Source organism: Narcine bancroftii, unplaced genomic scaffold (genome assembly GCF_036971445.1).
Source record: "Narcine bancroftii isolate sNarBan1 unplaced genomic scaffold, sNarBan1.hap1 Scaffold_105, whole genome shotgun sequence".
In the NCBI taxonomy this organism is placed as follows: Eukaryota; Metazoa; Chordata; class Chondrichthyes; order Torpediniformes; family Narcinidae; genus Narcine; species Narcine bancroftii.
The window spans coordinates 88,238-160,326 of NW_027211821.1; the positions used below are offsets into that span (position 1 = coordinate 88,238).

Below are 72,089 nucleotides of genomic sequence, written 5' to 3' on the forward strand. Positions count from 1 at the left end.
GTTGGTTGCCTCATACAGACAAGCAGCTCCAACTGTATTTTAATAAGGTCTAATATATTCAAAACCCATGGAAATATGGTTTGTGTTTCATTTTACAATTTTTACACTAACACAAAGAAAAGTCAGATTGTTATTAATTTTATTAAATTGGTGATTGATTATATGTAAAAGCATGCCAACATCACCAACAGAAACCTGTCTGGGATGGCCCCTATTGTGTACTTTTGATTACAGACACTGCCGTGCGAACGAAAGAAAAAGGCTGGAGCCACATCCAACGAATTAAACCAGCGACTGAACCACAGAATAACAACATTGATAATCTACCCTCCACCTGGCGTGCAGTCCCTCTTCCTTCTGACCTGAAAGTTACACTACGCCGTGAAAAAGTGCCGTAATGTTGTTTTTACCATTTATTGTATTGTTTAATTGTTGCTTCTCCATTTCTGGGACATCACTTAATTACTCACAATGTATTAAGTCCTCCTGGGATAGGGGCAGCAGAGGTGACAATTATTTTCCTTTAGAATGTAGACAGAGCATAGATATAATGTATAGTCATAGTGGGATATGGGTTAACAAGTGATTCCAATACGGACCAGGGGAACTGAACAGCTTTAGTGGAGTGCATCTAATTTGTATCTTAGCCTACACAGGTATTAAAGACAGGAGTTTTAAAGCGATAGCACAAAGGACATGGTGGGACAAAGACAGACAGAATGGTAGTCAGGATTGTACATGTCACAGAGAGAGAGAGAGAGTTAATGCATATGCTAATGTACATAGACAGGCTTGCACTCACAAGTTGCAACACACAGGTTAAATGATAAGAAACAATCCTCCCCAGCTTGGTCTCTTCTCAAACATCCTTTGGGTCTCTCATACATTCAAAATGACAAACACCACCCCGTGAAGGGGAGCACCAGTTACAAACGACGTCAGCTGCTACAGTACCCTAAAGCTACTTGGCATTTCAATCGTTTAATCAGACTCCAAACAGCCTTCAACATCATCATCAAATGGAGATCGGTGGCCCTGGGGTTCGGAGCTGAAGAGGAACGGCAGATACGAGCCACAATTCAATGGAACCGCCTGACTCTCGACTACTCATTCGCTGCTGAAGGCAGCGTTTCTCAAAGACTTGTTCAGGACAATGCTTACAACAGTCAAGCGGTTAAAGATACTGCTTCAGGACTTCGACGAGAATCTGCCCATGCCCATGTTCAGACTTAGCAACCTCGGTCTGATGTGGGATGGACTAGACTCTTTACTAAAAACTGGAGCCTGATACTCACAACCTTTATAGCAGCTGGACTCGCTACTCGCAGTTTTTAATTCATCGAACCCCTCGTCAGAACACTAAACCCCAAAGAAAGTATGTTTCCCTAACTCTATCCAACGACACAGAGACTGCAATTTGGTTATTGACCAGCTGGGAAAAACAACACCTTGCACTTTACGACATCAGTAATACTGATCTAAAAGAAATGTGAGGATTGTGAGAGATGAGAAAACTGATATAAATTATGAACATGAAGGAAACTAAAATTCATACATTAATAAATGAATGTAACCAGTACAAACAGGATGAGCTTGGGAATTAGGATGCAGGAAAGCAGAGTCAGCACATTTAAGATAAGAATCTTCTAGTCTTTGTGACAAGATCAATGAGCCCACCATATGAATAAGATAAGGAAGTTGAGGTAGTCTGGATGAGATAAGGGTCTCCTAGCCCTAGACAGAAGTACCAAGTTCTACATATCAAATTAGTTAACCTTACATAGATTTACAAAGTTATACATATTAAATTAGTTAACCCTAGACAGGATTAGCGAACTCTGCATATCAAGAAACTGTGGCTCCGAGAATCAGGAAGGTGTGACTAAGGACAATAACATGAAGGGACACCAACAGGATACCCCCTGGTCCACCAAGTGCACAGAAACAGCATGTAGGCAGGATTGCCTAATGCCAACCCTCTCCAGCAGGAGGCAGAAGAATGTAAGGGGGGGGGGGGTTATTCCTATACTGAGATAAACTGTATAAAAGTTGGGTGAGCCCCAGTGTATGTGTGTATTCCCAGGGTAAGGGGAAGCACCCAAATTTGCATTGTTGTTGTAATAAATGTTCTTTGTTCTCAATTTTTGTCTCGAGCAATTTCTTTAAAGGTAATTCTGTTTCTAACATTGGCGACTGCACAGAGTCCACGGGGACCAACAACTTTTGTCCCAGGGGAAAAACTGCACAGCAGTAATCAACAAAGACGGGAATACTGACCAACTGGAAGCCGGCACGACTGTGACATCACTCCTGCGACAGCAGCGGGGAGATAATAGAAGTAGAGCTGCCAGTGTAATAAAAGATTCTTTAACTTTGATTTCTTGAGTGTATGTCCTTCTTTCCACCTATCACAGTAGCGCGCACGCTCCAATTTCACATCGAATGGTCTTGCTCATCTTATATCAGGAGTCATGTGTACAGTTTCCTGTAAAATTGTAAAATGCGTGAGAAGAGCACAAAGATTGTCAGACTTGTTTCTGGGGTGTTTTTTGCGGGTGATAAGAGGAAAGTTTGAATATGGATCTCTTGGTCGTTGGAAAAATTGGAGATGACCTTACAACATTATGAGAGGACACAGCAGCACAGATCGAGAGAGGATAATGCAAAGAAGCTGAACATCAACTGTCACAATTTCCCAATAACTGATCGGCTGCTTGAACTTTAAGAAATGTCTTCAATGAAAATGTAATATCCTTGGAATTCTCTACCCTGTTGAAGGTTCATTTGAAATTGGGATCCATGGACTTATGATGAGTTTATTGTCATAAACATTCGTAGAGGGATCATATACATTGAACTTAGATGCAGATACTTTGAAAAACGTAGCAGACATTAAATTGGATGCGGTAATAAATATGAAGGAAAGATTGAGAATAAATAGTCTCCCTTGCAGTTGGGGTACAATGTATTTCTTAAGATCAGAGGAATCCTGGAGCCAGGATAAAATGATCCTGTGTTTCCCAAGGATTTGATTGAGTTGTTGGGGTAGTATGAAATGGAAGGGCGGAAGGGTCTCCTTCTTCTTCGACTGTCTGCTTTCTGTCTTGCAATGCTGATTGGGTGCGCCTGTGTTCGATCGCTCGCTGATTGGCTGCTTCAGTTGAGCGAGCCAAACATTGATTCGGTGAGGCCGCTATTGGATTAGACGCTGGAGTCGGGTTGGATTGATGGGCGGGTTCGCGGGTTGATTGGCTCTTGCTGTGAGGAGGCGGGACGTTGGCGGCGGCGTCATCTGATCGGGGTTCGTCGTGTCGCCGCGGGCGCGAATGGGAAGAAGTTGGCAGAGGAGCCGGGACCTTCCTCAGCCGCGCCGTCCAGGGAAAACGGGCGACCCGCAGCCCGCCGGGCCCCACCCGGGAGCGGCCGGTACCGGCGGGGTGTTTGGGTGGAGCCGAGGCGTCGGTGCGAGGCCTGATGACGCCGACAGGGCGAGGCCGGGGACCGTGGGGTAACTGGCAGCGGGAAGGGGCGGGGGAGGGGCAAGAAGAAATTTTGGAAGTCTGGTTGGCGCATGCGCTGTGGATTTAGGACTTGGAGTTGGATTCGCGCATGTGCAGCTGATACGCACGTGCCGACTGACGGCCACCAAGCAAAGCCTTTGCGGAAGTGACAACAGGTCGCGCATGCGCACTGAAATTAAGATGGCTGAACCCCCCAGCCTATGGACCCTGAGAAACTGAGTCACAAAGTCAATCGGCACATTTTGGGATTTACGTGTCCTGTGTCTCTGTTCTCGTTTGTCAAATCATTTGATTTAAAAATAGGCTCTAAGACTTCAGAGCTCCTCGCACGGGGGCAAAACTCCGACTTGCGTCCATTGTGGGATGTTTCGGGTTTCATTACGGTCGCAAGTCGGGGAGGACCTGTCGGGGTCATTGGGTCGCTTAGGAAGGGATGGAAAACCATCTTGGACTATCCGAGTGTTGCAGAGATTTGACCTCTTTTTGCTCTTTTGGCGTGCTACAATCTCAGCGTTTATAAGGGGGAAATTCTTTCAAAATTTCATTCAACTTTATTACAGAATTCTTCCTAGATTATTTGTGTAACATTGAATGTTATGGGTTTTAATGAACAGGGATCATGATTTTACTCATAATTTGGTGAGCCAATGGATGGGACATTTTTGCTTATGCCCCATGGGAATCGAAATAAAAATGAAGTGACAAGATTAGGAAGGTTTGTTGACCCATCTTTTTAAGGATGATTTTCATCTTGCTTGCTGAATTAAAATGTGATTTGTCAGTTCTTAATGGCAGCTGCCATATTGGCATTGCAAGGAGAGATGGGAAATGGGTCAGGTCCATGGTGGTCCCAGTAATGCAACGTAGAAAGATGTCGCGGGGCTGAATGTGGGTTAGGGAGGGAGAGGTTATTAATTTTTGGGAAACGTATGTGGCCACTCACCTATCAATATTTTTTATCAAATAGAAACTCCTGCTGGTAGAAGCCATTTCCTATTTTGAACAGGCCCAATGTCATTATCCAAGCAGATATTGTTAAGAGCCCAAAGGATCCCAAAACTCAGCAGCAAGAGACATTCACCAAGACAAGTGGTTTTTAAAACAGAAGTTATTTTAATCAAATTTAAACATGAAAATAGAATTAAACTTTAACTTAACTCTATACTTAACTAACCCAAATGAACCCCCTTCTAATTCTAAGCACACATGTTTGTAATGTGTTTAAATTTAAGAAAAGTTCTTTGGTTCACAGTTCAATCTCACTTCTCCTTCTTCCAAGTTCTGTGGATGCAGGCAATTCTTCTGCTGTGCACAGAATTGAACATGTACAAACTTCACCAGGTTTTGGTGCTCGAAATGTAAATGTTTTCCACTCAGGAAGGATCTTGTAGGGTTTCCAGACAGTGATTTGTTGTTCCAGGATTTCCACAACTGAGGTCCCTTCATTAGTCACCTCAATGTCTAGCTGATGAAACTAGCCCCATCAGGATCTTCAAGATGGTATCTTCTTTCTGCAAGCTACCTCAGAGTTCCATTCCTCTTATTCCAAACAACAGGAGTTCTTTCTTCTGCTCAAACTGTTGTTAGATAAACAAAACCCAGGTGTGACTTTCCTCTAAGCATCCTGCAGAAAAGTACTTGTTGCCATCCTGACTCCATTTCCAAACAATGGTCATTCATTTTATGACATCAGTTCGATTAACACCTACTTGTGAATGTGCAGATCATTCTCCAGAAATCTTCAATCTTTCAAATAAGATGTTTTAAAATGTATGTGTGTGTATGTATGTAACCTACTCTAAATCTTACCAAAATCCAAAATATTACCAAATTCTCCAAATATATTTATTTATTACAATATCATGTAAGTTGCATTTAAGAGACTCTAAGACAGGCATACTTGGGTGAAAGAAAAACAGGGTTGTAGCGGATGAGCCATCACTGTCAGTTCACAGACTTACCTGACACGTCGCAGGCTAACAGTTTTGGGCACCAAAGTACAGTGAGTGGATCAGATGAAGCCCCTGACTAAAGGCACGGGGCGCTAATGCCTCGGAGCTTTAACCTGCTGGTCCTGTGGACCGGAAGGTGTTCACTAATGTTCTCATTGACAGTCAGGGAATAAAAGGTCCGTGTATGTCTTCAATGACATGAGTTGACAACCTTTGTATGTATTTGCCTTTATTAAGTAGCATCTACCGCAGTAGCTGCTACAGGGTATTTTTTTTGTTAGAAATATCAAGATCAACACAACATCGTGGGCCAAAGGCCTTGTACCGTGCTGTAATATTCTGTTATTTCTGTTATTGCTTGACTTTGAATATCTGTTGTAAGCTCTGTGAGACTTCAATAATGTAGCAAATTTGCACAGCAACATTGCAGTCAAAAGTTTGTATCTCCTGGTTGACTTGAGCTTTTCTCTTTTTTACACAATGTTTTATAGGACTGGTCAGTAAGAAAAGAAATATTGTGCATGTTGAATATGTCATTATGTCTGAAAGTAACACTGGAAAAGAGTCATTAACACCAAGGTAAATAGCACCCTGAAGTGGCTGGTGCAGTTTCGTGATGGGCAGAAGTTATCCCTCAGTGGCGACAGTGATGTGAAAATGTAGGTAAATTATTTTGTATATGATTTATACATGGAAAAATTAGCTGTTGTTTGTTCCAATTTTAGATGAGGTTGCAAAGTGGGTAAGGATAGAAAATAGTGGGGGAACAAAAACTGGGGCTTGCATTTGATGGTGTGAAAGTCAAAATGGAAACTCAGAATAAGGCTAATCTGATTAAGCAAGCCTCTGGCTCTTATACTTCCACCAGAAATGAATCTAGAATTGAATTTTGAGTCATTTACGGTGGTTAACTTCAAAGTCTGATGATTGTAAGACTAAATTAAGAGCCCTTTTGCCCCTGGCTGTGCTGAAAGATTGTTTTGTTTATTAACTAAATCTTTCTGAGAGGGAGAATAGACTGAAGCTGCTTTCCTCCTCGTTGGTGATGAATCTTGTAGTAGGATTTTTCAACTAATTACAGACTCCTAATTCCTCTCCGTCCTTGGGCATTTTCTCCTGCAATTTACATCAGTTACCACCATCCAGGGATTCTCATGCAGGGTAAAGTTTCACAATCACCTCCTCCAATCATGTCAGTGCCCTCTGTGGCAGGAATCACAATGCAGAGTAAATGACAGATTGGCTGAGCACCTCCACTTTGATCACAATGGCCATCTTGGCTCATGGTCACAAGCTGTTTTAAGTTCCATTCCATTCCCACAATGACCTTTGTCTTCTGCCTCCTCCATTGTCAGGGTGAGGTCAAATCCAGAGGAACCATCTCTTATTGCATTTGTGACTCGATAGTATGCATATGGAATTTTCCAAAATCATGTAACCTGCCCACCACCTCCCCCCTCCACAGGTTTCACTCTCTCTCCTGCTGATTCACCCAGTGCCCCTCGTATTCTCCCTTCCAAACCAGACGATTGATAAATGTGGGCAGAGAAATGGCATATGGAGTTTAATTGAGACAAGTGTCTTGCTCTTCGAGAGGACTTGTAGTAGTGTTGCAAAGAGGGATCTTGGGGAGCAATTGTGAGCTCCTTGAAAGAGGCAACATAAGTGTAGGGTGTTAAAGAAAGTATTCTTCATTGAGCAGGGCATGAAGTATAAATGTGATTAGGCCACATTTTGAGTATTTTCTGCAATTCTAGTTGCTGCATGACAAAAGGAGTTCATCAGGGGCTTGCTTGGGGAAGAGCATTGGGTCTGAGGAGAGGTTGGACAAATTTGGATAGTTTTCTCTGGAGCATTGGAGGCTGAGAGATGACCAGGTTGAAATTTATCCAATTATTCTAATCATGGAGAGAGTAGATTTCTTCCACCCCTGCCCCCGTGGGAGATGTAAAAATACTATGATACCTATATTGAACATGAGAGGGGCAAATGAGAGAAGTGAGGCAGGGTTTCGCACAGTGCGGTGGGGGTCTGGCCCACGCTGCCAGGATAGTGGTGAACTCACCACGATTTAAGAGGCATTTGGTTGGGCACATGAACAAGAGGGAATGGGTGATGTGCATGGACCATGTGCTGACACATGGGATGAATTTAAATGAACATCATGGTCACCACAGACATTGTACACCAAATGGCCTATTCCTGGGCTGCTCTGTTGGGTGACGATTCATCTCTTTTCAAGGATTGTTGCCGATGGGCAGTAAACTTTTCACAGAGGTCTATCTCCAATGAATGTATTTAGAACATTTCCATGAGTTAATTCCCTGTAGAAACAGCAGTTTATCATTCAAGCTCTGTAGCCACAGCAATAATGAAAAGTTTGAAGGCCATCATTACTGAATCCATTTTAATCAGCCTTCACCTTGAGACAACAAAATCAAAATGCAACTTTTAACATCTAGGAAAGATGGGTAATTCTTTGTACCACAGAATTATTGCTGAAAAAATATTTGGCAAATTTTGTGAATTCAGCTTCCAAAGAGTTGATGAAGAGGAACCACAACGAGATTTTAAAAAATTAAACTCAGAACATTTATTAGAAGAAGTTCATCGCAATAAACATGTTCAGGTTCAGTAATGATTGATTCTAGAATGGTATGTGGCAGTAATGAAAGGAATGCAGGATAGATATATTCCAAGAAAAATAAATTAATGATTTGGATTGTGGTTTAAATGGTTTTGTGGCCAAATTTGCGGAGGTCACCAAGATAGGGGACAGAGTAGGAAATGTAGAAACCGTAAAGTTGGAGAAGGATATAAACAGATTAGGAAACTGGGCAAAATGATGGCAGATGAGATTTAACACCGAGAAATGTACAGTTGTACATTTTGACAGTGGAAATAAACAGGAAGCATACTATTTGGATGGGAAGAAAATTCAGACCTTGGATGTGCAAAGGGACCTGGGTGTCCTTGTGCAAGGAAACCTAAAAGTTAATGACCAGGTGAAATTGGTCATGAAGAAAGCGAATGCTATGTTGGCATTCATTTCAAGAGGAATGGTGTACAAGAGTAAAGAGGTGTTGATGAGGCTCTATGGGGCACTGGTGAGACCTCATTTCGAGTACTGTGTGCAGTTTTGGGCCCCCTATCTGAGAAAGGATGTGATGTTGTTGGAGAGGGTGCAGAGGAGAATGACTAGGATGATTCCAAAAATGCAAAGGATAATGTACAAGGAGTGTTTGACAGCTCTAGGGTTGTATTCATTGGAGTACAGGAAATTAAAGAAGTAACGTCATGTAGACATTTTGTATATTGAAAGGTTTAGATAGGGTGGATGCGGGTAAGATGGTTCCCTTGGTGGGTGAATTGAGGACAAGAAAATTAGAGGTTATCCTATAAAACAGAGATTAGGAAGAACTTGTTTTGCCAGAGGATCGTGGATCTGTGGAACCGCTGCCACATACAGTAGTGGAAGCCAGATCACTGAGTATTAAATCAAGAAATAGTTTTGTGTCAGTTTACGGAGCAGATTCGATGGGCCTGGTGGCCTGGTTCTGTTCCTTTGTCTGTGATCTTGTTCTCATTTTGGAGTGATTATTGAAGTCAACTGAGAAAAATGGAACAATTCTAGACAGTTGTTAGAATAGGTATTTATTTTGGCATCTCTATGTAAAACTCCAAAACTATCTGTCACTTTGGAGCGGTGCCTGTCCCTCCAACTCCTGAGCAACGTAGATTTGCTAATATGTCATGTGTTCATTCAGCTACAAATGATTCTCTTATTCAAATATGCCCAGAGGTCACTCGCATTTCATTTCAGCTTCACATCGTTTTGGGTGGGTTTTCAGTTGTAAATGTGGCCAGTTCCACTTTGGGAGAGAATTTCTTGTCACATTTTTCAGTGATGTATTTGACAAAATGCCATTGTGTGGACTGCAGCTCTTGAATGCAAGTGAGCTACATTTATTGTCCTTCCAATGCCATCTGCTGCCTGACAAGCCTTCAACCTGGCTCCTGCCCTTTCCAAGCCTTCCTCAAGTCTTTTCTTCGCCTCGTGTCCCCATCATAATGGTGTGCAGACATGCAACAAGCCACCATATAAAGGCAGGGTCTATGAGACGCAGGCTTGTAATACCCCGGATTATCTTAAAATCTCAAAATTGGAATGGCAAGAATTGTGCCTAGCCCACAGATCTGACAGCTGCTGGGCTTCACGATTGTATGTCGTTCTGAAAAAACTAGAGATTGGCGGCCTTGCAGAGATGATCGACCCCTGACAATTCCACCATGCCTGACTGATACAATATTCCAAATTTACAAGACTTCTCAGCAAACCTCCACGACAAATCTGCATTTGCCAAAATAGATCTAGAACGTGCTTACTATTAGATTCCATTTGAGTCTTTGGATGTCACAGTGATGCTCCCGTTCGGCATGTTTGTGTTTCTGAGAAAACCATTCGGTCAATGGAATGCAGCTCAGACATTCCAGTGGTTCATGGACCACGAACTCACTGTCCTTGGGTTTGTTTGGTGCTTGTGTTGATTGAGGAGATTCTGGTTGTAAGTGTGGATGAAGCGGAGCACAAGAGCCACCTTATCTCATTGTTTCTAAGGCTTGAGGAATGTGGTACCATGATCTATCCCAGGAAAGTGTTTCTGGTGTTTCTGATCTTGTATTTTTGGGAGCTAGAGTTATGCCACATGGTATTTTGCCTGATGAATGGAAAGTGCGTGAAATTTGAGAATTTCCTCCCTCTGTTACGTTTGGCCAGTTGTGATGGTTTTGAGGTATGAGGAATTTTTATTGCTGTTTCCTGGTCAATGCCACTGCACCTCTTGCTGAACGACTCAAAGGATCTGATGTCTGCTTCAAAAAGACATTATCTTTGGGAGACCATCCTGTTTATGCTTTCCATGATGTGAACACTGTTCTGACAAATGTCACTAAGGTTGTACATCAAATGCCCAAGATCTTGCTCTCTTACCACAGATGCATCTGTCAGTGCAGTGGGAGCAGTGTTCGAACAACGAGTCTGTGGGCAATTGGAACCTCCGGTGTTTTTTTTTCAGCCAAGCGGTCACCGGCTCAGGCAAGGTATAGTACATTTGGGCAAGAAGTCTTAGCTATCTATCGCGCAGTGAAACATTTCAGTTTTTTTTTTAATTTATAGTTTTGTATACAGTACAATATAATACCAGAATCGTATCCAAATGATACATTGATCAAAATAGAATAACAAATAAATGGTTGTACTATCCATAAAAGTGAGAAGAGAAGAAAAGTATAATGAAAAAAAAAACAGATCTAGGTTCAAAGCTCCTGTGATAACTATTCCCTCCCAAAAGGAAAGGCAGGACATTAAAAAAATATTAAAATTAAACCAACATGTTCAACCATTAAGATTAATGAAAAGTGGTGGTGGGTTGGAGAAGTGAATACATTAGATATCCAAACCCATATCTAAATATGGTTTCCATATTTTGAATAATTTATCATACCCAGTTAATATTATACGTCACCTTTGCTAAGGGAATACAATTTTGCATTTCCCCACAATCAATTTTAAGATGGGATTCAGATTTCCATGGAATTGCTATACATCACCTGGCCACTGTCAATGCAACTTATAAAAATAATTAATTGTTCTTTGAGAAATTGAATTAGGCTTCCTAATCATATACATTTCCCAAAAGTAAATGCTCAGGTGTGGATGGTAAACGTTATTATAATTTGTTCCAAAAACTTGCCCACATCTTTCCAAAATGATGTCACCTTGAGACATGACCAGAGAGAATGTATAAACGTACCAATTTCTGTGCCACATCTAAGACATAAATTTGAAATAATTGCAATAAATTAATTGATATAGCATTAAATATAATTGATGAATAAATTTGTAATTAACTAATCTATCAAAAACATTAATTACTGTCTCAACAAATGTCAGACAAGCAAAAAGGGTCAATTTCAGTTCCCAAATGCAATTCCCATCTTTCTTTTGATTTATTCAAGTCTGGGTTTGGAGATTCCTCTTGAAATAGTAGATACAATTTTGAAACAAATTTATTTGTAATTCTCTCGTGAATCCAAATTTCGAATTCAATATTTCAGCTTTTTATTGGAAGGTCATTCTTACACAATTTGTACAGACCACCAGCCTCTTCTGCATTCTGAAAGTAGAAGCACGCATCTCTATTTGTGCAGAGAGATTTGGCACTTGGAGTTCATCCTACAATTTTCATCGGACACACAGCATATCTGAGGAAAAGCGAATGCTGTGGCTGGTGCCCTATCCAGGCGCGACATTACATCCAACAATTGCCATCGATTTCACTGCCGTGGCTCATGCACGGCACACTGATGCCGATTTCATCAGGTGAAACCAGATCAACTCTGGTCTCCATCTTCAAGATGTGACCCTGGATGAATCGAGTGAAAAGTTGGCCTGTGATTTTTTTCCCCCAACAGGAAGGACTCTGCCGTTTGTGTGGCAGCTATGTGGCAGGAGATTTTCTCTTCACAATCTATCTCTTCCTGGTAGAAGAGCATCAATCAAACTGGTTAAGGAAAATTTTATCTGGTTTCATGTTAAACAGAATGTTGGATTATGGGCAAGGACTCACTTGCTGGTTCAACGCCCTAAAGTCTCCAGGCACATGAAATTCAAGCTGGGGGATTTTGTTGTTTTGGATTCCCATTTCCAGCACGTGCACCTTGTGGCTTGGAAGGTCCACTTCCGCCATCTCAGCAATGTACTTATCTGCTCACGGGTGAGGATAGGACTACCAGGTGGCAGGATGTAATTCCTATCATCGGCATCTCTGCAGAGACAATTGCTTGGACTTTTGTGGATCATTGGATTCCATCTTTTGATGTTCTGGACAAACTATTACAACAGATCAAGAGTCTCAGTTCGAGTCAGCATTGGTCCGAGCTCTCACTGATCCTCTGGGCACTACCTGAATTATCGCTAAGCATTTCAGGGACAACAGCTTCTCTGAGCATTGTCATTGACAATCGAAAGCAGGTGGTGATGCATCTACATGGAGCGAATGTTTGCCCATGGTTCTCCTTTGCGTGCCTACTGCTGTTAGGGCAGATCATGGATGTTTAGTGGTAGAGCTTGTCTATGGCTGTATGCTGACCTTGCCAGGTGAGTTTGTGAATCTGAGTCCAGACACAGTGCTCCATGAACAGGTCAGTTATCTTGATTGTCTTCAAGAAAATGATTTGGCAGAGAATGATTCCAACTGAAACGGTATCTTCTTATGAACCAAAGTAGCAACACCTCGAGCTTTCGAATTAAGTGGAGATGAAAATCATGTCCGACCCAATCTCTTTTCAATTTCATATGTTCTTTCTCAGACAAATGAGTTTCTTGCAAAAAAGCAAGATCAACCGTCATTTTCTTTATAAATGCCAATATTCACTTTCTTTCAATCGGATTATTGTCCTTTAACATTAAAGTTCACAAAATTGAAATGAGCCAAAACTTAATTTCCTCCTGAGATTGACACTTAACACAGCAATTACAATTATATATCTATAAAAAAACCCAAACCCCTCTTTTCAAAGAAGAAAATCCTGTAAAAAAACCTACGAGTATAAGAGTCGGATCCCCCTCTGTGGACCAGGTGCAGCTAATACCACAAGTGGCAGATGACTTTAGAAGTAGTCGAGTCAACCACCACCCCCCAACCGAACATTAAAACCCATCAGTCATCCCAGTGATAACACCCACATTGAGCTTGAGCTTCATCTTCAACATCACTCACCAATTCTGATTCCAACTTCTTTTCCCCATACCCATCCCAATCTTATCCTCGGACATTTTCCCCATTGATTCCTTCAAATCTGGGAAGGAATTCACAAAAGTTAATGCACCATAAGGACTCTCAAAACATTGAGACTGATCTGGCCCATAAAGTAAAGTAAACTTATACCCTTTCTTCCACAGAACTGCTTTGGCCAGATTAATCTCTTTCCGTCACTTAATAATCTCCTGACTTAAATCAGCATAAAATAAAACCATATTGCCTTGAACCATCATAGGGCTTTGATCAAGGCGAGCTTTCTGAACCGCAAGCCGCAAAATCATTTCTCTATCCTGATATCGCAAACATCTTAAAAGAACCGCTCTTGGCATTTGACCCGGAAAAGATTTTCTCCTTAACGCCCTCTGAGCCTGATCTAAAAAAACTCAACTCCCAACATCTCTGGAATCTATTTCCAAAAATTATTTTACAGGATTTGAATCTTCAATATCTTCCAGCAGACCAACTATCTTAATATTATTACGACAACTTTGATTTTCCAACGAATCAATGTTTTGTAACAAATCTCTCTTCTGGACATCCCAGCCTGTAAATAAATCTTCAATATGATCCATTCTCTTTGCATAATGGTCCACACGATCCTTACAGTCATTAAAAACTTCTATCCTCTTAAATTGATCTTGTCCAGTGTCCACTGCTGTTAAACTCTTATTAATATCAACTTCAATAGATGTAATTTCTTCACACATACCAGCCATTTTTTTTCCTTCATACCAGCAAATTGATCATTTAAAGTTTCAAAACCTTAGTTCACAGAAGACATCATCTTTTCATTTTGTTGGATCAGTACTGTAGAGGGGCCTTGAAGTCTGGGGAAGGTATCTGGTGAAACAACAGCTTTCATTGGAGAAGGAGATGTTCTTCAAGCCTCAGGCCTTCCTTCAGTGAGTCCAACTGCAGCAAGTAGTAAATCTTGCTCTTCTTCTTCTTGAACCTCTGAGTTGTCCTCCTCCACCTCTTCTCTTCCACATCATACCTGGCAGCCGGACTGTAGATCGGATCCAGAATTTCCTGCAAGTGAGAACATCTCCAGATGCTCCGCTGCATACAGGCAGTCCCCTTCCCGGTATCTAGAGCTCACATTCGGGCATTCACCCCCCACTCTCCTTAGTCAAGCCCGGCTCGTGTCGAATTCCTTACTAGCGCTCCTCCTGGCCCGGCCAAAAATCTTGGCGCCATCTTTCATCTCCGGATGTGCAGAGGATGCAAACATTTCTTCCAGCTGCTCCCGACTTGCACGTTGAGGCTTCGGATCCATGTCTAACTTGTCCTGAGGTTCCTTCTGGAAGGTCGGCCTTGCTTCTTCTGCACTTTTCACAGGTTGACAACCTAGGTTTTTTCTAAGTTGCTTGTAATGAAATGGTATTGTATGTACTGACCAGTACAGGCACGGGCTGGCAACCCCCCTCCTGATGACATCCTCTCCTGGATTCCTCCCTCGACTCCTCCCCTGTGATCCAGGCCTTCACTTCCCTCACTTGGACCCGGGCCTGCAGTCTTGTGTGTAATAAAGCCTATCGTTCCCCTCAGTCTTTGTCTCTGTGATAATTGGGGCAACTGATCGTGCCCAACACTGTTTTTTTTTCTTTCTTCATTTCCAGAATTCTACAGTAGAAAATTATTGTTCAAAACATTGATAAAGTCAAACGAGACATTACAGTTCGAGTATTGAACAGTTCAGTCAGGGAGAGGTGTCTTCGAACTTCTTTTTCCTACGCCATCTTGCCACGAGACCCCCCCTCAGCTGACTCCTTGAACACCATCCAATCCATGGACTCTAGGCAGACCTGCAGCTGTCTTCCCTCCCGTGATCACCTTCTGGTTGTCCTGATCTAGTAAGTGTTGTGAGCAATGTTAGGCCCCATTTCTAAGAGAGGATGTGATGGCCCAGACTTGTTTTACAAGAATGATCCTGGGGATGAGAGAAATAATGTTTGAGGAGCATTTGATGGTTCTGGGCCTGGACTCGCCCGAGTTTATAAGGATGAGGCAGGACCTCATTGAAATCTGATGAATAGTGAAAGGGCTGGATAGAGAGGATTTTGCCAGTACTGGGAGAGTTTAGGACCAGTGGGTACAACCTCATAATAAAAGGATTTCTGCTTAAAACGGAGATGGAGAAATCTTTTCATCTAGAGCAGTGATTTTCAAACTCCTCCTCCACACCCCCACCCCCTGGATCAAATTCCACTTAATCCCTTTGCCAGAAGTGCTCTGTTAGTAAGGAATTACTTAATGAGCTATGTGATTGGGGAAACAAAGTTTGAAAACCACTGTTTTAATTGTACGTCATTGACTTGTTCTGTGCGTGGTTTCATAACTCCAGAGGAAATGGGCCAATGACAATTTATCTCAAGCAAAATCTTTCCTTCACAATTGGGTCGACTGCAGTCTTTCTCAGCCTTTTTTCCCATTCATATTCCACTTTAAGCAATCTCTTACTCATTTTTCGACACTCCAAGGAATAAAGTCCCAACCTGTTCAACCTTTCCCTGTAGCTCAACTCCTGAAGACCTGGCAGCATCCAAGTAAATCTTCTCTGCACTCTATCAATCTTACTAATACCCTTCCTGTAGCTAGGTGACCAGAACTGCACACAATACTCCTAAGTGGGCCTCACCATCATCTTATCCAACCTCATCATAACTTCCCAACTCTTATTTTCAATATGTTAATTAATGAAGGCCAAGATGACAAAAGCTGTCTTTAGAACCCTGTCGTCCTGTGACACCACTTTCATGGAATTATGTAACTGTGTTTTATCTCTTGCTACCAATTTCTATAACTTGCTGTTCAATTTCATATCGTTGGCTTTTGGATTATTTTATTGTGTCCCTTGATCTAGAGAGTTCTGGCAGAGCAAAGGAATTTTGTTTTCTTTTGTCAGGTCAAATTTTGTCACATTGATCCAAAAACAAGTATTTTCACCATTCCTTCATTTCAGATTCTCTGCAGATGTCGTATTGAACCTCACAGTGACGGCATCATGTTTGTCTTGTTTATCCTTTATCCCTCCATCCAGACAGATGTGTTGATCAACGAGTCGACTTCACTCATCCAGCAGCCAATTCTGCTGTTGGGCTTTTCATCCCACTTATTCAGTTTGTTATCTCTCCTCTTCTTTTTCTCAAAAAGAGAATCAGGTTTGTCTGATCATCTTCTTGAATCCCAGTGAAAGGTTATCAACCTGAAGGTTTTAAAGCCGATTATTTTTCCAGTAGATGGCTTGCCGAGTATTTCCAGCATTGAATTTTTATTTTACTGCCTTGGTGTATTACTGAGTGCTTTAAATAGTAGAAGAAATGTGGGTTGGGTTAAGTGGAGATGTCTTGATTATGGAGTGAATTTAGAAAAATAGACATAAAAGGGAAGGGAGCATGGAAATAGTTAATTCATCTTTTAAAATTGTTTTTTGAGCTATGATTGTTTTCTGATGTACGCGCAGTGTTCAGAATTAAAAATTTATTATGATGAACATGTCACAATATTTGTCATTTTGTGGCAACAATATAGGTGCAAATATTGCTATAAATTACATTTTTAAAAAAGAAATCTATTTGTGCAAAATGAAGAGTAAGTGAGAGAGTGACTGTGGTTCCTTGTCCATTCAGAAATCTGATGGCAGAGGGAGAGAAGCTGTGTTTGTACCATTGGGTGTTCGTCTTCAGGCTCCTGGACCTGTTTCCCTGGTGATAGCAGGGTGAAGAAAGCTTGGCCTGGGTGGTGAGGGTCCTTGAGGATAGAGGTTGTTTTCTTCAGACTCCGCCTCTTGGAAAAGTCCTTAATACGTGGGCCAAGGATGAAAGGGGAAAAGTTTAGTTGAAACATGAGGGGGAACTTCTCCACACAAGGTGGTGGGAGAGTGGAACAAGCTGCCAGCTGCATGAGGAAATATGAGCTCAATGTTAGCATTGAAGAATTTGGACAAGTTCAGGGATACGAGGGGGATGGAGGTCTCTGGACTGGATGCTCGTCAGTGAGACAAGGCAGAATAAGAGTTGTTTAGTGGGCGCACGAAAACATAAGACAGACAGCTGTGTACTCACCCATTTAATGGACTGTGCTTGGTGCAGCGTGCCGAGGAATGGCACGTTGATCTGTGGAGACTCCTGCCGGAAAGTGTGGGATACTCACGGGACTTTTTTTAAACTTGCCGGTAGCAAACACTTCATTATGTCCCACCTTGTCTCGTGGAGCCCGGCACATATAACCATATGACAATTTACAGCACAGAAACAAGCCATAACAGCCTTTCGAGTGCATGCCATTTCACATGAACCACTCCACTCCCTAACCATTCCCCAGCCCCTTCCCACACTCTGCCCATATCCTCCAACCCCCTCATATCCATGTACACATCCAACATTCTCTTCAATGACAGAAAGGACCCTGCCGCAACTATCTCTTCTGGAAGATCATTCCATTCTGCCACCACACTCTGAGTGAAGAAACATCCTCTAACATTTCTCCTGAAGTTTTACCCACTTACCCTTAACTCATGCCCTCTTGTTCCAGCCTCCCCTGCCCTCTGTGGAAAGAGTCTACTCATGTCTTGCCTATCTATTACCTTCATAATTTTAAATACCTCTATCATAACCCCCATCAATTGTCCACGTTCCAATGAATAAAGTCGCTGTCTCCTTCATCTTCCTCTGTACCCTAGATGTTGTAAGTCAGGCAACATTTTTGTAAATCTTCTCTGCACATGGCCTCACCAATGCCTTAAACAGCTATACTCTAGTCTATGCTATGATTTATGAAGGCCAGCATGTCACATGCCTTCTTAACTACCGTGTCTACATGGGAAACCACTTTCAAGGAAATCTGTACCATAACTCAAGATCCCTCTGTTCCTCTGCCTTCCTCGATGCCCATCCCTGAACTTCATATGTCATATTAACATTATTTTTTCCGGAATGCAGCACCTCATACTTGTCAACATTAAATTCCATCTGCCATCTTTCAGTCCACTTTTCCAAACAAACCAAATCCTGTAATCCAAGAAAACCTTCCTCACATTCCACCAGTCCCCCTAATTTTGTATCGTCTGCATATTTGATTACCCAGTTAACCACCCCCTCATCCAAATCATGAAAATAAATGATAAACATCAGGGGACCCAGCACCAATCCCTGAGTCACACCGCTCGTCACAGGCTTCTATCCTCACAGACAGTTGTCCACCATGACTCTCTGCTGTCTGTTTTACAGCCACCTCTGAACCCATCTCACTATCTATTAATCCCTAGTCACTGAACCTTCCTAACTAACTTTACATGCGGAACCTTATCAAAAGCCTTACTAAAATTCAAATAGATTCGTCAGCCACCCTACCTTCAGCCACTTGCCTTGTCACCTCTTCAAAACATTCAACAAGATTCATTAAAACGATTTTCTCTTCATAAACCCATTCTGGATGCCCCTGATCATTCCCTGCCTATCCAGATATTTGTACATACTATCTCTGAGAATACCCTCCATAACTTTTGCCACCACCAAAGTAAAACTTACTGGCCGATAAATACTTGGCCTGCACCTTCTGCTTTTTTTAAACAGTGGAACAACATTTGCAACCCTCCAATCCCGCGACACCACACCCTTCTCCAGTGATGTTTGAAACATCACTGTCAGAGCCCCGGCTATTTGCTCCCTGACCTCCCTTAATGTCCTGGGGAAAATCCCATCAGGACCAGGAGACATCCAACTCTATTGACCCTAGAAGCTCCAAATCCCTCTCTTTACTAATCCCTATCCTTTCCATAACTAAGCCATTCACCTCATTTATCTCACATAGTCCAGTGTCCCTTTTGCTCGTGAATACAGAAAAGAAAAAAAATTGTTCAATATCTCCCCCATCTCATACAGCTTCTCACTTACACATAGTCCACCGTTCCCATTTTCCAGTGGACGGACTCTATCCTTAACCCTCTTTGTACTGTTCTCGTATCTGTAAAAACCCGAAGGACTCACTTTCACCTTATTAGCTATGGATACTTCATACCTTCTTTTTGCCTTTCTAATTTCCCTCTTGAGGTTCTTTCTTCAATATAAGTAAGGATCATAAATCTCATCAATCTTTTGTTTCTTATATTGAGCATGGGCCTCCCTCTTATCCGAATCATTCATAATTTTTCTAGAAATCCACAGCTCCCTTGAACTTATAATCTTACATTTCAGCCGATCTGGAACAAAATGATCCTGTACTCTCAAAATCTCACCTTTAAATACCCTCCAATTTTCCTGTTCATCATTTCCAGCTAAAAGATCAGCCCACACAACTCTTTGCAAATCTCTTTTCATTTCTTCAAATCTGGCCTTCCCCCACTCGAAGACCTTTGAGTTCAGACATGACCTATCCCTTTCCATAATTAAGCTAAATCTAATTAACCCATGATCACTGGATCTGAAGTTCTTCCCAATGCTCACCTCCGCCACCTGCCCCATTTCATTCCCTAACCACAGATCAAACACTGCCCCCCATCTCGTGGGCATCTCCACATACTGCTGCAAAAAGCAGTCCTGAACACGTTGTCTAAACTCTAAGCCATGCTGACCTCTCACTGACTGTGTTTCCCAATCGATGTTAGGACTTCACTTGCCTCCTTTCCAGACCCATCAACCAAGGATGAAACTTAGTTTTGTCTTGTGTCATAATGGCAGAGGACATGAAATTCTGGTACATAGTAGGTGCATTGGATGCTGCTAAAGCATGTCGTAGAAGAGAATTTGTTGCTAATCCCCTGGCAGAAAACCAGTACACGAGGCGTCGCGCAATTGGTCTGCACATGTACCTCATGCCAGACTGCCAAAATTCAACGGCACACTAAGGCACTTCTTCAACCTTTCCCAGTGGTACACACGTGGTTGGAACATGTGCATGAGGATCTGCTCGGACCATTGCCAAAATCTCAAAACATGAGATACATTCTAACAGTCGTAGAACGTTTCACACGCTGGCCAGAAGCCATCTCGTTTCCATCTTGTGACACTGAGACAAGGGCTATAGCATTCATCATTAATTGGATGGCTAGATTTGGTTTCCCGACCCACATTGCATCAGACCACGCACCACAATTCACCCACAGTCCAACGGACTTGTGGAACGTTTCCATCGGCACCTGAAGGCCCTACTCACCGGACACAATATAGTCGATGAATTGCCATGGGTTCTATTGGGAGTGTGCACGGCTCCAAATGAAGATGTCTGCATTGTCCGCAGAGATGGTTTATGGTACGGTCCTTACAGTTTCATGGGACATTCATTTCACACCAACTCTGATCTGAACGTCCTTCAGCAGCTTCGACATGGTGTTGTGATCAGCAAATGTTTTCCTACCCACTGGCATGGTTCCCCTAAACAGAATGTGCCCCCAAAACTCCTGGACACTGATTATGTTTTTGTGCACAGATAGGTCCCAGGAGCGCCATTACAATGACCGTAGGAGAGCCCTTTCCTTGTGATGAAGAAGGATGGGGTTGTGTATACTTTGGACATTGGGGGGCATTCACAGCTGTTTAGTGTGGACAGATGCAAGCCTGCCCATGTGGATCCAGAAATAATTTTACAGGATCTGAATCATCAATATCTTCCGGCAGACAAACTATCTTAATATTATTACGAGAACTTTGATTTTCCAACGAATCAATGTTTTTTAACAAATCTCTCTTCTGGACATCTCAGCCTGTAAACAAATTGTCAATATGATCCATTCTCTCCGCATAATGGTCCACACGGTCCTTACAGTCAATAAAAATGTCTTCTATCTTCTTAAATTGATCTTGTCCAGTGTCCACTGCTGTTAAACTCTTATTAATATCAACTTGAATAGATGTAATTTCTTCACACATACCAGCCATTTATTTCCTCCATAACAGCAAATTGATCATTTAAAGTTTCACAACCTTAGTTCACAGAAGACATCATCTTTTCATTTTGTTGGATCAGTTCTGTAGACATGAGGTTGACTTCCATCCCTGTTACATGTGCCTTGAAGTCTGGGGAAGGTATCTGGTGAAACAACAGCTTTCATTGGAGAAGGAGATGTTCTTAAAGCCTTAGGCCTCCCTTCATTGAGTCCAACTGCAGCAAGTAGTAAATCTTGCTCTTCTTCTTCTTGAACTTCTGAGTTGTCCTCCTCCACCTCTTCTCTTCCACCTCCTACCTGGCAGCCGGACTATGGATCGGATCCAGAAATTCTTTCAAGTGAGAACATCTTCAGATGCGCCGCTGCATACAGACAGTCCCCTTCCAGGTAACTCATGCTTGCATTTTGGCACTCACGCTCAACTCTCCTTAGTCAAGCCTGGCTCGTGTCGAATTCCACACTTTTGCTCCTCCTGGATCGGCCAAAGATCTCGGTGCTATCTTTCATCTCCAGATGTGCAGAGGATGTAGATGTTTCTTCCAGCTGGTCCTGACTTGCACGTTGAGGCTTCAGATTCATTTCTAACTGGTCTCGAGGTTCCTTCTGGAAGGTCGGCCTTGCTTCTTCTGTACTTTTCACAGGTTGACAAACTAGTTTTTTTCTAAGTTGCTTGTTATGATATGGTATTGTATGTACTGACCACAACAGGCATGGGCTGCCCCCCCCTCCTGATGTCATCCTCTCCTAGACTCCTCCCCTGTGACCCAGGCCATAAAGGTCAAGCCACCTCTTCCTTCCCTTCACTTCCCTCACTTGGACCCGGGCCTGCAGTCTTGTGTGTAATAAAGCCTATCGTTCCCCTCAGTCTTTGTCTCTGTGATTATTGGGGCAACTGGTCGTGCCCAACACTATTTTATTCCCTTCTTCATTTCCAGAATCCTATTGTAGTAAATTTCTGTTCAAAACATTGATAAAGTCAAAAAAGTCACTACAGTTCGAGTATTGAACAGTTCAGTCAGGGAGAGGTGACTTCTCACGTCTTTTATCAACGCCATCTTGCCACGACCCCCCCCCCCCCACTCCTCCCTTCAGCTGACTCCTTGAACACCATCCAATCCACGGACTCTAGACACTCCTGCAGCTGTCTTCCCTCCCGTGACCACCTTCTGGTTGTCCTGATCTCGTAAGTGTTGTGAGCAATTTTAGGCCCCATTTCTAAGAGAGGATGTGATGGTCCAGAGGTGGTTTACAAGAATGATCCTGGGGATGAGAGGAATAAAGTTTGAGGAGCATTTGATGGTTCTGTGCCTATACTCGCCCGAGTTTAGAAGGATGAGGCAGGACCTCATTGAAATCTGATGACTAGTGAAAGGGCTGGATAGAGAGGACTTTGCCAGTCGTGCGAAAGTTTAGGACCAGTGGGCACAACCTCAGAATAAAAGGATATCTGCTGAAAAAGGAGATGGAGAAACCTTTTCATCTGGAGCAGTGATTTTCAAACTCCTCCTCCACACCCCCACCCCCACCTCCCGGATCATATTCCACTTAATCCCTGTGCCAGAAGTGCTCTGTTAGTAAGGGATTACTTAAGGTGGAATGTGATTGGAAAGAAAAAGTTTGAAAACCACTGTTTTAATTGTACCTCATTGACTTGTTCTGTGCGTGGTTTCATAACTCAAGAGGAAATAGACCAATGACAATTTTTCTCAAGCAAAATATTTCCTTCACAATTGGGTCCACTGCAGTCTTTCTCAGCCTTTTTTCCCATTCATATTCCACTTTAAGCAATCTCTTACTCATTTTTCAACACTCCAAGGAATAAAGTCCCAACCTGTTCAACCTTTCCCTGTAGCTCAACTCCTGAAGATCTGGCAGCTTCCTAGTAAATCTTCTCTGCACTCTTTCAATCTTACTAATACCCTTCCTGTAGCTAGGTGACCAGAACTGCACACAATACTCCTAAGTGGGCCTCACCATCATCTTATCCAACCTCATCATAACTTCCCAACTCTTATTTTCAATATGTTAATTAATGAAGGCCAAGATGACAAAAGCTGTCTTTAGAACCCGGTCGTCCTGTGACACCACTTTCATGGAATTATGTAACAGTGTTTTATCTCTTGCTGCCGATTTGCGTAACTTGGCTGTTCAATTTCATAATGTTGGCTTCTGGACTATTTTATTGTGCCCCTTGATCTAGAGAGTTCTGGCAGAGCAAAACAATTTTGTTTTCTTTTGTCAGGTCAAATTTTGTCACATTGATCCAAAAACAAGTATTTTCACCATTCCTTCATTTCAGATTCTCTGCAGCTGTCGTATTGTACCTCACAGTGACAGCATCGTGTTTGTCTTGTTTATCCTTTATCCCTCCATCCAGACAGATGTGTTGATCAATGAGTGGACTCCACTCATCCAGCATCACTGCCATTTCTGCTGCTCGGGCTTTTCATCCCATGTAATCAATTTGTTATTTCCCTCTCTTCTTTTTCTCAGCAAAGAGAATCAGGTTTATTTGATCATCTTTCTGAATCCCAGTGAAAGGTTATCGACCTGAAGGTTTTAACTCCGATTATTTTTCAAGTAGATAACCTGCTGAGTATTTCCAGCATTGAGCTTTTATTTTACTGCCTTGGTGTATTACTGAGTGCTTTGAATGGGAGAAGAAATGTGGTTTGTGTTAAGTAAAGATGTCTAGATTATGGGGTGGATTTAGAAAAATAGATGTAAAAGTGGAGGGTTCATGGAAATAGTTAATACATCTTTTCGATTTTTGGAGTCTCCTGCCGGAATGCGTGGGATAATCACGGGGCTTAATTCAAACCCGCTGGCAGCAAACTCTTAATGATGTCCCACCTTGTCCCGTGGAGTCCAGCACATATAACCATATGACAGTTTACAGCACAGAAACAGGTCATATTGGCCTTTCAAGTCTGTGCCAGTTCACATGAACAACTCCACTAGTTTTCCCCTCCAACACTCTGGCCATATCCCTCCAACACCCTCATATCAATGTACACATCCAACCTTCTCTTAAATGACAGAAAGGACCCTGCCGCAATTATCTCTTCTGGAAGATCATTCCATTCTGCCACCACTCTCTCAGTGAAGAAGCATCCTCTAACATTCCTCCTGAAGTTTTGCACCCTTACCTTGAACTCATGCCCTCTTGTTCCAACCTCCCCTGCCCTCAGGGGAAAGAGTCTACTCACGTCCAGTCTATCTATTCCTTTCATAATTTGAATACCTCTATCATAACCCCCTTCATCCGTCTACGTTTGAATGAATAAAGTCGCTGTCTCCTTAATCTTTCTCTGTACTCTAGATGTTGTAAGACACGTAACATTTTTGTAAATCTTTTCTGCACCCTCTCCACGTTACCTATTTTATTCCTATATTTGGAGACCAGAACTGAAAACAATTCTCCAAACCTGGCCTCACCAATGCGTTAAACAGTTGCTGCATCTCTTCCAGCTATACTCTAGTCTATGATATGATTTCTGAATGCCAGCAGATCATATCTCAGGATAAGATATTGGACCAATGTTTCCTGCATCTTGGAAGAAACACCTTATTGACCAGAGACACAGCTTATCTCATCCATCCATCAGAACATCTGTCAAGCTCATGTCAAATAAATATGTATAGCATGGACTGAGAAAAGGTGTCGAGCAATGGGTTTGCATATGTACCTCCTGCCAGACTGCCAAGATTCAGTGCCACAATAAGGTACCTCTTCAATATTTCCCGACAGTATGCAGGCAGTTGGAACACGTGCATGTGGACCTGCTTGGACCATTGCCAGAATCTCAAAACATGAGATACATTCTAACAGTTGTAGAACATTTCACGTGCTGACCAGAGGCCGTCCCGTTGCCATCCAGTGACACTGAGACAAGGGCCAGAGCATTCATCGTCAACTGGATTTGGTTTTCCCACATTAATTCAGTCCGCAGAACACAATTCACCCTCTTTCCCACTGGCAACTGAAGTCCACTTTTAAGGCCCGACTCACTGGTCCCAGTTAGGTTGATGAGTTGCCATGCATTCTTTTGGGAGTGCACACAGCTCCAAAGTAAGATATGTCTGCATTTTCCGCAGAGATGCTTTATGGTCTGGTCCTTACAGTTTCATGGGACATTGATTTCACAACCAATTCTGATCTGAACATCCTTCAGCAGCTTCGACATGGTATCACGATCAGCAAAGCTTTTCCTACCCACTGGCTTGGATCCCCTTAACAGAATGTGCCCCACCACTCCTGGACGCGGATTTTGTTTTTGTGCGCAGACAGGACCCAGGAATGCTGTTACAACGACCGTATGAGGACCTTTTCTGCGTGGTGAAGAAGGATGGGTTTGAGTATACTTTGGACATTGGGGGACATTCGCAGCTGTTTAGTTTGGACAGACACAAGCCTGCCCATGTGGATCCCGCTTCACCCATTCAGTGCCTCCAGCCCAGACGATTAGCGTGTCCACCTAAGGTGCATGCAGCTGGTGTTTTACTTTCTGCCGACGGTTCTGGGGGGTGTAGCAGCTGTGTAGCGGGCCGAGTGGGCAAGTTTCTTTGGCGGGCACATGAAATCGTAAGGCAGACAGCTGGGAACTCATCCATTTAATTGACCACATGCACGTGGTGCTGCGTGCCAAGGAACAGCTCGTTGGTCTGTGATTTCTCCTGCCGGAAGGTGCGGGACGCTGACAGGGCCCGTGGATCTGCAGCAAACACATAATGATGTCCCACCTTGACCCATGGAGCACAGGACATGCTGTAAATAGAAGAAGCCTGTAAAGACTGAATAAAGCAGTCTTGTGTTGACTAACCTGGTATGTGTGTGTGTGTGTGTGTTGCTGTAATAGCTCTGTCGAAGTAGCCGCTACATATATAAATATTTGGAGGATTATTGCACTTAGAGGATACTTTTCATCCATCTCACAGCCTGTGGGAAGAAGCTATTCCCCAGCCTGTAAGTCCTGATTTTGATGATGGACGTGGTGAAAATGGTCTTTGTACTATTGCTTGAGCCTGATTTGAACAACACTCCCAGTAAATGTCATCTCCAGAAAAAGGGAGATCCCAGTGATCCTCACTACTCTGCATCATTCCTGTCTAATGCTTTACAGCAACTAGACCATCCAATGGTGCAGCCAGACAGTAGACTCAACTGCGCTCCTGTAAAATCTCAGGATGAGAACCGTTGGCCTTGACCTCCTCAGCCTCCTTGGGAAATGTAGGCCCTTCCTGACCAATAAGGAGATGTGATTGTTTTGTGTATTAATACGTGTGCTGTATGGATGGGAATTTTATGTGATTGTATTGTCTATTCTTGCTCTTCAACAATTTTTAGTGGATAGAAAAAGCGCAAATCTAAATAGGTCATATGCATTAAATGGTGGACTATTGAGATGTGCCTCAGTTTTCTTCTTCTTCAGGCTGACTTCCAGGCCAAACATTTTGGCAGTTTCCGCAAAGCAGGACGTCAAGCGCTGAAGAGCTGGCTCTGAATGGGCAACTAAAGCGGCATCATCTGCAAAGAGTAGTTCACGGACAAGTTTCTCTTGTGTCTTGGTGTGAGCTTGCAGGCGCCTCAGATTGAAGAGACTGCCATCCGTGCGGTACCGGATGTAAACAGCGTCTTCATTGTTGGGGTCTCCATCAGCCAGCTCCCCACCATGACTACCAGCCCCCCCACATCTCCATCGGGCACACAAAACTCAAGACGGTCAACCAGTTTACCTATCTCGGCTGCACCATTTCATCAGATGCAAGGATCGACGATGAGATAGACAACAGACTCGCCAAGGCAAATAGCGCCTTTGGAAGACTACACAAAAGAGTCTGGAAAAACAACCAACTGAAAAACCTCACAAAGATAAGCGTATACAGAGCTGTTGTCATACCCACACTCCTGTTCGGCTCCGAATCATGGGTCCTCTACCGGCATCACCTACGGCTCCTAGAACGCTTCCACCAGCGTTGTCTCCGCTCCATCCTCAACATCCATTGGAGCGCTTACACCCCTAACGTCGAAGTACTCGAGATGGCAGAGGTCGACAGCATTGAGTCCGCGCTGCTGAAGATCCAGCTGCGCTGGATGGGTCACGTCTCCAGAATGGAGGACCATCGCCTTCCCAAGATCGTGTTATATGGCGAGCTCTCCACTGGCCACCGTGACAGAGGTGCACCAAAGAAAAGGTACAAGGACTGCCTAAAGAAATCTCTTGGTGCCTGCCACATTGACCACCGCCAGTGGGCTGATAACGCCTCAAACCGTGCATCTTGGCGCCTCACAGTTTGGCGGGCAGCAACCTCCTTTGAAGAAGACCGCAGAGCCCACCTCACTGACAAAAGGCAAAGGAGGAAAAACCCAACACCCAACCCCAACCAACCAATTTTCCCTTGCAACCGCTGCAATCGTGTCTGCCTGTCCCGCATCGGACTTGTCAGCCACAAACGAGCCTGCAGCTGACGTGGACTTTTTACCCCCTCCATAAATCTTCGTCCGCGAAGCCAAGCCAAAGAAAAGATTGAGATGTGCAGAACAACAAAGGGATGTAGGAGTGATGGTAAATAGTTCCCTCAAGGCTGATACTCAGGTAGATGGTGTGGTGTAAAAGGCATTTGGAATGTTGGCCTTCATAAATCGGAGTATTGAATTCAAGAGCAGGGAGGTTATGATGAAATTGTACAAGGCATTGGTGAGGCCAAATTTGGAGTTCTGTGTACAGTTTTGGTCACCAAATTATAGGAAAGATATAAACAAAATAGAGAGAGTGCAGAGAAGGTTCACAAGAATGTTGACAGGATTTCAAGGTTTGAGTTACAGGGAAAGGTTGTGCAGACTGGGGCTTTTTTCTCTGGAGCGTAGAAGATTGAGAGGGGACTTGATAGAGGTGTTTTAAGATTTTAAAAGGGACAGACAGAGTAGATGTGGATAGGCTTTTTCAATTAAGAGTGGGGGAGATTCAAACTGGAGGGCATGGTTTAAGATTGAAGGGGTAAAATTATAAAGGGAACATGAGGGGAAATTTCTTTACGCAAAGGGTGGTAGGGATGTGGAATGAGCTTCCGGCAGACGTAGTTGAGGCGGGATCATTGGTTACATTTAAGTATAGACTGGATAGTTACATGGAGAGGAGAGGACTGGAGGGGTATGGACTGGGTATTGGTCAGTGGGAGTAGGAGGGTGGGAATTTGTTATGGCACTAGTTGGGCCGAACTGGCCTGTTCTGTGCTCTAACTGGTTATATTGTACCTTAGGATGTACAATCATGTACAGATTGTCTTTAAATAGTCATTTGGCCCAGATGTCTTTTCAGTCCAAGAATACTTTCGGTTACAGGCTGATTTTGAACAATCACGCCATTGATTCTTAAACAAACATCGTTTTTAATTTTCTTTAAACAAAAAAAAAATCAGGATCAAACTTTAACTTATCACTATTAACAGTCTTCCATTACCACCATCTAATTTTAAATGCAGGTGTATTTAATGTGCATAAAGTTCTTTGACACAACTCCAAGTTCACCGGTGTCTATCAATTCTTATACTGTGCACAGAATTCAACATTTATGAATTTGCACCAAGCTCTGGTGCTTAAAAGTAAATGTGTACCCTCCAGTAAGGCTCTTATTGGTTTCAGAGAGGGATTGCTTGCTCATTGGACATACATAAACTGATTCCCTCTGATCAGCCACTTTGGTGTCTTGCCAAAGAAACTTGACCCATCAGGGTTTTCCAAATGATAACCTCTTCTGCAGGTCACCATAGAGTTCCTTTTGTTTCCCTTTTTTCAAGTGAAACATCATTTCTATCCAGCTATTTCTTCATATGGACAACAAAGTTTTTCAACATGCTGAACTGAGAACTAACACCCCGTCTTCAAAACAAGATGCCAGCTTGCCATCTCTCTCTCTCTCTCTCTCTCTCTCTCTCTCTTTCTCTCTCTCTCTCTCTCTCTCTCTCTCTTAGAAAAAGCCTATTTGGTCTCTCCTCTCTGCTTGCAAAACCACATGAACTTCTTAGAACAGCAAACTGGAACCAGCCAGATTACTGCACCAGACCCAAACTTCTGAGTCCATTCATCTGTTCCTTTAAAAGCAATAATCAATTTACACCTGCTTTTGAAATTCTTTAGTAAAACAGTCTCCTTGTTTTGTCTTTGAAAAGGCTCTTGGTGCCTGAATGACTCACTCTCAGCCAAGCTCTTGCATTTTAAATAAGAGCTGTATTGTGAAGTGTATGTGTTTGTTTGTGACCTAAACGACTCCTCCAATCCATCTCTTTCAAAAACATCTCTATATACAATATAAAATATATAATCTGTCACAGGACAGACGCAGCAGAGGAGTTGTGATAAAATCAACGGTGTCCTTGCAAAAATAAAAAGTGGGAAGAGGTATAATCTGGTGAGTAGAATTTGTAATAGTTTGAAACTTGAACCTCTCTCTCTATTTCAGGAGAGACAATTTACTGTCATGTAATTAAAAAGTGTCATATCACACAAAATTGCTTTTTTCCTGCTGTAAGACAAACAGATTCACCTCTGGCAGAAGTTGACTGAAATACCTCTTGCACCCACCATCCCCTGCCACCCTGAACCCTGGGACAAGTCACTGAGGGTCTGTGGATTCTCTTTCAATGCTCACAGACCATCCAAGTCATTGGCAATGTGAGCTCCAGTTTTGAACCTCTGACATAATTAGGAACCATTTAGCACTCACTCGTATCCCAGGACTGATACTTGACACCCTTTTAGCCAGTTTAGACCCAGTCTCTAGCATTCCACAGCCTGGTGTGAGTTCCTTGACTGCTATGTCCAGAAGCCCGCAGCCTGCGTGGGTTCCTCTCTTGAAGTCACCAACAGGAGACTTCTTAGTTACAAATTAACTAAGAGGAGAATCTCACATGTCTAGATGGATGGAAATGGCATTATTACAAATTGAAGCCTTATATTTGAATATTCAGGTGCCAAATTTGCAAATGCATAGAATATATATTTCTCAAGCTATTTGTAATCTTTTTCCAAAGGAATACAACCTTGAATATTTGCATGTCATCTTGGCATCCCTAAAAATATATGTATATCTTATTTCCAAGTAAGTGCAATACATGTCCTCATCACCGCTAACGTTAATTTAACAAATTTCAATTGATATATTAATAGATTTAATTTGGGCCTTGTTCCTTCAATATTTCCTAATAAAATTAAGGTCAGATTCTGCGGAAAAACATATCCTATAACTTGTTCCATTAATATTGTCATTCTCCTCAAAAAGATCTTGCATTAGGACAAAGATAAGTTGCAACATCTTCAACACACCTAAAACATTGATCTGATAATTCTGATTTTATTCTATTCAATTTCACTGGTGTAAGAAGTAACTGTAGAAGAAAAACTAGTTGTGAATTCCTTCCTCACTGCTGCAATGTGGAACTCTGGTCAATAGTTCCAGACTGCTGAGTTGAAGTGAATTAATACATCTCCCCTGGATCACGTGATCTCTATTGCCAAATCATCTTCCTGTAGAGCTTTTCAAATCCAACAGCCTGAGTCACCTGACTCCAGGGGCAGCTTTCAGATAAAATCCTTTCTGACATCTGCTACATGACTGATGTCAAAACAATTATACTGAACTAATTTGTACATTACATTGAGATCCTTATATGGATCTGCCCATATTTGCCAATCAATTACAATATTCAGATCCATTTCCCACCTTTGTCTCAACTTATGAACTCCTCATTTTAAAGTTCCTACTTGTAATAAAGAGGACATCATCAAATAATTGTTTTTAACAATTCCTCTTATAAGGAATTTCTATTTCAGTACAACATAGTTGGTCCTAACTTATCCTTCAAATATGCTCTAAGTTGGAAATAGCAAAAAGATTGTGATGAGGTATACGATATTTATTTCTCAATTGCTCAAATGACATTAATTGACCCCTTTCATAACAATCTTCAACATTTATAATCCCCTTATGAAACCAGCTATCCAGAAATTGATGATCCTTTAAAAAAGATACGAGGATTTTGAATCAAAGCCATTCTGGGTGATGTACATCCACTTACACCAATTTCATCATTTATTTTATTCCATATATTAATCAAATGTTTCAACAATTGTGTATCTTTATCACCAACCATTAATTTTGATTCCCACTTGTACATAAATTCTTTTGCTTTTCCCTCTCCTATTTTATTTGATTCTATTTTAACCCTTTCAAAAAAAGAAGCAAGAAATCTCATTTGAGCTGCTCCATAACAATTTTTAAAATGAGGAAGCTGCAGTCCTCTCAATGCAGAATTTGCATTGGGTTACTTGTAACATGGGATTCAATCGGAAATGGGTTCACGTCACATAAAACCACGATGCAGCATGTTTTCTAAGAATGGGATGCAAGAGGAGGGTTGACTAGGTCTCCAGCAGGATATAGATCACAAGATATAGGAGCAGAAGTAGGCCCGTCGAGTCTGTTCCACCATTCTTCCACTCACCCCCACTCCTCAACTTTCTCCCAATAACCCTTGATTCCTTGTCAATCTCTGCCTTAAATACACCCAATGACGTCACGTGGGTTTCACGACCCACTGACACAATCAATTTGTTCCACATTTGTTTTAAATTGACACCCTTTTATCCTGAAATTATGCTCTCGTGTCCTAGAATCCCCTACCATCGGAAATAATCTTTGCCATATGTACTCTGCCCAGTCCATCTAGCATTTGAAATGCCTCTGAGGTCCCCCTTATCCTTCTGTACTCCAACTAGTACAGTCAAAGAGTCGACAATTGTTCCTCATACACTAACCCTTTCATTCCTGATATCATTCCAGTAAATGATCTCTGACCTTCTCCAACACCAGCACATCTTTTCTCAAATACAGCACCCAAAACTCGAATTCTGATTGAATGGAAAGGCAATTCTCCAACGACACAAACACAACAGTTACATGATATTATGTCTTGTTGATATTTACCACTCGGGAAGGTTCTTGTTGGTTTTCAGATAGAGGTGTGTTGTTCAGGCAAGCATTAGTGTTTTTGTGACTCAACGTACCAGCATCTGAAGTCCGTTTTCTCTTCAGAAAAGCTTGATAGCTTAAGCATGGAGCAGAGCTGAGCCACGACTTTGCAGGTATTTAAGGGAGTGTGTGGGCAGGGTTTGTTCTGGACCAACAATCTCACCAAATGACTCTGCTTGAAATCAAGATTCAAACTATTTTGAGGAATACAACAGGAATTGTTCAACAAGAGCCTGGTGTTCCCTGAGGAGTTTTCTTTCAATAGTGGAAATTATTTTTTTTTAAAGCCCGTTAATCTTCCTGATACAGATCTTTCTATTTAACTTTCAGGTTGCTATCTGTTGTTAACTTGGAGGCCTTTAATGGGGTGACTGGGTGGAATCTTTGCTTTAACCAAGCAGTTCTCTTGCAGTTTTCCAGCTGTAGGATGAGGTGCAGTTGCTTGCAAGTTTAGCAAGTGGGATGATGATGTGAAACTGCAAGTCACAGCGTCATTTTTGTTTTTGAAAATGCCAAGGTGAAAATTTTAACGTTAGTCTTCTTGGTTTGCTTAAGTTTACAGAGGAGATGTTGGGTCAAGCTGAGAAGACAGAGTTGGATGCCCATTTGGCGAATCGGCTGAGCAAAGCAGAAAGCACAAAACGAGGGGATGAAAAATTAATGAAGCAAACTGAAGTGCCGTTGAACCCAAACCCAGGTAAAGAAATTAATTTGAGCAGCAATACATAAGAGATCAAACGATTTGGGCTTTTAGTGGTGTCCTATTTAAATGAACAAAATCTGATTAGAATAGAAGTTTATCTAATGTTTGGAAGTTGCCACAAAAAATGGAGCATATATATAAGATGTTGTAATTAAGATAAATGAACAATACAATGAGCCTGGTGTCACAGTATCTGCTTCAGTCTACAGTACATCACCATTAAACCTGGTCCCCACTTTACTCCTGGTGTCAAATTATCTACCTCAACATACTGTAAATCACTGTTAAACTTTCTCCCCCTGTGAACCTGGTGTCACAGTATCTGACACAGTTCATAGTATATCACTGTTAAACCTCACAAATGTGAATCCTACTATAAAATAATGCACCCCTTCTAAGTCTCACAGTATTCTAATCCCCACCTATTTTAAAAATTCCAAAAAAAAGAGAAACATCAATCCCAAAACAAGTTACTCAAGAGTAGTAGCCCCCTAAAAATCTGGGTGTGGTAAAGTCCACAAGTGGCATGTGACTAAAGGACTCAGTGTCACCCACCCCCAGTCAGACTTTCACAAAGTACTGAAACAAAAACATTCAACCCAGTGATTCCAGTCCCACTGATTGTTCCGGATCTTCAATATTGAGAAGACTTTGTGTCAATTCAACTTTTTTCCCATTCTTTCCATATTTTCCAATCTTCCCATTTCCATTCCCATTGACCTTTCCCTTTGGTGACAATGGTGACGATCGCCCACTTCCTCATACATCTGGCAATGAATTAGCAAATATTAAAGCATCGTGGTCATTCTCAAAAAACTGAGATTGAAAATTCCCATAAAAATCTTTCAATACTGCCGCATAACGAAAAGCAAATTTATATCCCTTTCGCCACAATACTTCTTAGGCTGAATTAAATTCTCGGTCTCTTCTGATAATTTCTTGACTCAGATCTGCATTAAAAAAAACCCTATTATTTTGAACCATCAGTGGATCCTGATTTTGCCGTGTTTTCTGCACCACCAATCGGAGGATCATCTCTCTGTCTTGATATTTAAAAGAGTGAATCATAACTGCTCGTGGTAATTCGCCTGGAAATGGTTTCTTCCTTAACGCTCTGTTTGCTCGATCTAATTCCAGTCCATCTGGAATAAATTACCTGCCCTACACTTCTGGGATCCATTTCTTCAAAACCTACATCGGATCCGAACCTTGCATATCTTCCGGAAGACCTACTATCTTAACATTATTTCTACGACATTGGTTTTCTAATGAGCCAAACTTCTTCAATAATTCCTTCTTCTGAATCCCCAAATCTACAAAAGGATCTTCCACTATTTCCATTTTTTCTCTATTATGCTCCATTTGACTCTTGCATTCAAGAAAGCCTCCTCAATCTTTTTAAAATGATCTTGCACAGTATCCACTGATCGTGTCCATCTCGTTACATCACTCTTAACTACATTAATATCTTGCTTCATAAAAGTTATTTCTTCACACACAGTGTTCATTTTAGTTTTCATTTCTGAAAATCCTTGAGTCATCTGATGAGTCATCTGCATTGATATATTTGCCATATCTTCCATGAGCTGAGCAATCCCTTCCCGAATTGGAAACACAGAATCCAGTCCAGGATCCATCACCTCCATTTGAGGCTGACCTTCTTTTGCCGCAGTCCCCAGTTGTTGAAATTCTAATGAAATTGAGCATCTTCTTCCTCCATAGCAATAGGTCCTCTTCCGGTGCTGCTGTGGGTCTGGACACCCGACAACAGTGTGCCGACCTCGTCAGTTCACCGTCGATCAGGCTCCCCCACAGCCCACACCTTCTCCAAAGGTTTGTGGACCCTCAACACACTGTGCATGCCCAGTAGGGCCACCGACTACGCAGTGCGTCTTCTGATGCTACACTGTACCTCTCCTGACCACCAGGCAATGCTGCACGCTTATGTGCCTGTCCTCGCTCAGCTGGCCCGCCCTCACGCCTGTGTTCATGAGTGCACGAGTCAAAACCGCTGAACTCATCGCTGAGCTGGTGCCATCTTGCGATAGCGCAAGTGGTGCCGACGAAATACTTCGCCGGGCAGGAATCCTCTGAGGCTTGGAGACGCCAGTCAACGACTCCGTTGCTTCAAGTTGAACTCGGCCATAATTCTTCAACACTTTTGTAAGGTAATTTCTTCTGGAACTGAGTTTTCGATTTTTTCACATTTGTAGCTATTTTGATCCTCCACAATTCCAAAGTCTATAAACAGTATTTTTAATCACTTTTACAACTTTTAAAATCAAGCATTTAATAGTCTAACTGGGGAAGGGTGGAACCACACGTCTACCCTCTGCACCATCTTGTCACAGTATCTAACACAGTTTATAGTAAATCACTGTTAAACCTTCACATTACTGTGAATGCTGTCTCTCAGTTTCTGCCTCAATCTACCGTTCATCAACATTAAACCTTCTCCCCCTGTTAACTTCGTGTTAAAGTATCAGCCTAAGTTTACCACACATCATCATTAAACCTTCTCCCCATTGGGAGACCGGTTTTACTGTATCTGCCACAGTTTATCGTACATCACTATTATACCTTCTCACTACTGTGAACTCGGTGTTACAGAGCCTGCCACTCTACCGCACATCACCAGTAAACCTTCTCCTCAATGTGAGCCTGGTGGTACTGTATCTGCCACAGTTTAGTGTACATCATCATTAAAAATTCTCCCCAATATGAAGCTGGTGTCACTTTATTTGCCAAAGGTTATCGTACAACTCTGTTCAACATTTTCCCCACTATGAACCCGGTGTCACAGGAACTGCCTCAGTTTCCCATACAACACCAATAAAGCTTTTTTTCCCCACTCTGAGCCCAGTATCAATGTATCTACGTAGTCTCCTGTACATCACCATTAACCTCCACCCACAGTGAACCAGATTTCACAGTATCTGCCTCAGTTTATTATACATCATTTTAAAACCTTCTTACTACTGTAAACCTGGAGTCACAGATTCTGCTTTATTCTACCATACTTCTCTGTTAAACCTTCTCAGTACTGTGAACACAGTGTCTCAGTATCTGCCAAGGTCGTCGATTGTACATCTCCGTTATATATTCTCCCAACTGTGAACCTGGGGTCATAGTGTCTGATACAATTTATCGTACATTATTGTTAAACCCACCAGATAAGCTCCAGATAACGAAAGAGGAGTTCTCGCATCTGCAGGAACTGGGGATCATTCGTCGCTCTGACAGCCCTGGGGCTCACCGCTCCACCTGGTCCCAAAAGCCTCCGATGGCTGGCACCCCTGCGGAGATTATCAACGGCTTAATGATATGACAGTATCTGACCGTTACCCCATCCCTCACATTCAGGACTTTATGGCCAATCTGCATGATATGAGAGTATTCTGCAAGGTCAATCTGGTGTGCGTGTATCATCAAATCCCATTGCACCCCGAGGACATCCCCAAAACGGCCTTCATCACATCCTTCGGTTTGTTCGAATTTTTATGCATGCCTTTCAGGCTCAAGAACACCGCCCAGACATAATGCACCTCATGGATACGGTGCGCAGGGATTTGAATTTTGTGTTCATTTATCTGGATGACATTCTTGTCGCCAGCAGAGACTGGGCACAACACAAGTCTCACCTGCACACCCTCTTCTCCCGACTGCCTGAATTCAGCCTAATGATCAGCCCGGCCAAATACCAGTTTTGTGCAGAAGAAAATTTGGATGGGATGAAACTAATCCAGAATCCATTGCACAAGATTGGAAAAATTAGATTGAGCGTCTTCAAATACTTGGAAATTTTGAAGTCAACAGACTTTGGAGTGGCCACATTTGCTCAGTTACACCATTTTTCTGATGTAAGTGAAGGTGGTTTTGATCCTGTCAGTTACTGAGTCCTGTGAAATAACCAAGTGTGAGTAGATGGTGGATTTGTAATGGGAAAAGACAGAGTGGCTCCATTAAAGTCAGTCACCAGACCTTGAATGGAATTGACTGCTGCTATTATGGCGAGCAAAATGGACGCTATGTTAAGAAGAGAATTACAGATGGAGTCCGCAGATCCTGTGTTTTGGACTGATAGAACATCAGTTCTTAAATATATTAATAATGAAATTATGAGGTTTCATCTCTTTGTGACTAACAGAGAGAATGAAAACCTGGACAACAACAAATGGCAGATTTACCACAGGACAGAGTTTCACCTGATGAATTCCCATTTACATCTGTGGAAGTTGATTATTTTGGTCCTTTGCAAGTAAAGTGAGGACGAAGTGTTGAAAAACGATATGGAGTTATTTTCACTTGTTTGACTATGAGAGCAATTCATATTGAAGTAGCGTCATTGCTTGATACAGACTCTTTTATTAATGTTCTTTAGCGTTTTATTCCTAGACGTGGTCAAGTAAAAGAATTATGTTCTGATAATGGATCTAACTTTACAGGAGCTGAACTAGAATTATGAAAAGTTATTCAAAATTGGAATCAACATCAAATTCATGATACATTACTTCAGAAAGAAGTTAATTGGATATTTAATCCACCCATAGTTATGGGTGTGGTACGGGTAAGGGTTAGTTGGTTGTGGAGAACGTTTACAAAGGTCTGTACTGGGCAGTACTGGGCAGCAATGCTTAATGTTGTAATGGATGCGGAAGCTCTGGGAAGGGGTAAGGGAGGGACTGGCCAGGAAGTCTGCAGATGCTGGGGCCGAGGGCAATGCACAAACATGCTGGGGAAACTCATGGATAGTTTTGTGAGGAGCAGGTCCTGCATCACGAATCAAATTGAGTATTTCGAGGAGGTGTCAAAGGAAATAGATGAAGGTCAAGGTCTGTATGTGCTGCACGTGGATTTTAGTAAGGTGCTTGACAAGGTCGTCACGGTAGCCTCATTCAGAACGTCGGGAGGCATGGGATCCATGGAGCCTTGGCTGTGTGGATTCAGAATTGGCTTGTCTGCAGTAAACAGAGGGTAGTAGTAGATGGAACAATGACTAGTGGCTCTCCAAAGGGATCTGCTCTGGGACCCCTGCTCTTTGTGATTTTTATGAATGATGATGGGAGTGGAAGGGTGGGTACGTCAGGGGATGACACAGAGGTAGAGATGTTGTAGACAGTGCAGAAGGTTGTCAGAGGTCATCCAGTTTGCAGAGAAGTGACAGATGGAGTTCAATCCTGTAAATACAGATGTACTTAAACAAGCAACTGGTACAGGTTTATTTCCAGAGTCATTTTCAAGGGCATGAATAACAGTTTTTCCAAAGAAGGTTGGAGACCCATTAAAAGTAGCTTCATATAGACCAATATCTTTATTGAATGCGGATTACAAGATCATGAGCGCAGAGCACTTGGTTAATGGCAGGATTAAGAACAGTGTGCAGGACAGAGAAATATTTAGATCCTGCTCCATAAATCGCTCAAGGTTGCTGTGCAAATTGAGAGGGAGTTTAAGATGCTGTATTGTGTGCTAGCCTTCAGGAGTCAGGGATTGAGTTCAAGAACTGAGAGGTAACGTTGCAGATGTATAAAATTCTAGTCAAACCACACTTGGAATATTGTGTGCATTCCTGGGGCGAGAATACCAGTGGACGTCTAAATAAGGTGAGATGAGGGAACTTTAGACAAGATGTGAGGGGGATATTTTGTTGACACAGAATGTAGTGGGTGGCTGGAATGCATTGCCAGGGGTAGTAGTGGAGGCTGGTCCAAAAAAGTCATGAAAAAGATTTTAATTTCGGGACAGGAATAAAAGAAAAACAGAAGGTACTGGTGGAGGGAGGGAAGAGTAATATTGTTATGGGGTAGGTTCAGATGGGTCAGCTGAAGGGACTCGACTGATCCATCCATGATTTGTCCAGCATCTTGCTGCCATGTCATGGTGAACCAGGGTGTTGCCTGATGGAGACACGGTACTCTGAGATCTGCAGATATAGATTGTGGTTTTCTCCATAACACACTTCCTCAGGTAAAGCAGAGGAAGGGAAAGGCCCTAGTGTGCAGAGGTAGGGAGGGGGTTGATGGGGGAAGAGTTGGGGCCCTCCAAAGTCATCGTGATCAGGCCTCGGAGACGGCATCTCTATCACTCGTATTTCTCTTCCCAGGAGAAGGAGCGATCTCAGAGACAAGACACGAGTCCAGAAGAACATTGCATCCCAGCTGAACAGAGGACGGACAACATCATGATGGCCTGAACCCCTCCCCTTCTCCCTCTGGCCCTGCCAACTCCATTCCCCACTTTTTCCATATACCTTCACCCATTTCCCCCACCCATTTCTCCCCTACCTCTCCTCCATTCCAATCCCCTCCCACTCACCTTCCCTTTCACCTACCCTCACACCTATGCCCTAAACTCAGCCCTCCTCCCTTCACCTCCCCTTTCCCTCTCCTTTGCCCCTCCCCTTCACCTCCTACCCTTCCCCTCCTCCCCTTCCCCTCCTTCCCCTCCCCTTCCTACCCCTAACTTAGGGGAAGGAGGGATAGGGGAAGGGGGTAGGAGAAAGGAGGTAGTGAGAGGGTAGGGGTAGGTAATGGGGTAGTGGAAGGGGTTGCAGGTATGGGGTAGGATTAGGGGAAGGGGGTAGGTGTAGAGGATAGGGGTAGGGTTTAGGTTATGGTTGGGGAAGGTGGGTAGAATTAAGATATGGGTCATGGACGGGTAGAGGTACAGTTAGGTTTGGGGTTAGGAGATGTGGGCTCGGGTTAGGTCGAGGTTTAGGGTTAGGTTTAGAGTTTGGGGAAGTGGGCTTGTTTTAGGTTTAGGGGAAGGGGGTAGGAGTAGGAGGTAGAGGTGGGGTGTGAGTTGGGGTTTGGGGAAGGTGGGTAGGATTAGGGTTGGGTTTAGGGGACAGCGTAGGGATAGGGTTAGGGGACAGAGTGGAAATAAGAGTTAGGGTTGGGGACGTGGTGTAGTGTTTAAAGGTATCGGTAGTGTTAACGTTAAGGATAGAGTTTGTTAGGGGTTAGGGTTAGGTTGGGGAGGGGAGCGGGGGAGGCGAGCAGGGCACGGGAAATGGGGAAGTGATGGGGGAGGGGAATGGGCATGGGAATGAGGAGGGGTACGGTGTAGAGGAAATGGGAGGTGAATGGAGGAAGGCATCGCTACCCCCTCCCCTCCCCACGCCTACCCCCACATTATCCCTGCCTCCTCTCCTCCTTCCAGAGGAAGCCGGGCCTCATACCAGCCAGAACCTCCCTGTAATTTCAGAGCCTCCGTTTCAGGAAGTGCCTTCGACACTTGCCGTTGGACAGACATCTTGTATCTTGATTCATTCTATACCGTTGATATTAAATTTAAAAATGGTTTGGTCTTTTAAAGCTTGAACTCAAAAGGCTCGTCCAGATAGACAACACAGAAACAGGCCCTTCGGCCCCACTCTCCTGCTGGCTGTGCTGTTGTAATCAGTCCATATTCCTCTCCACCTTTTCATTCTTAGCTCCCATCCAGCTCATGTTGCCTTGTCAATCTCACGCTCTGTGGGAAGAAGCTATTTCCCTCCCTGGCTTCTCTGCTTTTATTCCTCCATATCGCCTTCCTGATGGCAGGGGGACAAAGATGCTCTTTGCTGGATATCTGGGAGTCTATTTACAGAGCTCATCCCTGCAAAAAATTCAGGGGTCCCTTGCCTTGAGGTTCCACCCATGTTGCCTCTCCCTCAGCACTCTCTCGTCAGAACACAACTGCACCTTCCTTCCCCTCCTCTCCCAGGTCTCAGTATCCCCCTGACAATTCCAGTCAGCTGCCGTGTCTGCACCCTGCCCCATCTGCTATCGAATGCCCTGCATCCTCCTTCCCCGTTGGTTTCCTCCTGTTATCAGGCATCAGAATGGACCCCACCCTGTTGAAACTACCCATATTCTCACTGATCTCTCTGCACCACTGCCCTCCATCCAGGGGTCTTGGTTGTCTTGTGGTGATGGTGGAGAACAAAGTACCAACTCAAGGAGATGGGGAGCAGTAAGCAGACCCCCTGTTCCAGGAGACATTGAGAACCACAGAGATGCCCAACTCTATCAATCCGGTAGAACCTGGTCATCAGGTGCAAGGAGCTCTCGGGTACTGCTGCACGTGAGGCAGGTGTGGCCCATCCCCACACCTCCACCCTGTCAATTCCCAAAACACATTTCCTATTCATGTGGGGGTCCAAAATGTATAGAGTCTGGAGGACCATGTACGTCGTCAATCAATGGGGGCATAACCCTAACCAGCATGGCTATTGTGTTTGGCTGTGCTTGGAAACAAAGTGCAAGGGCACCAAAAGCCGCTATGTGCTGAAGTTCTACCTGGCTCAGGTGTTGCGAAAGATTGGTCTGGCCCTGATGCCACACAATGTCCTAGTCAGCAGGACTTTGCCCCATCACCTTCATGGGAATGGTTGCATAGACAAACACTGTTGACCACAGGGCCATCAGGCAGTGGTCAGCATGGAATTCCTGCTGACACAGAGACTAGGACTTGATGAGATACTGCGGGGTGGTACCCTGAGCAGAGCATCGAGAGACAGACATCCAGAACTGCTGGAAGACCAGAAACTCAGTGAAAGATGCCCTTTGGTCTGCCTGAAACCCAGATAAGAGAAGCAAACAATAGAAGCCCAAAGCAAAGGGAGGAAGGTTTAGGGGCAATATCAGGGGTACTTGTTTTTACACAGAGTTGTGGGTGCCAGGAATGTCTTGCCAGGAGTGGTGATGAAGGCTAAAATATTAGTGGCATTTAAGGGCTTCTTGGACACATGAATGAAGGAAACATAGAAGATAGGAGCAGGAGTAGGTCATTCGACCCTTCGAGCCTGCTCCGCCATTCAACGAGATCATGGCTGATCTTAAAGTTCAGTACCCCGTCCCCGCCTTCTCTCCGTAACCTTTAATATCCTTATATAGAAGAAATAGATCTAATTCCCTCTTAAATATATTTAATGAACCTGCCTCTACTGCCCTCTGTGGCAATGAATTCCACAGATTCACCACCCTCTGGGTAAAGAAATTCCTCCTCATCTCGGTCCTAAATGGTTTGCTTATTATCCTCAAACCATGGCCCTGGGTTCTGGATTTTCCCACCATTGGAAACATCCCATCTCCATCCATTCTGTCCAGCCCTGCCAGAATTTTATATGTCTCTATGAGATTCCCTCTCAATCTTCTAAACTCCAGTGAGAACAATCCCAATTTGCGCAATCTTTCCTCATAAGTCATTCCTGCCATTCCAGGTATCAGCCTGGTGAATTGTCTCTGCACTCCCTCCATTGCAAGAATGGAGGGTTATGAAGGAGGATGGGTCAAGTTTTTATTTTGCTTGGAATTGATAGGTCAGCGCAACATCGAGGTCCGAAGGGCATAACTGTTCGACGTTAACCTGCTGGTCTTTTAGCACATGGAGATGTGGGTGAGGGAACGCTGCCCACCGGCCTATTCCAGGTTGCTGAGAGATGCACTGAGGCTTGGCGCAGCCAACACGAGGGCGCTGTGGGTAAGGACTCTAATCCTCCGGGTCTTGAGGGGCGGAGTCTAAGGGGAACCCCTTCAACCACAGAGTGCAGGGAGTAACCACGAGGTGTCAAAGTGGTAGAATGATGCTAAACAGAGAACAGGTGCAGTGAAAGGAATATAGGCATGCAACACGAGGATGAGAAAAGACATGGAACAGTTGTCCTCTTGGTCAATAATTTTAGAATAAAGTTAATTTTGGGGTGAAAAAGAGAAAAGCCCGAACTCAGTCAACTTTGTTTCATGAGATACATTCTCCAATCCAGGAAAGCTCCTCTGTACCCGTTCAAATTGAACCCGAGGAAACTGTATTCATGGTGAAAACCTCTGCAAACACACAACCGGACCTATGCACAGAGAGACAAATGATACACGTGCAGTCCCTCCCAAAAAAGAAATAAATTCTGTTGAATCAATAGCAGAGTCTTGGAGTCTTTGTCTGAGCCGGACATCCATCATTCTCCATCCTCACTGCTCGCAGGAAGAATCTGTTTCTGGGCCTGGTGCTACTGGCTCCGATATTCCTCGACCTCTTTCCTGATGAGAAGAGCTGCCAAATGCTGTGGGCAGGTGGAAGGGATCCTCGACGACATTGACAATGAACCCGGTTTATCCCATTGATATTTGGGGTGGGTGGGTTGGGGGGTGAGAGTCCCCATGATCCTATCTGCCACTATAAAAGAAAGAATAAAGAAACCACCTCCCACCTTCATCCCCAATATCCTAACCTCTCCCCTTCTCGCCTCAACAGAAGTGTCTGTTACTTTAAAGTTTCATTGAATAAACGGAGGCCTTCAGGTGAAAGGGAGAGTCAGGGTTTCATGTAAATATCCACACCCACCCTTGGTAAATATGGGCTCCATATTCTTCTGACATATCGAGTTGGAGTGGCCTGTTAACCGAGACACGAGTCACTACACTAGAGAGCCGACAAACACGCTGACAGCGCAGACCCCGTTGGGGCCAATGCCCTTCATCCCAGGGGATGACCCACATCTTGGGAATCAATGAGCAACGGGAGGATCGCCTTCCAACCGGAGGCTGGAGCTGCCTGTTCAAGCAACTTATCTTCCACTTCCACTTCTTGGGTGCATGTCATTCTTTCCAGACTTTGCGGGAGCGCGCCTGCTACCGTGGTGACCTCAGCAGGACCCAGCCCTTCAATTGGATGTGAAGATCACGGTCCAGGCGGCGCTTCAGATGGTTTGGTTGAAGCTGTCAACGTTCTGGATGTCGCAGCCACACGTGGGGTTCAAACAGGCCAAGGACCAGTTCCACCTCCAAGAGATCACCGCTGATGACATCCATTACTCCTCCATGATGTTCTTGCTCATCAGGACATGGCAGCAAGGCTCATCGACTTCCGACATCAGCCTCCCGAGCAAGGCAAATAGGATGCCCTCAAGGAGCTCTTTACCCGCACCTTCAGGCCACGCCTTTATCCTCCACCTCATTCTGTTCCTGCTCTCACTGTCGCATGGCCCAGACAGTCATCCCAACATGACTCCCTTCATGCTATTTCTTTTCAGCTCTCACCAAACGCCCTGGACCCACTTTTCAGGAACTCTTCCCTCTTCCTCCCTATGTCATTGGTATCTCCATGTACCACAACCTCTGGCCCACTTTAGGATGTCTTGGACACCAGCAGCAACACCCCAGATACTGGCACCAGGGAGGCACCACCTGGAAAAGGTCCAGGGTCCTAGTCCAACAGTCCTTTTCCTGAGAATCCAGGCAGCATTGAAATATCAATGGTTGCTCAAAGCAAAATCCTCATTGCGGTGCCCACCAACAAGTTGAGGCACAAAGGTTTGTGGGTCTTTTGGGTTACTGGTGCCAACATATTCCCCATCTCACCCTGCCCCTCCATCTACTGTACAATGTTGCCCAGAAAAAAAAACTCACCGCTTCATTGATGACCTGAACAACAAATGGCTTCTTTAATGGCAAAACACGCTGTTGAACACCACTGCCACTGACCACAAGTATCCCCAACCCCTCAAAACTGGAAGACACTTTGAATGACTTGTCTCTGCCATGAAGACAATGGCCAAGTGGAGCGTCAAGCAAAAGATGCAAGGTCGCCGAGTCCCACACAGCTTCTTGTTCAATTCCCTCCTGGAAGCTGCCTCCCGCGACTCCCCATCTGAGTGTCAGATGCTCGCCTGCTCACCACAGAGAACCAGATGGCAGCAGAGACAGTCACACTCCAGCCACACCTCCCCAACATGTGATGGGTTAAATCTGCGGATGCCACTCACAGCGGACCGAAGAAGTGGTACATGGCAGACCGCACAGAGGCCGGGCTCGAAGGGCTGAGCCACTTGCAAGAACAAATCATGTCCTGCCCGAAAGTGACAGCCTCCCACCTGAATGACCCCGAGAAGAGCTTGGCACCATGGCCTGGGGCAAACCGTTCAACACCCTCGATGCTGGACAGCAGGAAAAAGCTTGGTTTACTGACGGCTCGGGCTGGTGGAGGTGCGAAAAACAGTGGTGTAAGGTGGGAGCGCTCCAGCCCACCACAGATAAAGTACTGACACAAGAGGGTGAGGTGGAGGGGAGAGCCAACTGTCCAAGCTGGCAGCTGTGGCACTGATCCGAAAAGGGACAACCAGGCGGGCCCAGGAGCCTCTTTTCCGATCAGTGCAACAGGATTTCTGGGCTGTGCCAAACAGCACGTCAGTGTGGATGGGTCGGCGTCAGGAGACAGGGAGGCAGATCCATGGCTGCCTGCTCTGAGGACAACAGCACTGGCAGATCTTCTGAGAGGTGGAACAACAAAAGAATAGTCAGGGTCCACCACGTGGATGGACACACCTCCAGGAAAACCGCTGAAGCTGACGCGATGCCACTGTGGACTGAGCTGCTCAAATATGCTCTGCCACTTTTTTCCCCAAGCAGAGAGACCCCAGAGCCTTGGAAGCATTGGTGCATCATAAATGTGGGCATATGGGGGCACTATGATGGACAGAGGATCTGGGGGTCTCATGATGTTGCAAGAACTGTGATGGCCAAATGCCCTATTTGTCAGCAATTAAAACCAAGGGCCACATTCGCTGGGGTTCGGGAGCTGGCCAAGTCTGATAAATTGACCATATCAGGCCTCTCCCCTGCCAAAATAAAAAGTGATATGATCTCATGATGGTCAGCACATACTCGGATGTCCTGCCAGTGGGCCGACCAAGCACCATTTTAGCGTGCTCCATATGTGGAATACCCTATCGGATAACGTCCGAGCAGCAATGGGTGGTGATGCCAAGTATTTGGGGCCACCTGCATATCCCCTACCACCCACAGGCATCCAAGATCAATGAGTGAATGAATGACCTGTTCAAGGTATCGTATGTGACAAGTTGATTGTCAAGTCTTCTCTCCACGAGTGGTTGCAAGTGTATCGATTAATCCGGCGAGTTTGTGTCTGTGTGTGTCTTTTACTCCTCATGCGACTTCACTACATGTGTCAATAAAAGACAACTGTGTTCAAATTCGCCACCCTTGGGACCCCTCGAATCAGTTTCACACACATAATAATTGGTGCAGTGAGCAGGGTCCTTCGAGTTCCGACTGAACACAGCTGCAGTGGAGATGCTTTGGAATTGGGGCAGGAAATCGAGTGCAGGCAGGGAGAACAAGATCTGCGGGTGGACTGACGAGAGTGCAGGGTTCGGGAGCTTGGCAAGCATGCTGGCGGACCACGGCAAACTGGTAGACTGGTCCAAGCTCCTGGATCCACATCTTGAGAAAATAGGTCACCACGTGTGGTCCCACTTCAAGAAGTCGGGGTTCCCAAAATCTAAGGGGAATCAGAGGGTGCCTTTTGGCTGCCATTGTTTCTCCTGAGAAACCAATGTGAGATCATAGAAAGGAAAGATTTGCAGAGGGCCCAGGAAAATAAGGAGATAAAGGTGGTCCAGCAGCGTTGCTGTGCACTGCAGGAGGCAGCACAGACTCCCCCAACCTGAGCCACTGATGTCGAGATGAGAGGGACAGAGGAAGCCAACAGACATGCCAATCAAGGTCTGACTCCTCCCCCACACTCCCAGTGAGTGAGTTTGTACTGGCCATGGAGCGATTAGCCGAGGCCATTTGCCAGGATTCAGGCATTAAAGGTTTCAGAACAGGCCAGGAAGAGCATGAAATCAATTTATTTGCAGAAGTTGTTCTGATATATCTGACAGACCCAACACACTCATTGCCCAAGTTGTGCTCCACCCTGGAGGACTATGGGGACATCTCTGGGTATAAGTTCTTTTGGGATATGTGCAAAATCATGTCACTTAGGAAGGGGGATTAGAGCCAATGTCAAGAAAATAGTCAACAAATGTGGCGGCAAAATGGGATCAAATATCTAGGAGTTAGAATAGATAACAACGAGTAATTTAGACCAGCTGAATTATTCTCCCCTTGCTTGGGGAAATTGAGGAGGATTTAAATGGTTGGATGTCCCTGCCCATTACACTAGTGGTGTCACAGAGAGGGGAGGTGTCACAGAGGGGGGAGATGATGACACAGAGGGGGTGATGATGTCACTGCATGGGGCAGCCATAGCTGAGTCGTGCCATGGCATTGCAACAAAAGAAAGATGCCTCTCCTGGAAGGGGATTCTGGCCCCCATGTCGGAGTAGGACGCTGTCTCATCCCAGGGACCCTCTGATCAACAGGGTTGAGTTTGGAAGCACCCTGCACCCATGGGTGAGATAAAGAGCCTGCTACAGGCTCCCCTACTGGGACAGAGCCTCCTCTGGCACCATCCTTCACCCAGTGTGGGCGGAGAGTATGGAGGCTACATTTAATCCCCTCTCCCCATCCTGAGTGCAGGGCACTTTATGAGGCAGCTGGAGGGGACTGGGGAGGGGAGAACAATGGCATGTGAGGGAATACAGGGATGGGGTCTGTAGGAGTGGAGGGGAGAACAAAGGAACGGGGTAGCACCACAGGCTAATGTCAAGGGAGATTGGATCAGAGATAGGGGACATAGGGTTGAGCTGGGGGGATGGGGTGCGAGGGGACGGAAAGGACTGGGGAAACCATGGGGGTGGTGTTGGGTGGGGGATGAGAGTGTGGTAGAGGAATCGGGGCAGGGGAGAGTGTGAGGTGTCTGAGGGAGAAGAGAAGTTGCGAGGGGGATGGAAGGCAGACCTTTCAACAGAAATGGGACAGAGCTCCCCCTCCACCTGGAATGGGATCTGTCCACTGAGAGACACGACCGCTCCTCCACCCGCCACGCCCCCCCCCCCCCCCCCCGTGGTTACAAGATCCCTTCCACCCTTGCATACACCCCCACACACCCCCAACCGGGATAGGATTCTTTCCCCCAGTGGACCTGGATGAAGGTGCTAGAAAGTGTTTCTGCTGCGGCGGACCCATCAGAGTTGAGCGGTGAAGAGTGGGGCTCTCTCCGCACCACCTGCTCCCTCAGGCAACGAGGTCTCGCTTGCATCATGGAAGATCACGGTGTTGCTGAGCTTCTGGGAATGTGGAGGGCTTCTGCTAAACCCGTGGTAGGGTTCAGAGTGGTTCATCTCCCCGGGACGTGCTGAAGGTCAAGGATGACCCGATCCTCTCATGGAGGGAGGGTTGTAAATAAGGTGAACGGCTGCGGAACTGGCCTCAGTCTGAGGAGAGTGATCAAAGAGGGACCTGGGGTGGCAATATTTCTACTGAGAGGCTGGAAAGAACCACCAGAGGATCAATTCTGACATTTTGGAGACCCTTGGAAGGGAGGTAGAGGGAGGGGTAGAGACTAACTCGGACAACAAGGCTGGGCTGGGATAAATGACCTGTTGTGTACCCTCTGGGTGTGTAAATGCTGCTGCTTCTGCCCCAGAGGACATGGCAATAAGGCCACAACAGAGGTGGCCACACCGTGTCATGGACCCAACGTCCCCAAGGTGGTGTCCTGCACAGATGTTAAAATCATCGACAATGGATCTTTCGGTGTGGTGTACCAAGCAAGGCTGGTGGACTCCGGAGAGCTGATTGCCATCAAGAAGATCTTGCAAGACAAGAGATTCAAGGTGAGGGGGAGGAGCAGTTGTGTGGAAATGAAAAACCCTGATATTTAAATTTAGGGTCTACAGCACGTTCACAGGCCCTTGCGACACATGAGCCCGTTTCACACAATTACACCCAATTGACAAACAACACCCCAAACACATTTTTGAAGGGGGGTGGAAAGAGGAGCATCTGACAGAGACCAAAGCAGCCATGGGGTTTGGAAACAGAGAAAGTCACACAAACCCACAACAGCAGCCCCCCACCCCACACACACACACACACTCACACACACACACACACACACACACACACACACACACACACACACACACACACACACACACACACACACACACACACACACACACACACACACACACACACCTGGCAAATATCAAAGATTTTCTGCAAATTCATTGTTTAGTAGAAGCTGGGAAAACAATCATAAAAACTGAAATGATACTTCATTGAACCCCCTGACGAGTCCCCACTCCAGCGACACGAAAAGTCCCCCCCACTGACTCTCGAAAAGTCCCCCACTTCGGCCTCCCTTGGAGTTCCCCACCTCTGACCTCTTGACAAATCTCCTCCCCTCCTCCTCCCTCAACTTGGACAAGTTGCCCCTCAGGGCCCCGACCCATCGCCCAGCCTTGCTGATGTTCTTCTCTCGCCATAGAACCGCAAACTGCAGATCGTGCTTAAGTTGGATCACACCATCATTGTCCCTCTTCTCAACTTCTCCTCTGTAGTCAAGGTAAGATCCACCTGCACCCACCCCACCCTCACTCTGATGCATATCATTTGCTGCTACCTTCCCCATTCCTTCAATCGATCTGTCTCGCTGCAGCCTCTCTTTTGCCTCCATCCTGCCCCTCTGACCAGTGCTGACTCTTTGACGTTGGCTGCCCTGCTCCTCACCCATTAACTCATGACCTCTTGCCATTTCAACTCCAGACAGCAGCAGCCAAGACCACAAGACAAGGTCGCCAAATTCGGCCACTCAGCCCCTCCAGTCTGTTTCCCCAATTCATTTCACGAATGTACTTTCCCCCATAACTCACTTTTGGCACCTTTTGGTGCGCCTCCAAATCAACGCCTGCTCTGAATCGTCCCAACAACACAGCCTCCACATGTTCGACCCCAGCCAACACCCGGCTGCAAACATTTCTCATCTCGAAACGTCAATGGTTTTTCTCCCCCGGTGAATCCTTGCCTCACGAGGGAGGGCGGTCAGAGCTGCACATTTTGTGCAGTCTCACCAGAAGCCGAATGATGGGGCAGCGGACGGGTCCACTACGGCCTGTTGACGCTCTGCTCGCTGAGCCGTTGGATTCATGCCATGTTGTGTTGAGCAGTGGGGGCATCAGGCCTACAGAGAGCAGGAGGGGCTGGCACTCCTGTTGGGAGAGGCACGGGGTTTTGGAGGGTAAATCCAGCTGACATGTTTGTATTGTGTCCAAGAGGAAGAGCAGGTTTATTTGAATCTGGGTCTGGACTATGTTCCCAAGACGGTTCACTGCATGGTCCAGCACTTCAACAAGGCCAAGCAGCCCATTCCCATGATCTACATCAAGGTGGTTGTGGGTCTGGGTGGTCAAGTTGTCCACTGGGGCAAGCTTGGATGGTGGGGTTGGAGGATATGAAGGAGTTTACTGGCTGAGTCTCGCTGGGGACTGGATATCGATGAAGGGTGCATGAGGGTCTCAATGGGTATTGGTGAGGAGAGAAAGGGTAGTGAGGGGAGAGGGGTGGAGAGGATGATGAGGATGGATGTTGATTGGCAGGGAGGGGCCCTTCACCCACCTCCCCTTACCCTCAGGATATAGACCCGGCCAGTGTGGAGGCAGAGTGGGTCATGTTATATCGTTGTGTTGCCAGATGTTCATGTACCAGCTGTAGCAGAGCATGGCCTACTTCCATCCTCAGGGGGTTTTCCATTGAGACATCAAGCCCCAGAAGATGCTGGTAGATCCCGAGATGGCCTTCTTATTGCTCCTTTATTTCGGCAGGTAGATCCACCCATGTCTGTCCGTTCACCACCTCAACGCGGTCCTGATCCCTCTCCACAACACGGCCTTGTCCCCTCCCCACCAGCTCTCACCCCTCCCCCACCAGCTCTCTCCCCTCCTCCCTCTCCCAACTTGCCCCATCCACAGCTTAATAACTTATTCTAAATAAGATTGTGGGGGCCTTAGATGGAATGAACAGCCAGAAACCTTTCCTAAAGTGTCAGGTGCAAATCTCAGAGAGCATCCGCTTCAGGTGAGGGGAGATTTTTTTTATGCAGAGAGTTGTGAGAGCTTTGAATGCGTCACCAGAGAAAGTGGTAGCGGTTGGTAGAATAGGTACATATAAAAGTCTCTGAGACGAGCATGTGGATGTAAGGGAACAGAATTTTTACATGATAGAGGAATTTGGGGATATGGCGAGAAGGCAGGGTAGGTCGAGTTTGGTCATAAATTAGATCAGCCATGATCGTATTGAATGGCGGAGCAGGCTCGATAGGCCATTTTTGTCCTATTCCTGTTCCCACTTCCTATGTTCCTATGGGTGTGGTACAGGTAAAGGTTGTGGAGAACATTTACAAAGGTCAGTACAGCCTTTATGGGCCAAAGGGCCTGTACTGGGCAGCAATGCTTGATGTTCTCATGGATGCGGAAGCTCTGGGAAGGGGTAAGGGAGGGACTGGCCAGGAAGTCTGCAGATTCTGGGGCCGAGGGCAATGCCCAAACATGCTGGGGAAACTCATGGATAGTTTTGTGAGGAGCAGGTCCTGCTTCACGAGTCAAATTGAGTTTTTAGAGGAGGTGTCAAAGGAGATAGATGAAGGTCAAGGTCTGTATGTGCTGCACGAGGATTTTAGTAAGGTGCTTGACAAGATCCCCACGGAGGCCTCATTCAGAATGTCGGGAGGCATGGGATCCATGGAGCCTTGGCTGTGTGGATTCAGAATTGGCTTGTCTGCAGAAAACAGAGAGTAGTAGTAGATGAAACAATGACTAGTGGCGCTCCAAAGGGATCTGCTCTGGGACCCCTGCTCTTTGTGATTTTTATGAATGATGATGGGAGTGGAAGGGTGGGTACGTCAGGGGATGACACAGAGGTAGAGATGTTGTAGACAGTGTAGAAGGTTGTCATAGGTCATCCAGTTTGCAGAGAAGTGACAGATGGAGTTCGATCCTGTAAATCAGATGTACTTAAATAAGCAACTGGTCCAGGTTTATTTCCAGAGTAATTTTCAAGAGCACGAATAACAGTTATTCCAAAGAAGGTTGGAGCCCCATTAAAAGTAGCTTCATATAGACCAATATCTTCATTGAATGCGGATTAGAAGAATGTGTGGGCAGAGCACTTGGTTAATGGCAGGATTATGAACAGTGTGCAGGACAGAGAAATATTTAGATCCTGCTCCATATATCACTCAAGGTTGCTGTGCAAATTGAGAGGGAGTTTAAGATGGTGTATTGTGTGCTGGCCTTCAGGAGTCAGGGGATTGAGTTCAAAAACTGAGAGGTATCGTTGCAGATGTATAAAATTCTCGTCAGACCACACTTGGAATATTGTGTGCATTCCTGGGGCGAGAATACCAGAGGACGTCTAATTAAGGTGAGCTGAGGGAAATTTAGGCAAGACGTGAGGGGTACATTTTATTCACACAGAATGTAGTGGGTGGCTGGAATGCATTGTCGGGGTAGTAGCGGAGGCTTGTCCAAAAAAGGCATGAAAAGGATTTTAATATGGACAGGAATTCAAGAAAAATGGAGAGTACTGGTGTGAGGGAGGGGAGGGTTCAGGGGTAGGGGGGATGATGGGGGAAGTGTTGGGACCCTCCAAAGTCATTGAGTTCAGGCCTCAGAGACTGTATCTCTATCACTCGTATTTCTCTTCCCAGGAGAAGGAGCGATCTCAGAGACAAGACACGAGTCCAGAAGAACCTCGCATCCCAGCTGAACAGAGGACGGACAACATCATGATGGCCTGAACCCCTCCCCGTCGTATCCCTCTGGCCCTGCCAACCCCATTCCCTGCCTCTTCCATGTCCCTTCACCCACTTCCCCTCTTCTCCTCTACCCCTCCTCCATCCCAACCCCCTCCCGCTCATCTTCCCCTTCCCCTGCCCTCGCACCTATGCCCTAACCCCAGCCCTCCACTCTTCACCTCCCTCTTCCCCTCCGCCCTTCCCTTCCCCTTTCCCCCTCCCCTTCCCCTCCCCCATCCCCTCCCCTAACCCTCCCCCTTCCCCTCCCTTTCTCCTCCTCCCCTTCCCCTCCCCCTTCCCTTTCCCCTTCCTACCCCTAACCTAGGGGAAGGAGGGGGGGGGGAAGGGGGTAGGAGAAAGGGGGTAGTGGAAGGGAGTAAGGGTAGGGGTTGTGGTAAGGGGTAGGGTAGGGGGTAGTGGTAGGGGGTGCGGGGATGGGGAAGGGGTAGGAGGTAGGGTTAGGGGAAGTGGGTAGGTTGTAAGGGATAGGGTAGGGATAGTGGTAGGGGGTGCGGGTATGGGGAAGGGGTAGGGTTAGGGGAAGGGGGTAGGTTGTAAGGGATAGGGTAGGGGGTAGTTGTAGGGGGTGTGGGTATGGGGAAGGTGTAGGAGGTATGGTTAGGGGAAGGGGATAGTTGTAGGGGGTGCGGGTATGGGGAAGGGGTAGGAGGTAGGGTTAGGGGAAGGAGGTAGGTTGTAAGGGATAGGGATAGGGTTTAGTTTAGGGTTGGGGAAGTTGGGTAGAGTTAGGGTTAGTGTTAGGAGACATGGGGTAGGGCTATATCTTGGTTTATGGTTAGGTCTATAGTTCGGGGAAGTGGGCTTGTGTTAGGTATAGGGGAAGGGGGTAGGAGCAGGGGGGTAGAGGAGGAGTGAGGTTTGGGGTTAGGGGATGGTGGGTAGCATTAGGGTTGGGGTTAGGGGGTGGCATAGGCGTAGGAATAAAGTTAGGGTTAGTGGATGGGGTGGGGGTAGAGTTAGGGGACGTGGAGTGGTGGTAGGGGGTATCGGTAGTGTTAAGGTTAGGTTTAGGATTTTGTTAGGGGTTAGGGTTAGGAGTAGGAGGAAGGGAAGGGGGAGGGGAATGGGGGAGGCGAGCGGGGGACGGGAACTGGGGACTGGAAGGGGGAGGGGATGTGGGAGGGGAACGGGCAGTGGAAAGGGGAGGGGAACGGTGTAGAGGAAAGGGGAGGTGAACGGTGGACGGCATCCCTAGCCCCTCCCCTCCCCTTCCCTTCCCCCGCATTTCCCCTGCCTCTCCTCTCCTCCTTCCAGAAGAAGCTGGGCCTCTTTCCGTCCAGAACCTCCCTGTGGTTTCAGAGCCTCCGTTTCAGGAAGTGCCTTCGACGCTTGCTGCTGGACAGACATCTTGTCTCTTGATTCATTCTGTACCATTGATATTAAATTTAAAAATGATTGGGTTTTTTAAAGCTTGAACTCAAAAGCTGGTCCAGATAGAGAAAACATAAACAGGCCCTTCAGCCCCTCTCTCCTGCTAGCTGAGCTGTTGTAATCAGTCCATATTCCTCTCACCCTTTTCATTCTTAGCTCCCATCCAGCTCATGTTGCCTTGTTAATCTCATGGCCTGTGGGAAGATGCTATTTCCCTCCCTGGCTGCTCTGCTTTTATTCCTCCATATCTCCTTCCTGATGGCAGGGCGACAAAGATGCTCTGTGCTGGATATCTATGAGTCTATTTACAGAGCCCATCCCTGCAATCAATCAGGGGACCGTTGCCTTGAGGTGGCACCCATGTTGCCTCTCCCTCAGCACTCTCAGAACACTACTGCACCCTCCTTCCCCTCCTTTCCCAGGTCTCAGTAACCCGCTGACAATTCCAGTCAGCTGCCATGTCTATACCCTGCCCCACCTAAACCGATGGATCGACCAGCGCCTTCTCCCCTGAAGAGTTCGAGGAATCCACTCTCTTGCAATGTCCTGCTATCGAATGCCCTGCATCCTCCTTCCCACTTGGTTCCTCCTGTTATCAGGCGCCTGGATGGACCCCACCCTGTTGAAACTACCCATGTTCTCACTGATCTCTCTGCGCCTCTGCCCTCCATCCAGGGGTCTTGGATTTCTTGTGGGGGTGGTGGAGAACAAAGCACCAACTTAAGGAGATGGGGAGCAGTACAAAGACCCCCAGGTCCAGGAGACAGGGAGAACCACACAGATACCCATCTCTGTCATTCGGGTAAAACCTGATTATCAGGTGCAATGTGCAAGGAACTTTCGGTCCTGCTGCACGTGGGCCATGTTTGGCCCATCCCCACACCACCACCCTGTCAATTCCCAAAACAAATTTCAATTCATGTGGGGGTCCAAAATGAATAGAGTCTGGAGAAGGACCGTGTACATCATCAATCAATGGGGACAAGGGTGTAACCAGCATGACCATAATTGTGTGTGGCTGTGCTTGTAACCAAAGTGCAAGGGCACCAAATGCTGCTCTGTGCTGAGGTTCTACCTGGCTCAGGTGTTGCGAAAGATTGGCCTGGCCCTGGTGCTGCACAATGTTCCAGTCAGCAGGACTTTGCCCCTTTACCTTCCTGGGAACGGTTTCATAGACAAACACATTTGACCACAAAGCCATCAGGCAGTGGTCAGCAGAGCATTGCTGACACAGAGACTCCAGGACTAGATGGGATACTGCGGGGTGGTCCACGGAGCAGAGCATCCAGAGATAGACATCCAGAACTGCTGGAAAACCAGAAACTCGGTGAAAGATGCCCTTCAGTTTGCCTGAAACCCAGATGGGAGTAGCAAACACTAGAAGACATCTGTCTAAAGCAAAGGGAGGAAGATTTAGGGGAGATATCAGGGGTATTTTCTTTTACCCAGAGTTGTGGGTGTCAAGAATGCCTTGCCAGGAGTAGTGATGAAGGCCAAAACATTAGGGACATTTTAGGGGTTCTTAGTTACATTGAGGGGCTGAGATCAAGGAGGATATTCTCCAACAGCAGAGGGTGGCAGTAACCGCAAGATGTCAAAGTGGTGGCAATGAAGCTAAACAGAGACCGTCTAATGTGACTGTGCGCCTGGCTGCGGGAATTTGGACTTACGATATAAACCTTGCTAAGTGCTAGTTCAGGTTGGAAACGTTCGACTTCCTTGGGGGTCAAATCAACAGGCACGGAACTAAACCCTGCTTGAAAAGATAGAGTTTGTTAAGTGCTTCCTCAAACCCCACATAATGAAGGGGCTGCAAGAATTCACTGGTACGATTAATTTTTATCACCGATTCATACCGGTTGTGGCCGACATCATTTTTTTGTTTTTAAACTTTATTTAAGATTTTATAACATGAATAACATATAGAATTACATTTAAAAATTAAGAACTAAATAATAAAATTACAATACAGTATCAGTAATCTAAATAAACTATACCCTCCCCAATAATTATTACACATTAATAACCCAACTCAAATTAGTCCAACCCCCACTTCCCCCCCAAAATAAAGAGTGAAGAATTAAAGTTAATAATATATGTGAGAAAAAAACCCACTTACAAAAAAAACAAAAACATAACCAATTAAAATACTAACAAAAAGAAAAGTAATTAATACTAAGATATCAGACTTAAAAAACATATTTAAATCAAACTTAAATGCATATATTTAACAGAGTTAAGATGAAACATATAATTAACAAACTTAATATAAAAAATTAGTAAAATCAGTAACATTGTCTATCAAAAATTCTGAAACAATAATCAATTCTTTAAAAAAAATTGTAGCATGAGAAAAAAAAAGATGAAAAATAAAACTTTCTCAATAGAGATAAACCTTCACCAAATATCAACTAACTTCACATCTATCATCATATTAGTCACATAAACCGCCATCTTAAAACAAAATTCCAACCTCATTAAACATTGTACAATTCAAATTTGGTACTCTTCCACCATTTTTCCCTTTTAACCTTGAATAATTACCCAATAAAAGCTCCAAAACCACATTTAAATATCCCCAATCATTACGTTAAAATTCAGATATCCAAATATAAAAATACATCTGCAACGAAATCTATATCTTCAACAAATGGAGCATAAGCCAAAAACAAAATTCAAGCCTCATTAAGAATTGTACAATTCAATTTATAACTTTCACCATTATTCCCTTCGTTCTATAACTAAAATAGCAAAATAATATACACCAGAATTACCACTCCATTCACCTTAAAGTTAAAGAAAAAATATTTAAAAAAAACTTATCCATCCCATTCACATTTAAATTTCAAATATTCCTTATCTACTGAATAAACTTTACAAAAAAAACCACATGAATTTTTAGTTTTTTAAACAATCAAATACTTTCTTATGCTTTTTTTTATAAACACAAAAGAAAACCCTTAACTCTTTAATCTAATAATACAAAAAAAGGAAAAAAAAACAGGTAGGAGGTTAAAAATACCCCCTCCCGTCTAAACCGCGCAATGCGGTAACTCCCAAAAAAATGGGTGTGAGATAACTCACACGTAGCAGATGACTTTCAGGAAATAGTGCCCATCCAGTTCTCTCCCCCAACTCTCACTTCATCTTAAACTAACATCATCATTATTTAATATTTTTAAAAAAATTAAAAAAAAAGAACAACTCTTCTTTTAATCAGCTCCAACTGCCGAGTCACCATTACAACCATTCCTTCTTGTAGCACGGCTCTTTTCTTCCATCTCTTGTCTCCTTAGAGATCGCGGTGGACTAAGTCTCTGTTGAAACCGAGTAATTGGCAGCTCTTGAGCAAATGCTATAGCTTCCTTTGGAGAATCAAAGAACTTTGGTTGGCAACCATCTTGAAAAACCTTCAAAACAGCTGGATATCTAAAGGTTGCCTTATAACCTTTCTTCCACAACAACTCTTTAGCAGAATTGAATTCCCGTCATTGGAACATAACTTCTTGACTCAAATCCGCATAGAAGAAAACTCGATTATTTTGAATCATCAAGGGTGATTTTCTCTGTTGTGCATTTCTAATAGCCACTCGTAAAATTATTTCTTGTCGTAATAATTCAAGCAACGAACCAAAACAGGTCTTGGACTTTGACCTGAAATAGGTCTTCTACGCAAGCCTCTGTGAGCACGTTCCAGTATTATACCTTCCAGGAAATGTTCTTGACCCAGCACCTGCAGAATCCATTCAGTAAAAAATTTTCTTGGGTCTGGTCCCTCCATTCCTTCCGGCAAACCAATAATCTTTATATTGTTCCGTCTGGATTGGTTTTCCAAATAATCAATCTTTTTCACCAAATTTTTATTTTGAGTTTGTAAGTCTTTGACCATTTTGGTCACATCTGAAACATGATCTCGTATTTCGTCTATATCTTCTTCACACGAATTAAATTTATCTCTCACTTCAAGCTTAAAAGCTCCAAACTCAGTCATCTGTTGAGAATGTATTTTCACCACAGAGTATTAAACCTAGTACCAAGTTCAGTCATAATCTTGGATAATCCCTGCATTGTATAAGATCATTTAGATTCAAGATTCACAAGAATCTTTTCAATTGGAAGAGATTCTGGCTCAACAGATTCCTGCTTCTTCTGCATAACCAAAGGGTCTTCTTTTGCTTCCTTCATTCTGGTTGCCTTCCTTGTAGTATAGCTGCGTGTGGAAACCCCAGCCACAGCCTCTCCAGCAATGACTGGAGGACGCTGGCCGGGGTTTTCCCCAGTCCATCAAGTTGTATAGGTTCTTTTATCTCAAAAGGTGCAGTTTGCAGTGCCACCGCTACAGTTGACAAATGCCTTTCCCCAGCCGGTACTTCAACTGATGTTACTACAAGCGGTTCATTCATAACATTGCCGTCAGATGCTACTGCACATGTGCGAACCTGAGTAACTCTTTGTTCTAAAGGCTGTTTGGCGCCCACTTTAGAGGGCTCTACCGATGTAATATTGAACTCTACATCCGAAAGCTGTACCTTTCTCCTGGGATCCATTTCAGGCTGAGTCTCGATGTCTTTCCTGTAGGTAGGCTCCAAAACTTGAACTTTTGGAAAATGTAGTTTTTTGATAATCTGTTGTCGTTTTTTTTTGCTCTTTTCCACCAATTTTACCATCATAAGTTAAATTAACATCACTGAAGTTATCTAAACTTTTAAAGAATTTTAACGGGCATTTCTAGACAAAACATTAAGATAGAGTCAGGAGAGGACTGGAAGGCACGTCTGATCCTTACACCATCTTGCCACGCCCCCCCCGTGGCCCACATCATGCGGAGAAAGGTAAAGACATTACCTGGGACAAAAGGATTTGGAGGCATTCCAGAAGGCCAAGGACGCACTGGCCAACACAACCCTTGTGGTACACGCCAGGCCAGAGACACCCACCACTCTCACAGTAGATACTTCCTGCACAGCAGTAGGGGGTGCACTGGAGCAATTCATCAAAGGGGAATGGCAGCCCCTGTCCTTCTTTAGCAGACATCTCTGGCCACCTGAACTCAAATACAGCGTCTTTGACTGAGAGCAATTGGTGCTGTACCTGGCAGTCAGGCACTTAAGGTATTTTTGGAAGGTAGACAATTCAGTGTCTTCATGAACCAGAAGCCATTAACTTTTGCCTTCCATAAAGTGTTGGACCTGTGGCCGGCCAAGCAGCAGCGACTCCTCTCATATGAGTCTGAGTTCACTACCGACATTCAACACATCATGGGTGACGCACTGCCCCATCCCCGCAATCAAGTCTATCCAGGCCCTGTCCCAGTGAATAGACTACTTAGCCCTCGGCAGGGGACAGCAGGATGACCCTGAGATCCTTGCAAGCAAGAGAGCAGTGTCCAGGCTCAGGCTGGAGGATGTTAACATCGATCCTGGTAAGTAGACGCTCCTCTGCGACATTCCAATGGCAATCCCCACCTCATCGTGCCGACAGCATTGAGATGGCAGTTTTATGATGAGGTGCACAATCTGACGCACCCGGCCATCAGTACTGTCAAAATGGTGGTCAATCGGTTGGTCTTGCTGAGCCTTCAAAAACAGGTTGTCAGTGGGCCAAGGCCTGCACACTCTGCCAGATGACCAAAATACAGACATACGTGAAGGCACCATGCCAGACATTCGAGCCAGCACCACATAGGTTCAGCCACATCTACAATGACATTGTAGGGTCACTACCGGCCTCTCGCGGGATGAGTTACCTTCTCACCAAGATTGCCTGCTCCATGAGGTTCCCCGAGGCGGTCCAGCTGGCTGACACAACCACTTGTGTCCTCCATTAAATTGGAAGCGGTAATAAATATAAAGGAAAGTTTGATAATAAATAGTCTCCCTTGCAGTTGGGGTACAATGTATTTCTTGAGATCAGAGGAATCCTGGAGCCAAGACAAAGTGATCCTGTGTTTCCCAAGGATTAGATTGAGTGTTGGGGTAGTTGTAAGTGGAAGGGCCGAAAGGTCTCCTGCTCCTTCCACTGCCTTTGATTTCTGTCTTGCGATGCTGATTGGGTTCACCTGTGTGTTCGCTCTCTCGCTGATTGGTTGCTTCAGTTGCGCGAGCCAATGGGTTGATTGGGTGAGGCCGCTATGGGATTGGACGCTAAAGTCGGGTTGGATTGATGGGCGGTTTCGCGGGCTGATTGGCTCTTGCTGTGAGGAGGCGGGACGTTGGTGGCGGCGTCATCTGCTCGGGGTCCGTCGCGTCGCCGCGGGTGCGAATGGGATGAAGTTGGCGGCAGCGCCGGGACCTTCCTCAGCCGCGCAAGCGGGCGACCCGCAGCCCGCCGGGCCCCACCCAGGAGTGGCCGGTACCAGCGGGGTGTTTGGGTGGAGCCGAGGGGTCGGTGCAGGGGGCGGGGAGGGGATGGGGATGAGGGAGAGGGAGGGGGATGGGAGGGGCGGGAGCCCGGAGCGGGCGGGGCAGGTGAATGAGGGGAGGGGGCGGGGGCGGTGAATGAGGGGAGGGGGCGGGGCCAGGCAGGGGTAAGGGGGAGGGTGAAGGTGGAGTTGTAGGGCGAGGGGGAGGCTGGGCATCCAGAGAACTTGGAAGAAGGAGAAGTGAGATTGAACCTTGAACCAAAGAACTTTTCTTAAATTTATACACATTACAAACATGTGCGCTTAGAATTAGAAGGGGGTTCATTTGGATTAGTTAAGTATAGAGTTAATTTAAAGTTTCATTCTAATTTCATGTTTAAATTTGATTAAAAATAACTTCTGTTTTAAAAACCACTTGTCTTGGTGAATGTCTCTTGCTGCTGGGTTTTGGGATCCTATGGGCTCTTAACAATATGTGCTTGGATATTGACATTGGGCCTGTTCAAAGTAGGAAATGGCTTCTACCAGCAGCAGTTTCTGTTTGACCAAAAATATTGATAGGTGGCTGGCCACATACGTTTCCTAAAAATTAATACCCTCACCCTCCCTAAACCACATTCAGCCCCGTGACATCTTTCTACGTTGCATTACTGGGACCACCAAGGACCTGACCCATTTCCCATCTCTCCTTGCAATGCCAATATGGCAGCTGCCATTAAGAACTGACAAATCACATTTTAATTCAGCAAGCAAGATGAAGGTTATCCTGACATCCTGCTTAAAAACAAGGGTCAACAAACCTTCCAAATTTTGTCACTTCATTTTTATTTCGATTCCCATGGGGCATTAGTAAAAATGTCCCATCTATTTGCTCACCAAATTATGAGTAAAATCATGATCCCTGTTCATGAAAACCCATAACATTCAATGTTACACAGATAATCTAGGAAGAATTCTGTAATAAAAGTGAATGAAACATTGAAAGAATTTCCCCCTTATAAATGCTGAGATTATGGTGCGTCAAGAGACCAGGTGAGCAAAAAGAGGCCAAATCGCTGCAACACTTGGATAATCCAAGATGGCTCAGACTCCCCTTCACTGCCGAGAAGGAGCCCACTCCTAGCACCATGTATGGGCTGAGGAGCCCTACACTTCCACATAGCGGCAGCCAGCTGGAGAGTGACTCCACGACACAATGACGTAAAGATGGAAGTCAGGGAGTACGTCACCAGAAGTGGGTGGGCCAGCGAGCACACGTGGGGAATTTAAAACAGTATGTGGTAGCGCTGCCACAGCGGATGCTACAAGGCGATAACTTCTTACTTGCTGCAACCAAACAGGTCTGCAAGATACACCAACCTAAATAGAAAACTTGACGAGAAATCCCAGAGATCATAAATTCAAAAGGATTAGTGAAATATTGACTCTGTATTGTTAACACCAAAGTCCCTATATTTTTAAGGCATTTGGACAAGTAACTGAGAAACATTGCATTTTAAACACTTGGTACATCAGGATCAGAAGGATTGGAGCATTATTGTTCAGGTGACACTACTTTAAAAAATAACATCTAACTTTATGAAGAATGTGATACAACAACAGGAAAAACGGATGGAATCAGACTCATTCTATGAGCATTGGGAAGCAAAGAAAAATGGATTTGTGAGAAGTGGCTTCACATTCACAAAATCTGCTCGAGACAAATGTTGAGAACAAAGAACATTTATTTACATTTACAACATTGCAAGGTTGGATACTCTCCCCCTACCTCGGGAAAGTACACCGAGGGCGGGAAGCTTCTTTGTTTTTATACATTTTTCAATTCACCTCCCCTTACATTTTTCCTACATTTATCCTTCTTGGATTGGTTTGGCACTTTGCCCTATTCACCTGACTCTTGACTGACTCCGACTTTCTCCTATCCCGTGTTCACACCTCCTTTCCCCACCCCCGATTAAACAAGCTCTTTGTGTGTGTACGTGCATATTTCTTAAATTCCTCTGTTATCTTGTTTACTCTGTTCTGCTGTTTTTCTACCTTCTATAACTGTTTCAGAACTCCTAACATTAAAATAATAACTGTTTCTAAACTTCTGCAATTAAAATAATAACTATCTCTAAACTCCTTCAGATTTGTTTTCCATCCCTTCCTAAGCGACCCAATGACTCCCGACAGGTCCTCCCCGACTTGCGACCGTAATGAAACCCGAAAGGTCCCACAATGGACGCAAGTCGGAGATTTGCCCCTGTGCGAGGAGCCCTGAAGTCTTAGAGACTATTTTTAAAATCAAACGAGAACAGAGACACAGGGCACGTACGACCCAAAATGTGCAGATTGATTTTGTGACTCAGTTTCTCAGGGTCCATCGGCTGGGGGCAGCCATCTTAATTTCAGTGCGCATGCGCGACTTGTTAGTTGGCGCTTCCACAAAGACTTTGCTGAGTGGCCCTTAGTCGGCACGTGCGTATCAGCCGCACATGCGTGAACCCAACCCCAAGTCGCAAATCCACAGCGCATGCGCCAACCAGACTTCCAAAACTTCACCATTATGGAGGAACATAATCAGGTTGCCAGGCAGGGAAATAACTTATTCCCACAGGCCCACAGGTTGACAATGTAATGTCAGTTGAATGGGTCCGTCGAATGAAAAGGTTGAGAGGGATATGGTTTGTTTGCAAGCAGCTTGGCCAGCAGAAAAGAAGGAGCGAAAGGACTGTTTCAGAGTTGTCTATTTGGACCAGTCATTTGAGTTGAATCTTTAAAAAATTCATGACAGGCTGGACTATCATTTTAGATGGAGATTTTAGATTGACACCTGCAGCCCGGGAACAGGCCCTTTCAGTCTATGAGCCACAACCACTCAATTACACCAATGCCTACAACCCCCGGTACGTTTTAAATGGTGGAAGGACCAGGAGCAACTGGTGGAAACCCACGCAGACATGGGAAAAACGTACAACTCCCCAGAGACAGTGTCAAATTTGAACCCGGCTCGCTGGCCCCTTAAAAGCGTTGTTCTAACCGCGACGCTAACCTCGCCACTCTCAATGGTTCCCAGGGTTCTTCCTCCTACTTTCCATGAGCTGTGATTGCTTCAAATTCCAGTGCCCTTGTTTCCCTGAGGCTCTGACCCCTGCCCAGTGACTCTGTCCCCAATGCTTCTCCCTGGCCAGATGATCATCGCTCTCTTTCCCGGCTCTCACCCAAACTTTCTTACCCCATTTCCACCACCTACATCCCCCCTGTCATGTCCCACCCACTCACCCACAGGGCCAAGGGTAATGAGGTGGGGGAAGGTCCAGGCTGTAGTCACACAGCTTGTCGAAGGACAAGTGAGAGCAGGAGTCCTGGGGCAAATGGTGAAGGGTAGGGTGTACTGTAGCAGCCAGCTACAGGGGCACAGCCTCCAGTGTGGGGGGGGGGTGGAAAGAGGACTGGCTCAGATGGGACAGATGTCCCAGTGCCAGGGGTCAGGGAATTCCCCAGCTCAGTGAAGGTCTGGGATGCTGCCACCGGCAAGTTGACTGGACCACTGCTCTCCCCACATCTCCACCGTCTGGGGGTCCCTGGAGCAACAGGTTCCAAGTCCTGTCAGTGGGGGAAGGGGGAGGTTCAGTAACTGGGGTGGGGCAGTTCCGGTGCGTGATCGATTGGAGATGGGCCTAGTGAGAGGATCGGTCCAGAGGGAGGTCAGACATGATGGGGAATGGGCCTTTGGGGCAGGCCTAGTGGAGGGCTGGGGCTTCAGGATGGGTCTAGTGGGGAGGCGGGGGCTTTGGACACCAGCCAGTGGGGGACAATGGCTTTGGGAATGGACCTGGTGGGGGTCAGGGGCTTTGGGGAGGGTCCAGTGGGGAATTGTGTTTGTGGGAGGACCTGTCAGGCAAAATAATTAGTGACAGGCCAAGTTGGGAACTGTACTGGGGACGGAATCGGTTGGAGTTGGGAGGTCCCGGTGGGGATGCGATTGGGAATGGATCCAGTGGGGGATGGTATTGGGGTCTGATCTGGTGGGGGACGGTATTCGGGTTGGATGCAGTGGGGGAATGGATTGGGGATGGACGCAGCGGAGGACGGGATTAGGGACGGACTCATCGGGAGACAGGATTTTGGATGGAACCGGCGGAGACAGGATTGGGGATGGAACCAGCGGGGGACGGTATTCGGGTTGGACCCAGTGGGGATGTGATTGGTGGTGGACCCGGCGAGGGATAATATTGAGGATGGACCTGGTGGAGGAGAATTTTGGAGATGGACCCGGTGGGGGATGGACCCAGCAGGGGACTGCCCATTAACTCACTCTTCAATGCCTCACACCATCTTTGCCGAATGATCACAGCCAGATGATCACAGCTCTCTTTCCCAGGTCTCACCCAAACTTTCCTACCCCAATTCCACCACCTACAACCCCGTCGTCATGTCCCACCCATTCACCCACAGGGTAATGAGGATGGGGCAGCTCCTGGCTGTGGTCACATAGCTCATTGAAGGACAAGTGGGAGCAGGAGTCCTGGGGCAAGAGGTGAAGGGCAGCGTGTACTGTAGCAGCCAGATGAACTGGGCCACATTCTCCAAGGTGGAGGGAGAGAAAGGACTGGCTCAGATGGGACAGATATCCCTGTGCAAAGGGTCAGGGGATTCCCCAGCTTGGTGAAGGTATGGGACGCTTCCACCGGGAAGGAGATGGACCACTACCCTCCCCACATCTCCATTGTCTGGAGGTCCCAGGAACAGCTCATATTCCAAGGCCTGTGGGTGGCAGAAGGGGGAGATTCAAGAACTGGGGTGGGCAAGTTGTGATGGGTGATTGATTGGAGAGGGTTCCAGTGAGGGAACGGGTCTGGTGGGTGGACAGACCTGAAGGGGATGGGCTTTTGGGTTCAGGCAAATAGGTGAGGGGGGATGGGATGGGGACTTTTGGCTGGGCATGTTGGGGGACAGGGGCTGGGTGAAGGCCCTGGTAGGAGTCAGGAGCTCTGGGAACAGTCCAAGCAATGGGTGGAGCATTGGGGACGGGCCCAGTGGGGGACAGAGGCCTTGGGGACGATCTCAGCAGGGGGAGGGGTTTGGGGATGGGCCTGGTGGGAGATGGGGGCTTTGGGGATGGGCCTGGTGGGTGACAGGGGACAGTATTGGGGATGGAGCCAGAGGAAGGAGACCACCCCTGGAGCTCCAGTTCACCATTGGGTCACTCACCTTGGCCCATGGACGTACTTTGATCTGCGGGAACTTGAATTCGGTGCACTTGGGGTTCATCTCTCGGATCTGCTCCCTGGTTGAGGCCCCCAACACCTATTGGAACAGAAACCACCTTCACTACTGGCTCAAGGTGAGGGGAGCAGGAGGGTGACAAGGGGAGGGGATGCAGTGTATGCGTACCAGGTCAGGGACATGGGACGAGCCCAAGAACTGGGGTGGTGGTGAAGGCTGAAATCTTAGGGGCATTTAAGAGGCTCTGAGTCACATGGATGTAAGAAGAATGGAGGGTTATGAGGGAGGAAGGGGTTAGTTATTTTTATTTTGGTAGGAATACATCAGTCGGCACAACATCGAGGGCTGAACTGCTTGTACTGTGCTCTCGTGTTCTATGTTAAAACCTGTCAGTCTTTCAGTGAGCGGAGATGTTGTGGAGGGAACGCTGCTGACTGGGACATTCCAGGCTGCAGGAGTACATGATGAGGAATGGGTGGAGACTTGGCGCTGCCAACACGAAGGCACTATAGGAATCGATCATAACCCTCCCATTACTGGGCACTGAGAGGCTGAGACCAAGGGGAACTCCTCCAACAGCAGAGGGGGGCAGTAACCACATGGTATCAAAATGGTGGCAATGAAGATAAACAGAGACGTATACAGCAATGTGCAGTGAAGGGAATATCTGGATTCAACAGGAGGAGGAGAAAGGACTTGCAACGGTCTTCCTCTTTGGAAATATTTTCTGAATAATGTCAATTTTGTGGGGTGCGGGGGTTAGGGAAGAGAAAAGCCCTACTCAGTCAACTTTGCTTCATGAGATACATTCCCCGATCCAGGAAATCTCTTCTGCACCTGCTCCAAAGTACAAGGTCAAATTTATTACCATTGGATAACACAAGTACGACCTGATGAAACAGCGTTCTTGGGGTAAACACATGTAAACACACAACCAAGCCTTCACACTAACAGACAAATGATACATGTGCAGCACGTCCAGTAAAATAACTCCATATTGTTGAATAAATAGCAGAGTTGAGTATTTGTATGAGCAGCACATGAATCGTTCCACATTCTGCCTGCTTGGAAGAAGCAGCTGTTCCTGGGCCTGGTGGTACCGGCTCTGAAATTCCTGGATCTCTTTCCCGACGGGAATAGCTGGATGATGCTGTTGGCCGGGTGAAGGGGTCCTCGATGATTTTGTCAATGATCGTAGTGGTTCACATTGATATTTGGGGTGGTGGGGGGCAGGAGGGTGTCCCCAGTTACTCTAGGCCTCTTCAGGTCCCGTGGATTGACCTCTGATCATTTAAAAAATATATTATTTATAAATTAAATACACAAAAAATTAACACAATTAATAATAATACAAATGAAATACAAATATATGTGATATATATAAAAGAAAGAATAAAGAAATCCCCCCATAAACCACCTCATGCCCCCTCCATCTGGACATTAGCAAACTGGCCTCTACTCAGCCCCCACGACACAGATATAGGTGACCAAAAGCAGCAAACAGTGCTCTAATCACTGGTTCTGGGGAGGTGGGGGATCATGCTAACTGGGAATCCACCCTATACACAAGATGGTTGATGAACGTGGTGACCGCACAGAGTCCACAGGGACCAACAACATTCATCCCAGGGGACAACCCACACGGAAGGAATCAACAAGGACAGGAATACTGACCAATCGGAGGCCGGCGCGAATGTGACATCACTCCTGTCGACAGCAGCGGGGAGAGAATAGAAGTAGAGCTATCAGTGTAATGAAGCATCTTTAACTTTGATTGCTTGAGTGTGTGTCCTCCTTTCCACCCTTCACAGTAGCGCGAACACTCCAATTTCACATCGGGAGTCACGTGTCCAGTTTCCTTATATGAAGAATGAGAAGTGCATACATATTGTCAAATTTGTTTCTGGGATGTTTTAACCGGGTGATAGGAGGAAAGTTTGAATATGGATCTCTTTGTCATTGGAAAAAATGGAGATGACCTTACAACATTATGAGAGGACACAGCAGCAGGGATCGAGAGACGATAATGCAAAGGAGCCGAACACCAAGTGTCACAATTTCCCAATAACCGATCGGCTGCTTAGATGTCTTAAATGAAAATGAAATATCCTTGGAATTCTCTACCCTATTGAAGGTTCATTTGAAATTGGGATCCATGGACTTGTGATGAATTTATTGGCGGACACATTCGTAGAGGGATCATATGCATTTAACTTAGATGCAGATACTTTGAAAAAATTAACAGACATTAAATTGCAAGCGGTAATAAATTTGGAGGAAAGATTGAGAATAAATAGTCTCCCTTGTAGTTGGGGTACAATGTATTTCTTGGGATCAGAGGGATCTTGGAGCCAAGACAAAGTGATCCTATGAAATCTAAGGATTTGATTGAGTTGTTGGGGTAGCTGGAAATGGAAGGGCCGAAGGGTCTCCTGCTCCTTCGACTGCCTGTCTTCTGTCTTGCGATGCTGAGTGGGTGCGCCTTTGTGTTCGATCGCTTGCTGATTGGTTGCTTCAGTTGCGCGAGCCAATGGGCTGATTCGGTGAGGCCGCTATTTGATTGGACGCTGAAGTCGGGTTGGATTGATAGGCGGATTCGCGGGCTGATTGGCTCGTGCTGTCGGAAGGCGGGACGTTTGTGGCGGCATCGTCTGCTCAGGGTCCGTCGTGTCCCCGCTGGCCCAACGGGAAGAAATTGGCGGCGGCGCCGGGATCCTCAGCCGCGCGGTCCAGGGAAAACGGGCGACCAGCAGCCCGGTGGGACCCACCCGGGAGCGGCCGGTATCGGCGGGGTGTTTGGATGGAGCCCAGGCGTCGGTGCGAGGCCTGATGACGCCGACAGGGCGAGGCTGGAGGACGTGGGGTAACTTGCAGCGGGAGTTGGCGGGGGCAGGAGATTGGCAAGTCTGGTTGGCGCATGCGTGGTGAGTTCACGCATATGTTGCAGATACGCATGTGCCGATTGAGGGCCACGAAGCGAAACATTTGCGCAAGCGCCAACTGATGACTGGCGCATGCGCACAGAAATTAAGATGGCTGCCCCCATCCAATGGACCCTCAGTCACAAAGTCAATCCGGACATTTTGGGTCTTTTGTGTCCTGTGTCTCTGTTCTCGTTTGTCAAATCATTTGATTTTAAAAATAGGCTCTAAGGCTTCAGGGCTCTTCGCACGGGGTCAAAACATCGACTTGCGACCATCGTGGGACCTTTGAACTCCACTACGGTCACAGGTCGGGGAGGACGTGTCGGGGTCATTGGGTCGCTTCGGAAGGGATGGAAAACCAATCCATTTTTCTTTGCTTCCCAATGCTAATAGAATGTGTCTGATTCCATCTGTTTTTCCTGTTGTAGTATCACATTCTTCATCAAGTTAGATGTTATTTTTTTAAAGTTGACGTACCATGTGTTTAAAATGCAATGTTTCTCAGTTACTTGTCCAAATGCCTTAAAAATATAGGGACTTTGGTGTTAACAATACAGAGTCAAGATTTCACCAATCCTTTTGTGAGAGATGGGAAAACTGATCTAAAATTATGAACATGAAGGAAACTAAAATTCATATATCAGTTAATGGCTGTAACCAGTACAAACAGGATGAGTTTGGGAATTAGGATGCAGGAAAGCAGAGTCAGCACGATTAACATAAGAATCTTCTAGTCTTTGTGACAAGAGCCACCATAAGACTAAGATAAGGAGTGGTAAGGAACAATAGAATGTAGGAAGTTGAGGTAGTCTGGATCAGATAAGGGTCTCCTAGCCTTGGACAGAAGTACCAAGTCCTACATATCTAATTAGCTAACCTTACACAGATTTATACATATTAAATTAGCCAACCCTAGACAGGATGAGCCAACTCTGCATATCAAGAGACTGTAGCCCCGAGAATCAGGAAGGTGTGAATAAGGACAATAACATGAAGGGACACCGACAGGATACTCCCTGGTCCTCGAAGTATACTGAAATTGCTCGTAGGCAGGAAGGATTGCCTAATGCCAAACCTCTCCAGCAGGAGGCAGAAGAATGTAAGGGGGAGGGTATTCCTATACTGAAATCAACTGTATAAAAGTTGGGTGAGCCCCAGTGTATGTGTGTATTCCCAGGGTAAGGGGAAGCACCCAACTTTGCATTGTTGCTGTAATAAATGTTCTTTGTTCTCAATTTTTGTCTCGAGCAATTTCTTTAAAGGTACTTCTATTTCTGACACATTTGAATTTATGATCTCTGGGATTTCTGGTCATGTTTTCTATTTTGGTTGGTGTATCTTGCAGACAGTAAGAAGTTATCGATTTGTAGCATCCGCTGCAGCAGCGCTACCAAATAAAGAGACGTCCCCACAAGGTGAGTGTAAAACAAAGACTGGCTTTACTGGTTTAAATTCCACGCGTGTGCTCACTGGCCCGCCCACTTCTGGTGACGTGCCCCTGACTTCCAGCAGTGACGTCATTGCATTGTGGCATCACTCTCCAGCTGGCTGGTCGCTACGCGGAAGTCAGGGGCATCTCAGCCCGCACATGGTGCTAGGCCCAGGCTCCTTCTCAGTGGTAAAGGGGACTCTGTGCCATCTTGGACTGTCCAAGTGTTGCAGTGATTTGACCTTTTTTGCTTGCCCAGTTGCCTGGTGCGCTACAATATCAGCGTTGATAAGGGGGAAATTCTTTCAATGTTTTATTCACTTTTATTACAGAATTCTTCCTTGATTATCTGTGTAACATTGAAAGTTATGGGTTTTCATGAACAGGGATCATGATTTTACTCATAATTTGGTGAGCCAAATTATGATAGGACAGTTTTTGCTAATGCCCCATGGGAAGCAAAATAAAAATGAAGTGACAAAATTAGGACGGCTTGTTGACCCTTCCTTTTAAGCAGGACGTCAGGATAACCTTCATGTTACTTGCTGAATTAAAATGTGATTTGTCAGTTCTTATGGCAGCTGCCATATTGGCATTGCAAGGAGAGATGGGAAATGGGTCAGGTCCTTGGTGGTCCCAGTAATGCAACGTAGAAAGATGTCACAGGGTTGAATGTGGTTTAGGGAGGGAGAGTGTATTAATTTTTAGGAAAAGTATGTGGCCAGCCACCTATCAATATTTTTTTGTCAAATAGAAACTGCTGCTGGTAGAAGCCATTTCCTACTTTGAACAGGCCCAATATCATTATCCAAACAGATATTGTTAAGAGCGCAAAGGATCCCAAAACCCAGCAGCAAGAGACATTCACCAAGACAAGTGGTCTTTAAAACAGAAGTTATTTTTAATCAAATTTAATCATGAAAATAGAATCAAACTTTAACTTAACTCTATACTTAACAAACCCCAATTAACCCCCTTTTAATTCTAAGTGCACATGTTTGTAATGCGTTTAAATTTAAGAAAAGTTATTTGGTTCATAGTTCAATCTCACTTCTCCTTCTTCCAAGTTCTCTGGATGCAGGCAATTCTGCTGTGCACAGAATGGAATGTGAATAAATTTCACCAGGATTTGGTGCTCAAAAGGTAAATGTTTACCGCTCAGGATAGGTCTTGTAGGGTTTTTAGAGAGAGATCTGTTGTTCCAGGATTTCCACAACTGAGGTACCACCATTAGTCACCTCAGTGTCTCACTGATGAACCTTGCCCAATTAGGGTTTTCCAGATGGTACCGTCTTTCTGCAAGCTACTACAGAGTTCCATTCCTCTTATTCCAAACAACAGGAATTCTTTCTTCTGGTTAACCTAGTGTTAGATAAACAAAACCCAGGTGTGACTTTCCTCTAAGCACCCTGCAGAAAAGTACTTGTAGCCATCCTGGCTCCATTTTCAAACAATGGTCATTCATTTTATGACATCAGTTCGCTTAACACCTACTTGTGAATGTGAATAACATTCTCCAGAGATCTTCAATATTTCTTCAGTCTTTCAAATAAGATGTTTTAAAATGTATGTGTGTGTGTATGTATGTAACCTACTCTAAATCTTACCAAAATCCCAAATATACCAAATTCTTCAAATATATTTATCCATTACAATATCACATAAGGAGCATTTAAGAGACTCTTAGACAGGCATACATAGGTGAAATAAAAACAGGGTTGTAGCGGATGCACAGCGCAGTATTACAAACCACCACCATCAGTTCACAGACTTACCTGACACATCGCGGGCTAACAGTGCTGGGCACCAAACTACAGTGAGTGGAACAGATGAAGCCCCTGCCTAAAGGCACGGGGCACTAATGGCTCCTAGCTTTAACCTGCTGGTCCTGTGGACCGGAAGGTGTTTACTAATATTCTCATTGACAGGCAGGGAATAAAAGGTCTGTGTATGTCTGCAATAAACCAGTCTTGAATTGACCACCTTTGTATGTGTTTGCCTTTATTTAGCATCTATCTCAGTAGCTCCTACAGGGTATTATTTTTTTGTTAGAAATATCAAGATCAACACAACATCGTGGGCCAAAGGGCTTGTACCGTGCTGTAATATTCTGTTATTTCTATTATTGCTTGATTTTGAATATCTGTTATAAGTGTCACATTTGTGGCCCGAAATGTGAAGTTAATAAAACATCAAACACAAGTTTTATCAGGTAAACTTCTCAGTGTCTTTATCTTCCAGTTTCCTTTGTTCTCCTGCTTGTGCTCTTATCTCCCTCTCATACCACGTGATTTCCGGTACATCTCATACATATTCATGACAGTAAGCTCTGTGAGACTTCAATAATGTAGCAAATTTGCACAACAACATTGCAATCAGAAGTTTATGTCTCCTGGTTGACTT

The 72,089-nt window shown here is 45.2% G+C and overlaps 2 long non-coding RNA genes across 3 annotated transcripts; both read left to right on the top strand.

Moving 5' to 3' along the window:
* Positions 1-3,276: 3,276 nt before the first annotated feature.
* LOC138750200 (uncharacterized) lies at positions 3,277-39,437 on the top strand. Its single transcript, XR_011349153.1, has 3 exons — positions 3,277-3,426; positions 32,761-32,902; positions 39,012-39,437. It is a non-coding gene; the product is annotated as an uncharacterized lncRNA (long non-coding RNA).
* A 7,503-nt stretch (positions 39,438-46,940) lies between these two features.
* On the top strand, positions 46,941-52,713 carry LOC138750201 (uncharacterized). Of its 2 annotated transcripts, XR_011349155.1 has the most exons (4): positions 46,941-47,085; positions 48,221-48,410; positions 49,067-49,144; positions 52,283-52,713. It is a non-coding gene; the product is annotated as an uncharacterized lncRNA (long non-coding RNA). The 2 variants fall into 2 exon arrangements; XR_011349154.1 differs by lacking the exon at positions 46,941-47,085 and having other exon boundaries at positions 47,634-48,410.
* The last annotated feature ends 19,376 nt before the right edge of the window (positions 52,714-72,089 follow it).